Raw genomic sequence first — 72089 nt, forward strand, 5'->3', positions numbered from 1 at the left:
TGGGAAGGGGAATTAGTGATCCCTAGCCAGGCTGTCCTATACAGTGCCAGAAGAAAGGTATGATTCCCAGCTCATGCTCTTTAAGAGAAAGGAGAAAAAACAGTAGTTTCCTGCAGAACATAGCTAGATGAGAAAATAACTCTCTGCCTTTTAGTCAAATAATTATAATATTATTCAAAAAATGAAAATACTTGAACCCTGTATTTCTGTCTAAACTATATCAAACCCACCCTTCTTAAGCAAAAGCACTAACAATTAGAGTATAAGGTATTTGAGGGTATATTGTTCCTGTTTGTCTCCTGTTGAAAACACTCCACTTTCTAAAAATATATAGATGAATAAATACTTCAATAAATAATAATCTTCAGCTACTCACATGTTTAAGAAGAGAGCCAGTCTTCTGTCCAGAATGGTTGCTGTTATGGTTTTCCACAGTCTCAGCTGATGAATATTTATTGACTTACAAAAACTGTAACAGCTTCAACAAAAAAAATCATGGAAACGTCTGATATCTGAATGACAATGTCTGGTCTGAAGTAACTTTTCATAGGCTACTTGAGTGCAAATACTTCCAGTCTGAGCTCAGGATTGTATTTATCTTTCCTTTATGAGTTTTATTGCCATTAAATTAGAGACTCGATCTCCTTTCATTTTGGGCATAGTCCAGTTTATGCTTGACTTTTAACATGGCTAGACATTATGAAAGTAATACCTGAACATATTCTCTGATGGAATGGTCAATCTGTCCAGCTGAGATATTGACAATTTGGATGCAAAATCCCTGCTTTAAATCAGAGGTCAGTGTTGATTCAAGTTTTCATATATTCCAGATGAGTAATTTTAATTACTGGGTAATGGGTGAAGGATAAAGACCCACACGACTGCCTTGATCAAGAAGTGTTCTGGTTGAATTATCTGTTTCACCAGGATGGTAAATTGTAAGGGGAAAAATGCCTCAAAAGTCCTGAAAACATCATCCTTCTGATAGTATCTGTAATTAACCATCTTAGATGGTTTCCAGGGTCAGTATTATGGCTTTTATAGATTATACTCTTAGAAGCCTAGATAGGTGATAACACCAGGCTGTAGGTCCCATTGTCTGACAAACCACTGAAATTAAACACTGCAGTACTGACCTTAAGTCTTCTTTGAAGATAGCTCAGAGGTCCCACCATAGATATGGAATCTGCCTCTTTCATAATTAAATATCCATCTTGAATCTAGCACAATGGTACAAGACAAGTGAAGGTCAGGACAAAGATTGAGAAAAGAATTGAGAAAAATTGAGAAAAGAAGAGAAAAAGAATCTGACTATGAGAATATCTAGATTAAAGCGTGTTTAAAGATGCCTACTAACATTCTCAACTGTTTTTTCTTCTTTTTCCAGGCAACAGAAATGGGAATTACACCAAAATCTGCTCTGGATATGTTGAAAGTTTTCTGCACATATATATGATGGCTCCAAAGTTAGTTATTCTGAGTTACATATGAAGTAAAGCCATGGCTGTAATCACTTGCTATAAGAATGGTCTAAATAGGTATGTAATTATGAGCTGCCTGTGTACATCTGGGTTATATGCAAGGATATTATACTACTATTTCTGTCAGTGTCTTTATACATTTTTCATTGTCTTAACTCTTTCGAGCATTACATCTTATTAATAGATTCATTTTCCTGTGAAAGGCTTTTCCTTCCCATCATCACTGTATCCAATGAATACAAATGGTTAGAAATACCTTTAGACGGACAAGATTTTAGAAAAAGCACCAGGACTATGTATATATGGCTTTTTTTTTTTTTGTGTGAAATATAAGATATTTCAGAAGACATAATTAAAACAAAACTATGAAAATAAAATCAAAACCAAACTAACCAAACCGAAAAAGCTTCCTGAAAATCATGAAACTTTAATTATCTCAAATATGAGACCCTAGATTTGCCACTTATAAAGTCTATAGATTATCATTATTATCTGGAAGTCTAGTACAAAGAATATAGAAATATTTGTGTTTTCAGCTTAATTTGTGTCTGCAAAATGAGAAAGAAACTGGATGGATCTAAAATAAATAAATAAATAAATAAATAAATAAATAAATAAATAAATAAATGTTATGAACTGATCTAAATATCCCAAGGGTCTTCCACTGGAGTCAATTAACTTGAAGTGATTATTTTCATTACCTGGTACACATTTAAAAGCTATCTTCATTTTTCCCATCACTACTAACAGAATTCTTCCAAATTCATCTACATTCCTCACAACTTGTTGCAGCATTTCCTTGAAATGCATAAAGCATGAGGTCATATTCCCCACACTCTGCTTCCCAACAGGATGTCCTTTGAGCACATCGGCTCTGTAAATATGATTAGCAATGCATGGTTAGTCTGTGCAACAGCACTTATTCAGAGAAAAAAGAAAAATACTCATTGTTGCCTGTGAGTATTCAAGCCCAGTGGATTCATTTGTTTTCCATCTGCATCACTAGTTTCATTTTTGAGTAAAGGAAACATTTCAAATTGGGTACAAGATGTGCAGGTTCAGTTGTGGATGTGTTTATTGTTGATTTAGCCTCTTCTTTTTTTTTCTTTTTTTTTTTTTTTTTTCCCCTTTCGCCTGTATTGAAAGAAACAGCTGTTGTGTGATTCTCTTATAAGGAGAAAAGGCTGTAAGGGAAAAGTAAATTGCATAATCCCTTTTAAGTCAAAAGGGAACTATGATTGTTGGTCAATGAGCAAAAAAGATGAGTGTTTTTTTGAGAGGTAAACTCTTCCTTGCTTTCTTCTTCTATATAGTATGTAAATCCAAATACATTTACTGCACTAAAAACGTGCATTTAACTGAGGTAAGAGATGAGGGTACTTTTCTCTCTACCTTTTACTGACAGAACCGATCGAGTACATTATTTAAACACTAGTTCAGACAGTGTGGATTTGGCTGTAGATAAACATGACTCTGTCTGTCCTTGTCCTCAATGTAATGAGTTAAGCCTCAGATGGACTAAAACAAAAACAAACAAAAACGAAACAAAATGAAACAAATCAAAACAAAACACACACACACACACACACAAAAAAATAAATAAAACAAACAAGCAAACAAAAAAACCCAAACCCAACAACAAACAAAATTCAAACAAAATTCAACAAAATCTGTTATCAGGTAATACCCTTCAACTAAGGTAACATGCCAGTTCTAATCAACAAGTGCTTTGTTTAATGAAAGCAAGGTGTCAGCATCTGAACAGTTATTTGGGTCCAGGCTTTTTGCACTTGTATTTTCCTTTCTTTTCATACATCTTTGTTTCTTCTGACAGCATTCTACATTCATTCCCAAATCTATCCACTTTTCTTTCAAAATGATGAACTTTATATTTGATTGTTAATTCTTATTTCAGTTATCCAGGGTGTCAGTGCACATAATTTCTAGAAAATCCCAAACCTGTAGACGACTGGGTGATGAGAAAACTTTCAAGGGTAGATGGAGGCTGCTCTTACGGTTTTTCCCAAAATATTTAATACTGTCAGACATCAATATGAACTAAGTCTAGTCTGGTACTGCTGCTCTCACATTCTGATATTACTTTGGAATATAATTCATGTCAAGGTCAATTAGTTACCATTCTGGACCCAAAACTTTTCCTAAAATGTCACCATCACACATAAAGTTGTCCTCACAGTAAAGCTGTGGAGCATCTAGGATCCCCTCCATTCCTCTGAGCAAAGGGAGTGAGCAAGCAGCTGGATTGGAGTTTGGTCCTTAGCCAAGCTTAATCCACCAGGGAAGAGTTGACCTTGTTTGTCTAGAAGAGTGACAAAGGGATTTGGTGTTGGATTTTACGGGCTCGAGAGCTTCAGTAACTGTTCCATTGAATTAAATGTCAACGAAGTGTATATCTTTCACCTGAAATATAAAGCTCAGGGTACCCAGAGTGCGCTGGTCTCCGGTAGCCTAGAGGAGTCTCAGTTCATTGATAGACACAGGCCATGACACAAGGTCCAATATTACAAAGATCACATTTATAGACCCAGGTTCTGCCATTCAGTGATAGTTAATCGCCTGTTCTGGTTAGAAATAATAGAATCCATGTACATTATTAACTAATTTGCACAATTTGAAACAAGGCTCAATTGGTTAGAATAACTTTTCAGATTCTTGTTCAGTTTTAATGTGTGTATTGTCTCCCTTTTTTTGCTTCTAGTGTATTAATGGATTTCTTCCATGGTATTTTGTTCTTTTTCCACACTTCTATACTTTCTTGGTTTCCATTCAGTGGAAAAGAACACCTGAGAGCTGGCCTAGGTCCAGGTCTAACCAAGGATGTTCTCTGAAAAGGCATGAAATTATCATCATGTAGCAACTTTTCCAAATTATACATTATAGAGAATTTCCCCCATCAAATTTAAACATTAGCAGACATAGTGCTGTGAAACTATAGGCCTTATTTTGTAACTAAGTGTATGTCTGCCTAGATTAACCTTAAACTTTGAAAACATGTCAAGTAAATATGCAGTTTAATAAGTGATCTAAGGGCAGCATCTTTCCAAAGTAGGTATATTCCCACAGGCAACTACTTCACTACAATAAAGAAATAAATGAAATTAAATTTGACATTGAGAAGATCCCAAAACGCTTGAACTGTGTCATGGAGAGGAAAAAAGTCTTCCCACAACTTCTGTCTAAAACCTGATTGATCAAAGACCCCTATTCTGATCTGTCTCAATTGTGCTGCTTAGCAGACTTTGAATGAAAGCAGGAGAAAAAGAAACATGACACCAAAGAAGAAATAAAGCAAAACAGAAGAAAAACTCTCTTGATAGTTACTCTGTGTGTCACTTTGAAGGAATTATTTATCCATTTTAGCAAGTTATTCTACTTACTAAAGTGAAAAGGTTTAATATGAACAAGAATGTTCTGAGGTCAAAATAACTTCAAGACAGACCCTCAGCGGGTATAAATTAGTGTAATTTCATGGAATTCATTGGCTGACCTCTGGCTTCCCCAAATGAGCATCTGGCCTGTTGCATGTTTTAGCAAGCTAAGTATTAAAATTAAGCCAGTCTAATAAGCTTTATTTTTCTGCGGTTTTCTGTTCTCAGATCGTGGCTGGTAGCTTGTCAATAGCCCCAACAACTTCAATTAATGTGTTGCATAGTCTCTTTTTATACTGCACTAAACCAAACTCCTTTAACCTTTTCCTATGACACGTCTCAAAAGATATTATTCTTGCGGCTTTGCTTCTTACCAGCTCAAGCAATTACGTTCTTGCTGAAGTATTGCAACAAAAGCTGCAGAAAGTGCTCTGGGTGCCTTTTACAGCAATAATACCACCTCCTAAGAGTTATACTACCCTCCCATTATACACTAAAATGACATTCGCTTCATTTTCTCTTTGGGAACCATAAATTTCTTGGCACATTTAAAGGACATTTTCAACATTTCCCCCCCCCCCCTTTTTTTTTTTTTTTTTTTTTTTTAATATGTGTGTGTTTGGCTTCTTTTAAGCAACTTTAATTCAGAAGCGTGTTTCCTATCTATCTGCATAATTCAGCCTTTTCCTCATTAGTTTTTTGTTATAACTTTACTGTGATTAATTATTCAAATTCAGCAGCATTCAGAAGACTAGCAGCTAATTTTATTATGTTTTGCATATCAACAGGTAGTTGTCCATGTTCCAAAAAGCTTACTGCAAAAGGAAGGAAGAGAATTAGGGAAGACATTCAAGGCTCTCTGAACTCACTATCAAGATCTGGTTGAACACCAGTCAAGACAAAGTCTCACATAGAGACATTAAACTACTGATGCCATGACCCACATCAAGTCTCTGCCTTACCTGGTAGTTGCTGAGTATACAGACAAGTACTCTTTTTACATCATAAAAATAAAATTCATTAAAAAATGAAAATATCTTTCCATTCAAGAAGTGCCAGATAAAACCCCGAATAGTTAATCATGAACATTTCATTTGTCAATATAGTCAATCAATGATACTTTTAAAAATATTCTTCTACATAATTTTGGAAATGGTCTCCATCAGGAAAAAGAAGTGATCTCTCATTCAGTATTCCCACCTTCAATTTGAAAAGCTTAATTAGGTGAATAATTCCGTTGGCTTTTTACATTAATGGATAGAACATGTGATTCTTCTTTTAGCCCAGTAATTCATACCTTAACTTGTTCTAAACTTCATTTCCATTAAAGAATTTCAGTCATTCCATGATTTGTCATTTTAACATTCTTAAAGGAACTCATCTTTTTGACAACTGTCAAAGCGACTAACCATAATTTCTTTTGTGTATGTTTTTGGAGTTCCTAAGGGGTTCTTCTCTGGACATAATTTCTTCATTTCAACAAAGATTTGTTCTTCACCCCTTTTCATTTATGTTGGCTGATGGTAATTATTTAATATATTTGCTTTTTCTTTTGTCCTCCTTCTCTAATTTCTTATAATCATTCTTAGGAGAATTCAGCTTTCATTTCACTATTGTTTACTTTCCCTAGCATGAAATCACATTATTTGTTCAGCATCCTGTTACTCAAAGATCATTATATTTTCCCTTTCCAAATAATTTCTTTGTTATTTTCACTTCCTCCCAGAGCAAGCCTCATCCACAAATTATCATATTCTGAGTAACTTTTACATGCTTTTGATCAATCTTTTATATTCTTGTTTACAATTTTGTCTAATCACATCAGTTTGTGCCTCATGCTGCCTTTTTGACAATTAGGACACTATTTATGAAACAAATGGATTATTTACATGACAATAACTTCTAACTAATATGTGCTTTCTTTGTAATTTGTTAGGTTTCATGATTTATCAAAACCCTTCCTTGACAGCTGTGTCCTCTACAGGATAGAGAAAATGAGTACTTAATATGCACTATGATTATTTCCTTTCAGCATGCATTACAGACTAATGAAGGCACAACAAATTGACTATTCCTGAAAACATATGAAATAGGGATAGGTCAGACATAAAAGATATTGAAAAGGGTCAAGACGTTTGGTCACAAGAATGATGGTTTAACTGCCAGTGCAGTGAATTTAACCAGTGCATCCCTTTTTCTCTATTAGTACAATGAAGATAAACTTTGATTTCTCTTCAAGGAGCTTTCAAATCCAAGGATCAAAAATACGACCTATAAATTTAAGCAAGATCACTTGGGAAAAGGTATTATAGTAGTGTTTTCAACTTATGTAAATTAAATCAAGGTGTTTGAACATGTGACAAGAACAATATTTATATGTGGGTTCAAATAAGCTTTGCCTGAAGCATCCTGCAAAGATAACCACTGTTGCTCTCATGGGATTATTGTGACCATCAGCTGCTACAAATGTACAAATGGTACAAGCCTGTCCTAGTCTTCTTTCTGGTCTAAAACCCTGGAAGATTGCAATAAGAGGGGCTCTCAGTCCTTCTGTATTGCTGTGCCTCCTGAATCCACAAAATAGTTGAGACTGTAATAATTTCAAGTTGTAACCATAGCAGGAAGAGTTTTCCTGACTATCCTTCATAATCACAAGAACTTACTGGAAAGCTATCTCACCCTTATCATCATGGAATTTATTGATGATTCACTGGAAGTTGAGAGACCTTATGGGGATGCAGGCAATCAAAATGAAATTATCAGTGCACCATTGCCAGTTTTTGTTATTATTACTGGCATGAAAGTAACTGAAAGTAACTGATCCTTTATTATCTCTCATTACCATTAGACTTGGTAGATGTTGGCTTCCAATTATTTTCCTTCATCTAATTTCCTGTTCACTTGCCATACATTTTCTTAAAGTCTAACACTAAGTGCCAGGCTCTTCACTGAGCTTCTCAAAACTCATTATATTGTCCCAGTGCACTGTCAGTATGTGGCAGACAGATAACGTGGTGCTCCTGGCTACTTTCTCGTGCTAATATACCTTTTCCTCTCTCCATCTCACTTAGTAAAGGTAAATCTTCATGAAAACCCTTAATCTCATGTAGTCTAAAACAACATTTACTATCTTCCTCAGCCTCAAAAGTGCAACAATGACTGAGTGTCTGTCCCTCTAGGTAACGATACTGTTATGCACGTCTGTATTTCAAAGTACATTATCTCTTAACCTTGTTCAATATAATAGATATACGGATGGTACCTGTAAGATCTGATTATAATGTTGTTTTCTGTGCTGGCTTTGGTGAAGAGGGAGTTAATTTTCTTCATAGCGGCCCATATAGAGCTGTGTTTTAGATTTATGACCGAAACAGTGTTGATAATACAGGGATGTTTTAGTTATTGCTGAGCAGTGCGTCAAGGCCTTTTTTGCCTCTCACTGCCCTGCCAGACAGTGGGCTGGGGGTGCACGGGAAGTTGAGAGGGGACACATCTGGGACAGCTGACCTCAACTGACCAAAGGGATATTCCATACCATATGAAATTATGCTCAGCAGTAGAAGCTGGGGCAAGAAGGACGAACTGGGGAAATTCAGGGTTATGGTGTCTGTCTTCCTAAGTAACCATTATAAATGCATTATAAAGCCTTGCTTTATTGGAGATGAGAAGTAGTGAATGAATTCCTTATTTTGTTTTGGTTCCACACATAACTTTTGCTTTACCTATTAAAGTGTCTTTATTTCAACCCACAGGTTTTCTCACTTTTACCCTTCCAATTCTCTCCCCATCCCACTGGGTGGGAGTGAGCAAGCAGTTGTGTGGAGCTGAGCTGCTCCCTGGACTTAACCCACAACAATATCCCCTACCATACTACTGACACAGCTCATATTTTGCAGTGTAATGCAAATGTGGCCTTTGAACACAGCACTAAGGTGTTGTGACAGCCCAGGAAGGCACAGAGCATGACAGGATGTATTTGGAGTGCTGGGCAAGCAGGGTGAATCCAGAGGAGGGGTAGGAGAAGCCCTTATTCCATACAGGGATTTAACACCAGTATGTTCTGTCCAGGCACAAATTTGTTAGGTGTGGATCATTTAGGTTCCATGTTAAAAAAGCAACAAAACTTTAACCTTTTCCTAATTAGTTTGCCAGCTATGTTGGAATACGTAAGCCTGTATCAACAAACACAAGAACAATGCAGTAATATCTGAACAGGCTTCCTCAGCTAACACTTGCCACTAGTGGTAGGGCTAAAAACAGTCAAATAGCTTCTCTCACCTACTGTTCCTAAATGTCTGAGAAGACCAAGGCAAAAGCACTTTATGACATTTCTGCAGAATATACCGATAAATCTATATGCTCCTATGCTTGTGCATATATGTGTATTTATGGGTGAATATGATGATGTATATATCAAATTACTGAAGTAAGCCCAGAGAAGGACTATGAAGATAATTAAGAGATTGGAATATCTTTCATATAAGGAGAGAGTCTGACAGAGCTGGGACTGTTCAGCCTGGAGAAAAGATAGCTCAGGAGATTCTTACCAATGTGAATAAATATTTTACAGGATAAAATGAAACAGCAAGAGAAGGACTCTTCTCTATGGTGTCCAGCAACAGGTGAAGAGACAATGGGCACAAGTTAAAATGCAAGACAACTGAACATAATAAAAAGCTCTTTTTAAAATTTATTTATTTATTCATTTATTCATTTATCTATCTATTTATTTATTTATTGTGGGAGTGCTCAAACACTGAAACAGGTTGCCTAGAGAGGTTGAAATGTCCCCATCCTTAGACATTTTGAAAATCTGTCTGGACATAGTCCTAGGCTACCTGCAGTACGTTACGGTGTGTGAGAGTGAGGGGTTGGACCAGAACGATGTCAAAAAGGTCCCATTCAGTGACCCTGGGATTCTACAATTTTGTGGTTCTGTTTTGTTTTTTGTTTTTTTTTTTTTTTTTGTTTGTTTGTTTTTTCCACAGAAATCTAATTTGACATTTTAGCTGTTATCATATAGTGATACACTTTTTTTAATATTTTACAGAGTATTTATGTAAGCTATGCCATGTGCCTTCTCTCCTTATTAGGGACATGTACCCCTTTCAGTCCTTTTCTCACTTGATTCACCACAATTTATTTCTAGCATGGGGAGGTTCTGTCTCAGATAAATTATTAGTCTTTGCAGATCAACTGGAACTCAAGATAGTTCAACTTTCAGACAATTTTTTAGATTTTTTTTTAATTAAAAAATTTTTAATTAAAAAAAAAAAACTTTTTCCTGGAAAAAGTCTGAAATGGCCACTAGAGGGGGACATACTGTGAACACCTTTCAGTAAATACACTATTTCTCTACAGAGTTGACAAATGACATATAAATACACAGCTAGCTAATATTTTAATTTCTTTTTCTCCTTTGGAGCTTTTAGAAATGGATCCAAATAGCTGGCACTTTGTAGAATCAAACAGCCACCTTTAGAACAAAGTCACAATAGTTTGAACATGTTCTGGGAAGAATGTTTAATGCTTTATTGTTATCCTGGTTGACAATTTTTACTCTTTTCTTCATTTTCCATTCGTGCTATTCTCATAAATCATTTGAAATGACTTAATGAGTTTTGTCACTGCATAAAATAAAATAAAAAACATAAATAAATCACAAAAAACGAGACTAAGATAAAATGAAAATAACAAAATTGATGAAAAAAATCATTTTACATTTTTAAATTAAGAGGTTTATTAATAAAACAGTAATTCAAATAGATAAATAACAAAGAAAATAAAATCAAGTTGGTGGTTAAAATTAATCTTATATGTGATCTAGCATTCTTTGATGCAAAGGTATATAAGTAAAACTGCAAGAAAACTAAAAATAAAGTGGAAAGGTCCCTTGTCAAATGATTTTTTTTTTTTTTGCATACACAAGTATACACATATATAGATATACTATAAACAGAAAGTTAAAAATAGCATTCCAGAAATCAACAAAAGTTTCAATGAAGAATTTCTACACTGACTTTAATGATTCTGAGTAAGCATTCTTCTGTGATCAAAGAGCAATAAAGGTACAGATCATGTAGCAAAGCTCCTAATACCAGTGGTGCCCTCTAATGAGCAATACATGCCCGCAGAAGTCTACTTTTCGAATATGGGAAAAACATGAGGGTAGCATGGACTATGACACTAACCTGTCTCTGTAGCTGTCTTATTCCAGAATGAACTATTCCAACAGTATGTTATAAAAATAAATAAGTGGTCTCAAATTCCACAGTCACAGAATTAATATGTAATACAAACTTAAATCTTCATTGTCATGAGCATTAGCAGCTCATGGGTTTGGACCTGGTTTTAAATGCAGCACAACACCAGCTAACCACATACTCTGGCTTGTTGCTGTGTTTGAGTCTCAGCTCTAATTGCTCTGCTACATTTTGAAGGCAGGCATCTTAACAAAAAAAAAAAAGGCATATTGATCCTTTTCTCTTTCCACCCACCCTACCTATAATGGGTAGGCAAATCCGCAGTCATGCAGTAAACTACCTTTTGACACTCAGTACCAGTAATATGCTCTACCACATCATGTCTTTGGCAATGTGTTTTTATTTACACCTTAAGGAGAGTAATTTTTCAAACCATTGTTCAAAAATGTGATGGAGTTAAATGTTATTTCTTATGGTCTGATGATATTCCCTGTGCCATCATGGTACCAAAGAGCCTTTTTGTTACCCGGGGAAGAAAGCAGCAGCTGAGCACGAATGACCTGGTTCTGTGTTGGTCCAAGTGGCTGATGGTTGTATGGCTGTAATCAACTTGTGGCTGGCAGCTGCCGGGTGACGTCACGTGTAGCCTTGATTGACATCCCGCAACCAACTAGAAGCTATTGTGTTGCCAAGCAGCCCGTTGCTACTCAAAGTCTTGTTCAGTCAAGAGAAATGCAATTGCTTCTCCAGAAAGCCTACGCTTAAAAAAACACTAGCTCTACGGGCTGAGCAGTAAGTCTGACTTAAGGCTGAAGATTAAAAATAACCTCCCACCTGGGTTCCCTGCTCACAAAGTTTGCCAAATAGCAGAGGAAAGTAGTTTAGACTGCCTGCAAAGCTACTTCGCTAAATTCTTCCTCCAGTTCTCTTTGGTTACTGTAGTCCTGTAAGGCCATATCCATGACTCAGCTCATGTGTACAGAGCCTGTTTGATTTGCCTGTCAGATCCTGGACTCAGTTGTTTATTCTTGCTCTGCTGCTTGGAATTTGAAAACGAGTGAGACAACTTACACTGACCTGCTCTGGACCACCTCCCTTCCTCCATTGCTATGAAAGCAGTGATCTGCAGGGATGCTCTGATGGCCACTGTTCCATTCAGTTTGTAGTGGTTAAGACTCAGACTTTGCTAACAAAAAGCTTTAATTTATGGAATACGTTTCTACAGGAGTCCAGGGCAGCAAGTAGCTATGCCTCCACTGCGAAGTGCAAGAGCAACCTCATCTTCCCAGGATTTTCACTGACCTTTCACAACTGCTCACAGCAGTGAAAAGCAGCAATCCAGCTGCAGTTGCTGTCAGTTGAAGGCTCATTGAAAGAAAACTGTTATTCAACAAGGTGAGATGCATGCATAGGACAGAGAATCCCTTTTTCAGGACAATTGCAATGGCTCCTCTTATCCAATCTTTAGTCATCTGAAGTGTGGTGAAACACCTTAATTGTCTGAATGGGGTGGTAGTCCTACACGGGGGTAGAAAAACCACTTAAACTATGCCAGAAAAAAGCCTCTCCATAGCAAGTGTAGCAAAAAATAATGTTGGGTGGTGTCATCCAAACAGATTCTATGTGCTGTTAGGATAAGTAGCACAGTCCTTTTTTATTTTATTTTTTTCTTTATCTTTTTTTTTTTTTTTTTTTTTCTAGAAAACTGTAAAAAAAAAGATTCCACATTTTCTACTCTGAGAAAATTCAATAGAGATCTGCCCAAAGGTCTCCGAGAAGGAAAGACTTTACTTAACCTTACTGCTTGAGGATATGCTTGGTACTCGACAGGAGGTTTTGGAGTCTCTAGAGTCTAGAGGGTTTATATATACTAACCACAGGTGGGATTCAGCTCCAGATTAAGCCTTTACATTCTGCTGTGAAGATATTGCTATCTACATATAAGAAAGGTGTTAATGCTTCCATTACAATCAGGGAAGACCAAGGGTTCTCCTCTGTTGCCAGTCACAGGCCATGATACCTATTTGAAGTTTGTTGGGTTATTAGATACGCACATTCGCTTTTCAAATGGGAGCTACAGCCCAGGCAGGAAGCAGTGAAGATAAAATGACACTAAACACCTGTGTGTGGATGGCTGAATTGAGTCCCACATGTCCAGCAAAATGCAAAACTCTCAATCACCAGTAAGGACAGATGATCCCACAGGAAAATAATAGCTTAAAGCATTGTGATCTCCAATTTTGGCTTCAGCAGAAGTTGTCAGCTCCCTTGATATAAGGGAATCCATGGATGCCTAAAAGAAACCCACAACACAGAAAAGCTGTAATCTTTCCGCTGCCCACAATCCATAATCAGGAACATCCCAGTCGCAGTTAAGTATGCTCTGAACATCATATTATGTTAATGTATTAATGACATGTAAATGTTTTCAGAATAAACTGCACTAATGTAAATTTGTTGGCTCTGAACTTATTTTATTCTGACAGAGCAGTGTATTTGATCTGGGCACAAAGCAAATTAACATTTTCAGAACTCATTAGTATGTGTGAACATCAGGCAAAGGTGACAAATCAGTTTGGTAGACTTCCATTATTTTAGTCCAACAAGCCAGTCATTTGGGTGATTTGGGATGTCAGATCCAAAGCACACTGCAGTCTGTGAGAGTTCTGCCAGTGACTAAAAGGAATTTAGGTCAGATCCTTGGACACACTAGCTAATGCAATGACAAAATACAGAATGAAGTTTCGACTTGAACTCCAATAATAGATATGTGGAATTATCAGCTGGAACAGGCTCAGTGGTATTAGGTCGTTAAATTGTCCCTTTGTGTTACACTCACTGTGGGATCATTCCCTTTGGTATAACCAGTCTCTGGTGCTTTATGTTAATTGTGCAATAAATTTCAGAGATGCAGTAATTAACATGGTCTATTAAATATAATCAACTACTTACTTCTAACCAATTGGAAAAAAAAAAAACAACAAGTACATCAAGTACATCAAGTACATCATTAGCTAGTACTTACTACAAATCTACTGTTTGCTAAATTTTATGGACTCTATTCACAAATATCCAGTCTATGCAAAAAAATCTTGATTCCTTAATGGTTCTAGGAGAATATATTGATTCATACAGAATGAAAAAATATATCACGATACTTACAAATGTGTGCCTTCAAAAGATTTGAAGAATGAAATCATACAACATAATTTACATTGGCAAGAAAAAGTATTTCATTTATTTTTTGTTGTCGATGCACAGACACTGATGCCTATTTGGAGTTCCTTATGTGTGTGAAAGAATAGATCAGAAAAGTGAATGAAAAGACTCAAAATCTTTCAGTGAGGTTGAAAAAAAAATAAGCAAACCAAAATCAGACAACAGAACACCTTTGAATTAATCTGGGCCAGCCAAATAGCTCATGTCTGCTTCTCAGCAGAGCATAGGAAACATACGAAACAGTCCCTGAGCTACCGGTGACCTGAAATCGCCCACCCAAAAGAAGCAATATAATATATCTTGTGGAAACACACAGCTCTTCCTGACATCAGGTAAGCCATGCTGAGACATCATTCAGTCCAAGTACTCCTAGACTGTAAAACAAATGGTTTCTTAGGGGTACACTGTTCTGAGCCCAACCTGCCTTCAGATGCAGACTCAAGACAGATATCCCCATACTTTTGTCCACCACAAAATACCAACATGTCTACAGTCACTGTATCTTACTGTCTTTCTACTCTTACCTCTTTTATTTCCTTTGTCTTCCCTGTGTGGTCTCTTGCACAATAACACATGTAATCCATACTTTATTCCAAATGAATGAGTAATGCTATTAATTGTGGTAGGACTTCAGGCATGTTTTTAAAACTCAGAACCAAAACTTATTATCTCTATTTTCTTGCATCCTCTTTTCAAATAAACTGCAATCTGTTTTGGGCTTATGCCTTCTTTTATCAAGATGGTGTGTACCACAGAGAAACATGCTTGTGTAAGCATGTCTTCTAATGAGTAGGTGACCAACAAAAACAGAAGAAGAATAATGACAGGAATCGTATCTCTATCATCTCGCCCTTTCACATCTTCCACCTCTTTACAAATTCTAAATTATGTTTTTAAATGAAAGAATTTTAGACAAAGAAGATGAAACTAATGAAACCTTACTGCAGGTGCTCAATGAAATTTGAGGCCAACAGAACCTGATCCTCATGGGTGACTTCAATTATCCAGGTATTTGTTGGGAAAAAAAAAAAAAAAACAACACAGCAGTGTACAAGTCATCCAACAGGTTCCCTGCTGTAGGAGGTTCCATGAGAAGCACCCATGAATGGCGAAAGAGCTTGTGAGTGCTAGGAGTTATTAAAGAACAGCCTCCTGGAAGCACAGGAGCAGTCCATTCCCTACCAAGGGAAAGGAGGAAGGCAGGACAGGAGACCACTTTGGCTTAAAAAAGAGCTTGTGGATGTGCTTAAAAGCAAAAAATATGTATACCAGCTAAGGAATGGCAGCCAAATATCCTTTGAGGACTACAAGAACCTTGCTAGGGCACGCGGAGGTGAAGACAGGAAGGCTAAAGGTCAGCTAGAACTGAAATTGGACAATGATGTCAAGAACAACAACAAAGGGTTTTTCAGATACATGAACAGTAAGCAGTGTCCAGGGAAAACATAGGTCCATTGCTAAACAGGGCAGGGAAACTGGTGACTAATAAAGCTGACAAGGCAGAGATTCCCAATAACTTCTTTGCCTCTGGCTTTGTTGATTTAGCTGGACCCCAAATCACAGGAACAAGTAGCTACAACAAAACATCACCCATAAAGGAGGAAAGGCAGATCTGTGGCCTCTTGCAAGAGCTCAAACCACATCAGTCTATGAGCCTGGACAGAATTCACCCCATGGTGTTAAGAGAAGTGTCTGACATTGTTGCAAAGTCACTGTTTGGTAAGCTTTGAAAAATCATGGTGATTAGGGGATATGCCTGATGACTCTAAGAGGGCAAATGCATACTCATCTACAGGAAGGGCCAAAAGAGGACTCAGGAAACTACAGGCTCATTAGTATAACTTGAATTCATGCAAAAGTGATGGAACAAGTCCTTCTAGGAATTATCACAAACTAAATGAAGTAGTTGTTTGGGAAAAGCCACCAGGGATTTACCAAAGGCAAATCAAGCCAGACTTACCTGATGACCTTCTACAACAAAACAACATTCACTGTCAATACTGGGGCACCAGTGGATAATGTTTCCCTGTGCAAGGTGTTCAACATTGCTTTCCACAACCTCTTCCTGAATAAACTATCAAGATACAGATTAGATGGGTTGTCTAGGAGATGGGGAAATTGGCTATACTCAGAGGATGGTGATCAAAGGTTTTCACTCAGACTGGCAGCCTGTCATAAGTGGGGTCTCCCAAGGATCCCTACTGGGCCCCACACTGTCCAACATCGTAATAAATTGTCTTGATGACAGGATTAAAAGCACCCTTACCAAGCTTGTTGATGACACTAAACTGGGTGGTGAGGAGGACACATCAGAAGGGAAAGACATCTTACAAAGAGACTTGAACAAGCTGTAAGAGTGAACAAGCAATAACTGTATGAAGTTTAACAGAGACAGGTCCTGTAACTGGTATTACACAACCAAAGATCCTAGTGCAAGCTAGGATTTGTGTGGCTGGGAAGTAGCTTTGCTGAAAGGGACCTGGACAATCACCTGAACATGTGTCAGCAGTGACTCTGCAGCGCAGTGGCAAATGTGATCCCAATCCACAAGGAAGAGGTAGAGAACAGATCATCTCACTCTACTCAGTGTTTGTCAGAACTGTGTTCGGTTTTGGTCCCCACAGTTCAAAAAGGGCATGGACAGATTGGAGAGGGTCCAAAGGAGAGCCATGAAGGTGATCAAAAGGCTGGAGAACTTGCTCTATGAGGAACTGCTGAAGGAGTTAGGTCTTTTAACCTTGGAGAAGGCTCAGGGAGGACCTCATCACAGTACTTCAGTACTTAAAGGGTGGCTACAAAGAGGACAGAGGCACTCTCTTCACAGGGAGCCACATGGTGAAGACAAGGGACAATGGGTACAAGTTGCATGAGGAGAAGTTTCATATTGATATAAAAAAAGAATTTTTTTTACAATGACAACGATCACTGGAATAACCTCCACAGGGATGTGAAAGAGTCCGCATCACTGGAGGTTTTCAATATGCGATTGGACAGGGTGCTTAGATAATCTCATCTGTGCTCCCTTTCCCACAAAATGTTGGAACAGATGATCTTTCAAGGTCCCTTCCAGCTTGGGCTGTTATTTGATTCTATGTCAAAATAATCTCATGCCTCCCCTAACCAACGTCATTTTACTGCATCTCTTTAAAAAGAGGGAAGGGATAGAAGTCAAAAGCATGCATCTGAATTTTTTCCAACTCTGTGAATTTCAGTCTTTGAAAGAAAATCCACAGGGTGATTTGAAAACCTGTCCTTTCTTATAAAGAGGAGAAACGCTGTAGGAAATGGCTGGTTCTTTACAGTGTTATTATTTTATTGCAAGTAAAGGAATATAAAATAATAGCAATAATTATAACATTCCTTCAACTCTAATTCTAGCAGCTTCTCCTTAAGTACATTTATTTATATACATTTATGCCAAATCTGTTGAGAAATCCAGCCAAGTTCAGCTATTAAAGTCAAGTAACCAAGGTATGGCATTCATAGTTTTATATCTGAGTTTACATGACCATTTCCACTAAAAGCTCCTTGAGAAATTGATGCAGAACTATCTTTAGTTTGTCTTAAACATAAACACATTTTAAATGTTTGAATTATTTAAATCATATTACTTTATGAGTTGAATATGGTCTTTTTTACCCATATTATATAAAAGCACATTTCCATATTCTGTGTTCCTAACATGTTCTCTTGCTTTTCTGCCTCAGGTTATGATGTCATCATCTCTAAGAGCTCAAGAGGACATCCTTCTTTCTCAGACACTGACATTCCTATCTCATTGACATTTGATTTCAGATCAAGAATGCTCTTTATAGGAGAACCTCAAGATAACCCTCAGTATGGTTTGGTTTATACCAGTGATATGTTTTACTTCATATAAGAGAGTGCTCTTCATGCATGCACACTACATTCTTTTTAGATGAAATTAAACTGGAAGATCTGCTTCAGGACAGTTCTCAAGGCGCAGATGTATTCAGTCAATGAATTAATATCAGAACAGGTTTAAACAAAAACCTTGAAAAACAGGTTGTGTGGACCTCAAAATATCTTCACAAACGGTTTCACTGTACAGATATCCCTTTGGTGTGCCACACTGCCTGTTAACATGGAATCAACCACACAGTAAACATGGAATCAAGCACACAGTAAATTATACAAAAGATTCTTATCTCACATTCTTTTGCTCTTGGAAATCAATGGGCACCTTGCCATTTCATATTATGCTCTCTGATTTTATCTGTTCTAGGGATACTGTAAGGATATGCTGAACTCTGTAAATAGCAAACACTTAAGACCATATCTTATTAGATTGATGCATATGAATGACCAGATACTGTTCCATTTAATTCAATAAACACTTTACCATTGATTTTCATGCATACAAAAGATGGCTTCAACATGAGAATATTGTTGTTTTCTCATTTAAATTTAAGGAATGATTAAAAATTGAGAAACTGAACTGAAGGAAAAGCAACTGGAAGTATAGTGTCCTGTTTTATGTAAAGAATTGAAATGGGTAAGGACAAACCAGATAATCTGAACATTAAAAATATATTAGTATTAATCTTTGTTAGAAAGTGACCATGAGATAAATTTGTTTGTTGGAAGAATAACAGCAGAACAGCAGAGGTCTGCATAAAGGCTTCCTTTAGGAAAGTACTTAACCAACAGCTTTATTTTCATCACACACTTAATCCTTTTGAGTTCAGTGGCTTAAATCTTTCCCTCAATAAGGAACAAATTCTGAATTAGGGCCTAACCATCTTAATTCTGTGAACAGTTCAGGCTTAGGCCAAAACACTAGACAAACAATACAACTTTTTTCCATCAGACTCAGTGTATTTTGGACAAGGCAAATACAGCTAATCTGCAGAATTATTATCCAGGAGCGTTTCACTCCTCTAAACACAGAAACATAAGATTGAGGCAGACATATTACAAACTAAAAAGCCTAAAGTACACAAACTATCAAAATAGGTAATGTTGACAGCATGCATATCACACATCAGAATAAAAATACTGTGTCTGTAATATGTTGTAATGTTTAATAAAATAGATCATTTGTAAAAAGATAATGGAAGATGAAGGGAAAATGAATAACCTAATGCATCTCTCATATTGCCTCTTGGACCAAATCTGTTACCTGTTTTGTCAGCCATAAACCACAATAATTTTCAGTGGCCAAGCACACTGGCTGAAATTTAAAACATTTGAAGAACTCTCATTGTTAAGAGATGTATGTGGAGGTCAGGAGTTTGCAATATAGTTGCTATCATTAATTTATAATTTTAAAGCATGGCCTACTCTTGCTATTTCTTGCTGTTACCTGGTTTGTGTCTTGGGAAACCTTCAAATACTACATTTTTGAAGAGTAAAACCAAGAGTTTTGAAGGAACAGTCTCATACTGTAACACATAAGAGGGGATTTTTGGAGTATGCTGTATTTGATAGCACCAAATTAGAAAGCTTGGTGGCCTACATGAGTGAACATTGCATACAGCCAGGCCTGAAGCAGCCCAACTGGTTATAAACACTATCCTGTAGAATTCTGGAGAAGTAATTGAACCTACACTTTTATAGAAAGCAGGGAGGAAAACGATCTCCTCATGCTGCTCAGTGGTTCCAATGTTCATGAGCTGTTAGGAATTACTGAAGCAGGTACCGCTCAGTTTGCATGTGATAGGTCTGATGTTTTATGGAAAACATTCACCTGGCCCTCTAGCTGTGCACATAGAGGTAATAATTTATAGAGTTTTATTTTTAAAATACCTGTCTGCCAACATTAAGTGTGATGCTGAAGGAGAATCCATGTATATCTTTCTAAAAAACCATAATCTACCTCTTGCTTCTGGTAAGATAGCCCAGATCTTGATTAACACCTTTATTTGGCTAAGTACTTAGTACTTTTATGTTTTGTTGAGTTATGTTATGTACTGTCAGGACTATGCTTAACAAATAATATTATTATCTCAAGGAAGAATCTGATTGTTACTTATGGATGATAATTTTTATAAAATGAGAATTAATCAGATATTTTTATATAGGGCAGAGATTTCTACTAGACCATTCAAAAAAACCTTTAGACTTTAGATAATTTTCTGTTATTCTCTAAAGATGTGAAGGGTGTTTTTCCTTCATACATTTTGCAAAACCCTATCAAGATAATCTCTGCACAGTTCTGCAGGACTTTCCTTTGGGGACCGGTTTTCATCTCTTCTAAAAGAACCAGAGTTAGACTGCTTACACTTCAAATTAGGGAAGAAAAGAGCTGGGGGAAGTATTGTTATAAGAAGAAAATTCTCATGAATATGTTGGAAATCCAGTTTTCATTGCACTGAAGTTTGTGCTAAACACAGGTAACCTCCAAGAGCAAACCAATGTATTAAGAAGAATCTTTTGTACAGAACACCAGCTGAAGGTGTTGTGAGGACAATTTAGCTGGTCTGCAGTGACAGATGTAAACCATCCAACCAAACAACAAACCAACCAAACAAAAACCTCCTTGTAATTAGAAAAAGAGGGTTGGGGAAAGAAAAAAAAAAAAAAAAAAGAAGAAAAGACAAAACTGAAATATAAATCAATCTAATGTGAGCAGGAAAGGAGACATTAGTAACTGAAGTAATGCCTCAGTGACAGACAGATGTGTGGTAGAGCTGCTTTATGCCTCTGAGACCACCTTGCAAGGTAAAAAATGTTCCCACACTAAAAATTTCATCAACAGGAATAACAGATGGCCTCTTTCTTACTGTGTCCAGAATACTGTAATTTGCTTGGTGAAAGGATGACTGACGACATATTTCTACCTGGTTCCTGTAGGTTGCTTCGGAGACAGCTGTTGCTGTTTTCCTAAGAGAAGAAAATGGACCTGCTGGTGGATTGTCAATCACCTTGGGCTACAAGGTCGCAAAGACAGAGAGTCAGGATTATAGATTTCAAACCTCAATTGCAACATGAGCACTGATGCTACTCTGGGCAGATTTATCAGACATCTTGCCTGCCAGATCATCTTTATCCATACATGACTCCTACTGCCCCACACGTGCATTGATACATGATCTGCTACCCTCGGATGATGATGGATTCAGACAGAAGTGTCAAAATAGTTTTTCTTCCTTCCTCTGAGGACAGGGATCTACCTTCCTATTTAGTATTAATCAGAGGGAGAGTCAGTCAGGCAATGGCCACAGAAACTACCTTGAGCTCCTGAAGTTGATATATTATAGAACAATTTAGGTGGGGAGGAGAAAAAACACACTGAACAAATAACTTTATCTGGAATGGCATGTACACACTAGCATCTAGCTTAATTCTCCCCATTTTTTTTGTGTTTAATTTGTGTATTCGTGGCTGGACTCACCACCAAATCCCAGCATGGAATTAGACCCTTCCCTCCCACTGTTGTGTAAGCAGTGAATCTAGTAATGATTACATACAGCCAGGATCTTGTCTCACAGGGAAAAAGTGATTTGGGATACTATAGGATAAGAGAGTCATTCACAGACAGGTAGAGCTGGTGAGGAATGCTGTTTATTGTGGAGGGGTTGGGCATGATTTGTTTGGTTTGGTTTCTTTTGTTTCTGGGGGGTGTTTTTGTTTTGGTTTGTTGGTTTTGTTTATTATTATTATTAATGTTATAATTATTAAACTATTTCTTTTAGATAATACTTTTGATCCCATTTTCTCCCCTGTAAGCATTTTTTTGAGAACCGTAACCCCCCAAAATAACTAAAAAATGAATAATTCATTTTTTCTCTTCCTTTACCTTAGTTAAAATTAAAATAAAAACAAAACTAAAGAAGTCAAACCCCACACACTTGACTAACTAAAGTATATGCAGAAAAACAAAAAAAACAATAATGAAATTCCTTAGAAAAAGAATGAAAGTTCAAGTAGCTTAGAATGGGAGCTGGTCTCTTGACCATGCTGAGATGCCTAGCTTCAATGCTGATGTTTATGAAATACAGATCCAAAGTTAATTGTGAAGAATTCCATTGTGGGTACTTGGTAGCATAAGATCTTTTAATGAGGGCCCATCTTATGGGGAATTATCTGCTTGATTTCTTAAGTAGAAAGCGTATGAAGGAAATTTGAATGAACAGAGAAAAAGAAAACTAAAGAGTTGTTTTTTCTGGTGTGTTTCTAGTAAAACACAGAGGACTTGAGCTCATTGCAACAACTTTTTGAAGATATTTTTCTGACGTTGTTTGTTGTTTACCAAGTATTGTGTATTGCAGGATGCCATCATGTAGCACCATTGACATATACAAACAAGATTAATCCTATGTATCAGGCATTTTTTAGGGCATAGTAATCTTAACATTTAGTCAGCAATAGAGGAAGGTAGAATAAATTCCCTCTGTGAAAGAGACTATGATCTCAGCCATCTTCTGAGTTATTATTTCTGCCATTTACTGGAAAGGCATGTTGGAGTGACTGATGTTCTAATTCAGATAACTATACTGTATTTTGGGAAGAGAGAGGAAGACATTTTGAGAACACTGCTTCTCTATATCTACATTTAAAGGCGAGAAGAGAGGTTTCATAATATTGCCTTCTTTACCTTATTCCTCCATAAAAGAGGAACTGGAATATAGTCCCCAAAGACTGTAGTCACTTGAAATGTCCCCTTTGTTCAGCCTTTAAGGTTTCCAGGAAAACATCCCCTTGGCATGACATTTTGAATGTTAATGAACGTTCATCCATCTAACCTTACTGTCTGTTCTTGGTTGGTGTCAGGAAGAAAAAGGTAAGATGTTTCATCAAAAATATTTCTGTGGAATCAACTATAAAGTGTAAAACTTTAAAGCTACACACAAATTGCCATATTGTGAGTTACAGATAATTTGCAGAATCACAGAATGAAAGAATTGTTGAGGCTGGAAGTCCCTCTTGCGATCATGGAATCAGAAAATCATAGAATGGTTTGTGTTGGAAGGGACCTCAAAGATACTCTAGTTCTAACACCCCTGCCATGGACAGGGACACCTTCCACTAGACCAGGGTGCTCAAAGCCCCATCCAGCCCAGCCTTGAACGCTTCCAGGGATGGGGCATCCACAGCTTCTCTGGGCAGCCTGTGCCAGGGCCTCACCATCCACATGGTGAATAATCTCTTCCTTATATCTAATCTAATTCTACCCTCTCTCAGTTTAAAGCCATTACTCCTTGTTGTATCACTACACGATCAGTTATCCTAACTCCCTGCCCAAACAGGTTCAGCTAAAGCTTATTGTGCAGGCCACCATTCAGCTGGGTTTTAAATATCTCCAATAATGGTGACTCTGCAGTGTTTCTGGATCACCTGTGGCAGTGCTGTCACCTTCACAGTGTTTTCTTGTGTTCAGATGGAATTTGATGTGTTTGGTTTTTGTGTGTGGTTTTGTTTTGTTTTATTTTGTTTTTTAAATTATTAATTCCTTCTGTTGGATCACTTGATCCCTCCAGGAAAAGTCTGTCACCCTCATTTTCATCTCCTCCAGTCAGGTATTTATACAGAGGGACAAAACCCTCCTGAGCCTTCTCTTCTCCAAGCTGAATAGTCCCAGGTCTCTCAGGCTTTCCTCATATGAAGGATGTTCCAACCCTTTAATCGTCTTAACTCTAGTGGATTTTGTTATTGGTTTGAGGGGTTGTTTGTTTGTTTTCTTTATTTTCTAAGATGCACAATCAATCATGAAGCACCTTCACTGAGAAATTATGGTTCCTTCTAGTTCTAGGTAAGGAGTGCAGCATTTATATCTGTTGGTGGTTTCTTTGTTTTATGGTACCACTCAGAATTTAGGCTAAAAATAGATGGTCTCTGCTCATCTATTTTCTGATCTTTCCAGTTTGCTGGCCATTTGCATAGACAAAAGGTGTAGTTAGATGCACTCAAAGAATCTATTACTTTTCAAGACAATGTTAATTTTCTTTCAGGAAAGACCTGGTAACTGACTGACTGTACAAGTCTCCTTGAAAAGGGTCAGCTGGAACAACTTATCCATCAACTGAGGAGTGGGAATCTCCATCTGAGAGGAGAAAATGTCCAAACATGTCTTCAGTTGCCTGTGATTGTGTAAATATATGCACAGTTCTTCATAGTGAGGTGTCTGTTTGCTTGTTTGCTTTTTCAGCTGGTTTACTGGATGTCCTTTAGCTACTGATTCACTGAGAAAATAGCATTTTTCTGTGGAATGGAATTTCCTTTTCTTACCCCACCTAGAACATTCATACTAAATGCCTTATGAGTTGATTTTGATTCAAAACCAAATATATTTAGAAGAACGGCCTCTCCACCTGTGAAGTACATTGCACTACTTGTCATTATTCTGGACAGGAATCTTAATTCAGGAAATCATCTTGGTGGTGAATTATCATGCACGTATGATCCTCATAGTTCTGATTATGTACAGACTTGATAATATACCTATGCACTTCTGTAAATAAATGTCTTGCAATTAGACACAAACAAAAGTTGTAACCTTTGATGCATGAATGTTCATGGTACTGGATGCATACACTATGGAAAACTCAGATTAAGTTAATTATTTAATTAAATTAGTTAATTTAATGAGTAAATATTAATTATCATTAATTCATTTACTCTGAGACTAACTGTATCTGTGCAAAACCACCTTAAAAGAAAACTAATTCTTTGGAGAAAAAAATGTAAATTATGTTTTTGCTAATAGAATTTGCCATATTGTCTCAAGCTAGGCTAAATTACAGCAAGAGAGTAAGCCCAAGAGCAAATATGATTTGTGGTTTACTTTATTAGTGTTCAAAGATTATCCTGTTAGGTAGAGAAGATTTGCTAGGGAAAACTGATCCTGTTCATTTATCTTTGTTTATAAAACATTAGAGATGATGTTTAGATCATATATTAACATATCATCCAAAATATGGGAGAACCAGATGCTCATGTTATGCTTTTAACTGTGATTACTTGCTCTTAAAGCTTCTTTTTTACGCATTTTTACTTTTATGGAAGGTGACAAACTTCAATTATAAGTTCATTTTGGATTGTCTTTATTTTCTTTGTTTTAAATTAAAGGCTTTTTTCCTCCCTGTATAAAATGTATATTGTTTTCTTAATTTGCTGTGCTGTCTGTGTCACTGCATGTTACCATCCTAATTTGCATTCTTCAGGGGTGGAATCTGAGCCCTGCTGAAGCTAGTGGTCATTTGGCAAATCTCAGAGCATGAGTTGCTCAGCATAGGGGTACAAGGGAACCATCCTGCAGAAATGGGCATAAATACATTTAAAAGGCAAGGTCAGTTGCATCAGCATACCTACTCCAAAATCGTAATAGCAAGGTTGCGGAAAACAGAGGAAAAGTAGTCTAAATTTTCCAGTACAACACAGGACACCATGTGATTTCATTTCTGTTTTCATCATCACTGCAATCAAATGCAAAAACTAACCGGTGAACCACATGCTTATATTGACACACTCTGACTGCCACACATTACATTTATTTGAGAAAAGAGTATGCTTGAACGTTGCCAAGTTTACTCCTTCAGGTTTTCTTCTAGGAGTAGCATTGTTACCTTTGACAGGTGAACACAGCTTGGGATCAGTTGGAAAAATAAAATAACCAAATTAGGAAAAAAAAAAGGGTTAAATGAGTGATAAAGAATACCTTTCACTGGAAAACTCCAATCCAAACTGTTTAGCTTGGGCTCAACTATACAAGTGAGTGATTCAGCTGACACCAGGAGGCTGGGATGCTGAAGCAGGAACGGACACTGAATGTATCTGTTCTGTCAAACACTGATGCAGCTTGAGAGGTTCCTTATTCCCGAGGCTGTGCAAATGCTGCATCATCTGGTTTGTGTGGCAAATGTCAAAATACAGTTCAGACCTCTAATAAGACTGAAAGAAAGAACATCTAGAGAAGAAAAGGGTGGAAACTTCATCAACACATCAGAAAGAGGTAATCTGATGTTTTTCTCATAATCAATTAAAATAGCTCTAGTTAAGAGTAGAAGTACATTGAAGATTGGGCAACTCTGTAAGTGAATGGTAGTTTTAAAGCCATGCTAAAAGTAAAGAGAAAGATTATCTCATAAGGCAAAATCTATTTGTTTAAGCTAATAGCAAAAAAATGTCCAATCTTCTGTTTGCAAAAAGCTGTATCAAATCAATGAAACACTGCTTTGATTTTCTGCCATTGGTTCAACCCCTCTAGATCATACTGCAATTGAAAGTAGATCTGAAAGTCCACCCCAGCTCTGAAACTCCTCTTGGCATCTGGCAGAGCCGGGGGAATTGTCCTTGGACATGTTACACCCTGACTCTCAGTTCTTGCAGCACTGCAGTCACACTGATGAGGCTGGGAAACGAGGAAGAAAATTAAAGCTTATATAGACATGGAAGTAAAATTAAACAAATTAACTTTTTAATATATTTTTTCTGACTATAAGCACAATTTTTATCTCAAGAGAAAAAAGTAAATTCAATTAACCTTAGATAAACTTTTAGCTGTTCTGAGTGTTCAGAGTGATTACTTTAAAAAGCCCTGTGCTGTCCATTTGTGCTCAAATGCACTTGAGTTGATTTTAATTTAAAAACAGTTTTAATAACTGGTTTACGCTGTTGAAAATAAATAATTTGGGGGTTTTTTTTGGTGTGTGGTTTGTGTTGTGTGGTGTATTTTATTTTATTTTTTTTTCTTCCACCCCCCCCCAAAGGATATTAATGTATTTAACTTACTGTTTTATTAAAATAAATATATCAAACGTGGAACTACTTTTGTCCAGTTCTCCAAGATCTTCTGACTACTTAGGTTTCTAAACCCATTCAACTTTAAGAAAATGTTTGTAAGAAGTTCAGAAGATGGAGAGTTCAACCAGTTTCTCATGTATTTGATATACAACAATTTTCTTAGACATGAAATTGTTACTTGCACTGCTACAATAACCAATGTCGTAGTATTTGAGCACTAAGACTCTCCTCTCAGCACTGACTACAAGTACTTCTCCAAAGTCTCTATTTTTATTTGTTTTCTGGAGAAGAAAAAAATAGTGGGATGATGGATTTATTCATAAAAAGGTCAGCCCAGAAACTGAAGCCAGTAATCCAGAAAAAAAAAAAAAAAAAACAACAAACCAAAAAACAGGATGAAAGGAGGGAAAGGCATTCCTGTAAGAAAAACTGAGCTCCTGCTCTTCATGTTCCATCCCTCAGGATCTCATTACTTCTCTCCTCCATCACCTTCACACCAGCGTGATGCTCTGAACCCAGCTCCCCTCCATGGGACAGACACTTTTACCTCAACAGCATTGTGGGTTTGCAGGGCTCAGAGCACAGACAAGATGGAGCATGACCTCTCCAGTGTGGCTGGAAGAAGGAGGATGTCTAAACTTGGTGCTCTTGGTACAGAGGAGAGAGGCAAAGGAGGGGGGAGGTAGAGAATGGAAACAGGAGATCACTTTAAGACAAATTACACCCATCGACTTAACATGCAGGGGACTGTATTATTTCATAGAGACATCAGTGCAAGTAGAAATCTGGGTAATCGTACAATCTGTTTTATTGTTTAGAAGTTTAGGTGACACCTAAACTCCTCCTTCCCCCAATGAATAGAGAGGAAGATGTTCATTTTGGGGCTTCACATCTGATCAAGCTGAAAATTCACCCCATCATGCCTAAGAGAATGTAACATTACTCTAAATTTTTGCATCTTGAGATTCTCAGCTATTAATAAAATGTATGTAATCATCATTAAAGTATGTGGATGAACAGACCTGATAAGGCAGGTCTTTTGGTCATCAAACAATTGCCAAGACCTTGTATGGCCCAAAATAAAATCTCTAAAGTAATAAAGTGTATAAAACATGATAGCAAACTCCTTGGCTCCTGAGACCAGCAAAACTAGTTGCTATCACTATGTGATTTTCAGAGTTGCTGTATAGCTTCCATTCTCATTAGCCAGAAATAGAGGAGAAAGTGTGAAACCATAAACCAGATAGGAGCAAGTCCTTTTATTTATTTCAGTTGGTGCCATTTTCTTCAGTGCTATTACTTAAAACTTCACATTTGAAATCATGTTCCTCTGATTTAACAGCAAATATTTCCCAGGCTTTTTTTTTTTTTTTTTTTTTTGGTGAATGAATCTGTTGGATAGGAAAGGTGCCTGGTCCTTTCATAATCAGTGCAGCACTGATTATGTGTGTTGATGACATGCTTAATCTGATTCCGATTTTCTGGATAATTCTATAAAGCTAAAATAATTATTGTGATGTCAACTTGGTGATTCCAGACTTCCAGCTAATTAAGTTAAGGCAGTGTGTTTGTGACGTTGAAGGAATAGGGATAATTCTCTTAAAATAAATCAGCTTTGTTTTCAATATGCTGAGCTTCAGCCAAAGTTAACGAATTTCAAGGCTTATAGTATCCTAAAAATCTTGATCATTGAGATGGTTTTTCACTTTCCCTTTCTCAAGAAGTGTGATGGTGGCTTTGTTGTTGTTGTTGTTGTTGTTTGTTACTATTAGGCTATATTACCACACAGTAGTTCCAAAAAAAGGATTTCTCTTGGGTTCCTTTGTCCTTCTTTAGTTGTGTATCACAGCAGAGAGCTGTTGTTTTTCTTCTGTTCTTACAAAAAAGAAAATAAATTAAAAAAAAAAAAAAATACTGCCCTTCCTGGCATAACTGAGCTGAGTGTTGGTTTCTGAAGCTTCTGCCAGAAGATGTTTAATAATACTGTCACTCCCACAGAATCCATGCCATGGCAGGTTCTGACAAGGTGTGAAATATGGGACAGGTGTGAATTTACCATTCACACTGTCCCTGCAACACTGAGCCAATGTCACTAGGAATTAAACTAAAGGAAAGACCTTGGGAGGGAAAGTCACCGCATATCTTGTTCTTGAAGTTATTTCCATACTGAGAAGCAAAACAGTAATAGAGTATTGGTAGAAGACTGTATATCTTTATAAATCCCATGTACCCAGATCAGGAATAAAAAGCTTGAGGTTTGTTTATAGATATACAGTGAAGACATTTTATAATATGCACCCACCTAACCATGTGTTGGGCTAGAAGACAGCAGATGAACTTTCTCATTTTAGCACTGACAACTTCTAGCATAGTGTCAGTTAAACCTTATCCAACTATGTTATAGTAAGAGGAACTTTTGTCTAAGGGGATTGGCCTCAGGAATATAATACAGACCACCCAAGCTAGGCACATACAGTCAAGAGGTATATACTCAATAATGCTAAATACTTATCTTTACAACCTATAATAGCTATTATTGAACAGTGAATCTATAAAGAAGAGAAAAATTTCATAGCATTGTGAGTGGTACTTTGTGACAGGGAATGGGAAAGTTTTGGCAGACAAGAAAATGTTTGACCAAACAACTAATTTAGGAGGGCTGCATGTCTTTTCACTGGGAACTGAGAGTTCCATGTCTTCCCTTGACAGATGGAAATTTCCAACAGAGGTAAATATAACACTCTTACACTAGAGTAGTAAATAAGTAGCCCAGGGAAAGGGAAGCAAATCCTGAACATAAGGAAACCTTGAAAAACGAAGCACTCCAGAACATCAGGAGACTTGAAATGTAAAGCTCTTCTAAGTCGCTGTATACTTAGCCATACAATAGTTTAAAATTGGAGAAGGTGGGAAAGGCAGAGCACTTTCAGTTATTAATGCTGAAACTAAACTATTACCAAGTACCTACTTACATCCTAGAACCTAAGGTTTTGAAGGGTTTCATCCCATCATCTTCCTTGGAGACTGGCTCTGAGGAGTTGAACATTCCCAGTTTCAGCTTAGCTTTTGTGAGCAATTCACTGTCCCAGAAATACAATGCAATCCCAGAATAGTTTAGGTTGGAAAGGGCTCTCAGAATGTCATCTGGTTCACCTCTCCGCTCAGAGCAGATCCTTGTCTAATAGTGTTTGAAACATCTCCAGGGACAGATATTCTACAGCAGCTCTGGGAAACCTGTTCCCAAGTTTGACCAGGGGCAGTAATCACATGGACTGAAGTGGAACATGGACTAATAATGCTACTATTCTCTTAAGGTTTTTCACCTTGACAAATTAATGATCACAACACTTTCCAAAAAGGACCAGATTATGCTAATAGACAATAAAACCAGCTAGATTTAGGGGACAAAAAACCCCAGTCAACAAAACAAACAAAAAATCCAACTAATAGGTGACATGAAAATGAATTTTTCCTGAAGGCTCTTGGCACCTTGGCAGTACTTTTTCCTCTGGCTGGCCAGCTGTCCTTTCATATTTCTGTTGGGGCAGTGAGTTATTTTCAGATGTTTTAACTCTTTGAAATATATTAGACTTCTGTAAAACCTTGGCTTCAAGGTACTTTTTCCTTTTGCATTTACTCATAAGTTAGTATAATAAAATGGAAATGTCAAACCACTTGCAGGCCAACAAACCACAGGTAAATGAGGGTTTAAATTTGTGGTGCGTCAGTGACAGAGAAGCATGTGACTTCAACTTTGCATCTGCACATTGACAATAATTCAAGTATTTTCCCTGTTTGTTGTTCACGTGATAAGTTTTCCACGTCAGTGAATCACAGCACTACATGTCAATACTTGAATGAAAATAACATGGATCTTAGAAACAGGAGTCTAAACATAACAGTGCAGGACTTCACGGCTTTCAAAGGAAGACCCTCATGAAGAGAATAATATGTTCCCCAGAAGTTCATTGATGACACGAAAACTGGCTGTAATTGTCATGTGCAAACTGAACTTTTCCATCGTTTCCATTTCTACAAAAATCATGTGACTGTCTCTAAAGCTCATCTGTTATTCTATCTTCTTGTACAGTTTTTGTTGTTCCATATCACAGAATAATTCCATTATATCAAATGCTGGAAGGAATCCAGCATTTCCATATTAAGGTTGCAGAAAGATTTGGAACAATATCTGAACCAAAAATTTTCTGTTTCTCTGTGTAATAATTGAATTCATTAAATGACTCCTATTATTCTAAGAACTGATGGTCAGTTTCAACAGCCCAGCTCTGTACAGGCCAGTTTGGCAACAGCTTAATCCTCAGACTGTTAAAGAAACACGATGCATTGTCATTTGCTGATTTATTTTAAGAAAATGCTGAATAAAACTCCTTTATTTCAGTGAAAACATTGATAAAATAATTCCAATAAAATATCAAGTTTTATTACTATTCTCTTTGACCTACATCTGATGGATAAAATGTATAAGCTTTAGTGCCTTCTTCAGGCCACATGGAATTATTTATTATTTTCCTAAAACATAAATATACCCTACAGTATTTTCTCAGTGATGGCTTCATAGAGAAAAAAGGCTTTAATTTTAGCTGTGACATGGGAAGTGACAGAACATCCATTAGCTGGATAGAGGAACTGAGCCAATGTTTGAATGTGTTTGATCTTTTTAACGTGCTACACGTGTCCCTGTAGATTTCTGGTCAGAAATTAAGGTGTAGATGGGGAATTTACTTACCTGGCTATTGTCCAAGAACTGCTCTTGCAGTTGAACTATTTTGATGATTAGTTGAATAAGTCATCAGGCTAAATCTCCAGGTTTTTAATTCCTGCTACTTTGTAGTTGTGAAAAAAAAGTTGAATTATTATCTCTAGTATCACACTGATGCTACAAATAAATGTCATTCCAGGGCTCTTTGCATTTTTCTTCCATTTATACTTAATGCAAACAGAACAAAAAAACAAAACAAACAATCTGTAATTCACATGTACTTATTGCTTGACTCCTTATGCAGATATTGTGGCAGAATTTTCTTGAGCACCAACAACAAACTGTCTTCACCTTTTGAGTTTCTGTAACAAGTCATGCAGGAAATTAGTGTAGAGCTGGACTTATGTACAGTATGGTGATATCCTTAAAGCTTATGAAGTTACCAGGCTCATCTATAGCATGAAGGACACTGAGGAGAGGCCTCTGGAGAAGCTCTAACATGGTTTACGTGTCTCAGATATTAAAAAACCTGGTACAGCACTGGACTGAAAAAGAAACTGTATCTCACAACACATGGGGTGGAGTCTGCATCACCTAGCTTTAACCAACAAAATATTAAGCATCTAGTTTAAGATAGTCATCCAGGCTCCTTTGATGAAAAACTGCTATTGCCAGAAGCCACTTATCAAAACCTATGATATCCAAGATAATTAGGACAAAGTAGCCTCTAGAGGAGTCTATTTCTCTTCACAAGCATTAGAGGGAATATAAGGACTAGCTTAGATTAGATGTTCAGGTTTTAGAAACCATATCTAATGTCAGATGAATCTCAATGTAAATCTAAAACAAACAAAAACACAAACCAGAGTTTGAGCATATTGGATACATCACTATTCCTAAAACAATTTCTTTGATTTTAGGCTAGTTTAGTAAAAATGGTAGTCTTTCAGAAAAAATAGGATACATGGTCAATTTTAATATACTAAAATAATAATAAAAAAAAAAGTAAAAATATCCACAAAATTCATTCTCTCAACACTAGAAAAACTGTTTGGTTCTAAAGGGGAAAAATCTACAATGATTTAGAAAAGCCAATATAAAACCAGGTACTGTAAATAAGGATTATTAACTATTGAATAAGATGTATTCCTTTGTACCTCCTAAAGATAAAGAGGTGTTCTGGATATTTAAGCTGAATGTCAATTCAATTATTAATTATTTCTAGATATTTTTATTATGCAGTTGTAGTCAAGGAGGAAGAAAGATAAACATCCTCCCCCCCTGCCACCCCACCAAAAACAACCAAACCACAAACAAAAATAATGAAAGAGCTTTAGAAAGTTTGTGTCTGACCTCTCAGGATCATTTTTAAAGCATGTAATGAGTTAAGTAATCGGGTATTCTTTCCCTTTCTACAGCAAAATGCCTCTTGATGCAATTAAATGGCTCAAGATTCAGAAACCCAGACCTATCAGTCTCTTCAGCTTGTGACAGCCAGTCATGTGTGAGAAAGGTCAGTCATGTAAAAGAAATTAAATGAGTTCTGCAAGGACTTAACTGGAATAGATGCAAAGCTCTCCAAACAGCAGAGGTGATGAAAAGTTCAATCAAAGTCAGATGCAAGGAAAGGTGCTCATTAATATCCACATCACTGGGTCACAGACACCCTGCTCATCTGTATGGCAGGACTGTGTACTTAATGATGTGATCAAAAGTGATATTCATGAGAGAACAATGCACTCCATCCCACCTCAGCACTATATGTTGCATAACCTGCTGGTCCTCCTAAAAATAATAAGAAAATCTTCATATTTGCATGAGGATTTTTAGAAAAGGAAGAAACATTTCTGTATGAAGGCAAATAAATAGTTTTCTACACACTGAATTAAATGCAGCTTTTATTGTTTCAGTATTCAAAATAAAGCAAAACGTACCTGAGGAACTATCTGAAACTTTGTTAAAAATCAAAGAAAACTTCTAGGATTAGAAAAGCATTTTAATACTAAGGATATTAATGATCATTCTGATCATTTCAGATCATAATGATCTGAAAATGCATTTCAATAACATTCTATTCTTGTATAATAAATATATGTACTGAGTACAACAAAGGAGCACTTTTTAAGTACTCAGAACTACAGATACCCAAGCTCATTTGTCTAATTACAAAGGAGAACTGTTCTGCAATTTTTAACAAACTTGACAGAAAAAAATCTGGAGGTTCTTCCTATACTGTTTTAATAATTTTGACTAAGACCTATTTCTGTTTTAATGACTTGCTAACCAAATAGGCTTGTTTATGTTTATTATTCTCTACTCTGAATATTTTAACTGTGTAGTCATATCTCATTGAATCAGAACACACAGAGGTGCAGCTTTTCAAAACCAAAGAAGGCAAGTAATACTGACCAGGGTATAATTTGCTAATGTTAGGTATTTAATTTGGACATCACTAGTTAAGATACCTGTGTAACTCTCGTAGCTGAAGGACAGGCATCTAGTAACAGCTCAGATGACACTGCTCAGAGAACTGATAGTATGAGTAGTTAAGTACTCGCTTTCCAGTGCATCTAAAGAGATGTGCAGAGCTCCCCCAAAGCTGCAAGAGAGGAGGAATAGCTTTGCATGTGGAAGTGGCATGAAGATGAGTACAGAAGCCATCTCAGTGGGGCTTCACTTGTTTATATCATGCTGAAGTGTGAAAAAAAAAAATATCATTATTAATTTCAAGAGATTTATTTCTTCTTCTGCATTTGCTTCATTATTGTTACTTTCTTTAAGGTTCTGCTTGATTTCCTCTTAACATCTCTACCTACAGCTTGATTGGTAGACAAGAACATGTAATTATTTGATCACTTTTCATTTCAGCTGATTAAAAGAAAAAGGAAGTGTTTGTTTCGGTCAAAGGTTACTACAATGCATAATTAATTGTCCAATATCATCTTAATCAACAGCTTTCCAGTTTCAGCTTCTTTGCATCTATCAAAGGAAAGGCGGGGTTAAATAGAGGCATTTAATCAACTATGCATGAATTGCCAGAAATAGATTTCTGTAAGGGAGCCTTCAACCAGTTATTAGGAAAGGTGCTGAAGTGAAACAGCCCTCCTCTGAAAATGGTGGATTACATCGGTTTGCAGGGAATGAACTTAAGTGTTATTGAACAAAATATTTCAGTCACATGTTCCATCTCCATCTGCTTAATGAATTGAAGTGTCAAGAAAATTTGAAGAGGCAGCCCAGGAAAACAGAAATGTAATTTAATGCAACATGAATCATTTGCTGGCCAAATGTGCAGTATTTATGGGATTCCAGACAAAGCATTTAGATTATAGCTATTGTTAGAGGAAAAACCATTTAATTTGTCAGCAATTCATATGTTTAAAGGCAGATTATTAAAATTAAAAAACTCACAGGAAACTAAACTTGTCACAGTCCTCTAGAAGATTCAACTGGCAAAACAGTAAAACTAATTACTTTCAGAAACGTAACCTTAAGGCATGTCTGCATCTTTAATGTACTCAGGAAAACATACTCTGCATAACTTTCTCAAAAATCACATAAAATCTGAGGGTATCTGATAAAGACGTGCAAGGCGGTTAAGCTCTTCTCCTGTTACTTGTCTCATTGCTTTGAGTGCCTGTAATTCTAGAGGCAATAAATCTGAATCTGAAATATCCCCAGACACCATTAAGTGGACACTCACTCTATTTTCCTCTTCTCAATTTCCCTGATGAAAATAATATGTTGTATGCAACACATGCTAGCTAGCTAGTGATGTAGCTTCTCTCTTTTTTTCTCTTTTACCCCTATTCATAGCACAACTTAATATCTAAGTATTAAATTATTATCTTTTATCTGTGTGTTAAATTAATTTTGCTCCACTCTCAGTTCACCTGCAGCTATGCGGAAGAAAAAAGCTGTGTCTCTAAAAGAAAATATGACGGAGGTAGGTTACATATAAGATCATTCAGCATGTCCCCTGCGACACCTTTAGCCTCTGCAATAAGTGTTGTGCCACAGCACCCAGACCTGCAAAACAACACAAAATTGCACAAACTGCATGTGTGTTACCAAGATGCATGGACAAGACCATGTGTTTTAGGGAGAAAGTATCTCTCTGAGTAAGAACTATGACCTCCAACCCAAAGACCCTTTTTATTTGAGAACATACATGTAAAGAAATAGTAATTTGTTCAGGCCTTTGAATATAAGCATAAATAAAACTATTAAGTGTGTCTGTGGTTGTGACATTTTAATTAATTATTACATGCTGCAATCTCTCTCTTTCTTCCTTTATCTCCTTTATCAATACAAAGATAAACTGAATCAGATCTTCGCTTGCCATGGGATATCAGAGTTGAATAGGCATAAAACAGTGTAAAATTCAGGCATGAGTGATACTTTGCCACAAAAGACAAGGCCTCTGAGTTGCAGAATTTGTGGAGAGAAAATAAAAAAAAAAACAAAAGAAATGAAAAAAAGATGGCAGTGACAAATGTCAATCTGTTTCTTCCATGATAAGTTAGTCAAAATATGCAGATGCAGTTGGACTACAGAATACTCTTCACAGGGTAAAAAAACAGTCTGGATGGACAACATGAAAGAGTTGTGGTGAACGGAGTTAAATTCATTTGCTGCCAGTGGTGTTCCCCAGGGCTCAGTGCTGGGACCCATTCTGTTTAATACCTTTATCAATGATCTGGACAAAGGGATCAAGTGCACCCTCAGTGAGTTTCCACACGACACGAAATTTGGTGGGAGTGTTGATCTGCGATGCGATGCGATGCAATGCGATGCGATGCTCTGCTATGCTATGCTCTGCTCTGCTATGCTACGCTACGCTATGCTAAATATGGTCATTCGGATGTCAATCATAGTGCATTTTGGAAAGTGAAGCACAAGGAGAGGTTGAGCACAAACGTGATGGGAGTTAAGACTGAAGAACCACTGAGCAAGTAACAGAAGTTACAAGACTTAAATATCTGGGGCAACAGATTAGATAATAAACTCTTTGGAAAGTATTGTTTTCCCCAGTGAGTACAGAGACAGGTCTTAGAGTTTCTGTAAGAAAACAGATACATTTTGACAACTAAGTCATATTCAACAATCACATTTCCAATTCTTGCAATGGTGTTTGTACACATAAATCTGGATTTCATTATTACTGAGTTAGGTTCAAGTCCCAGTAAGACAAGCATTAGCAGCTCATCCTCCTGAAGGAAAATATTAGTTTCCATACCTGTTATTTCTACTAAGCTTCATGGAGACTACTGCGATGGGGAAAAGATGAACAAGAAAGTTTTGTCTTTTGTGTCAAAGGTCCAAGTTCAGGAAAAAATACGTAAGTTTTAGAGAGGTCAAGAGGTCTTAGAGGTCAGAAAGCAGGGCAAATTAAAGGATAAAAATAAAAAGATCAAGACCCTTAGAATAAAGATCCCAGTTCTCTCTGTACAGACTGTGAAGGTTTGAAGGCTTTCTAAGTAGCTTCTAGAATACTGATAAGCTTCCAAATGCTCCTCAGATCACTTAATTAAGTCATTTTTTGTGTGTATTCTTGTTTATATTTTTAGACAAGCAATGACATTGAAATCTTTGGCTACTGCAGTATATAACGTGCCAGTTAGCTGAGGTCTGAATCTATGCTCTTCCTTGATCTCTTCAAATTGAGACAGCAGTTAAGTACCGTTTGCATGAATTTCTAGTGCAGTCAGAACATAAGCAACTGAATTAACAGTAATAACACTTAATTACATCCTTAAAATTATAAACATTCTTCCGTGCTGCTCTAGCTGAAGACAGTGTGGAGCTAGGACCTAAGCTTCTCTTTCTGCCGTTCAGTCTCTCTGCATCGAGTTACTCATTTATAAAACAGAACCTTTGCCTATATGCCAGGCAGGCCTATTCAATTAATCTTTTAAGCTGTCAAGGCATTCTTGAATTAATATCATTATTATGCAAAAATATAAAAATTCTTTTTATGTAATTCTTTGGTTTTCAAATTAACTCTAAAAGAACATGCTCAGATGAAAACTGAATGATTATATTTGTAGACGGCCAAAAAAAAGTGGTATTTCAGAACAATTTCCTTAGCATGATAATAAAAAAGCTTGCAGAATCCTTCAATGAACTCTTTCCCACAGAGAATACCTGAAGCTCTATATAATGAGTAACATCATGATTCTGCAATTAACACAATTTAAATCTCAATAGTTTAGTTCCTGTTCAGATATCTGGAGATTCAGGTGAGCTTTATCAGTTTGTTTTTTTATGGTAAAATCTATTAGAATCATCAAGATTTATATATCCTCCCTCCCCGCCCCCATGCAAATAATATATTTATTTAAAAGTTTCCTGTTTTCCTGACTGAATGCAAACCCAAAACCCTGTATATAAAAATAATACTGGTCAATTTACACAATAGGAATTAAAAAACCTTTATGTATTCTCTTGAGGCTATTATCTTATTGGACTGGCAGTTACAACACCAGTGTCTCTGTTTGCAGGTAAAAAACAGTTCAAATATTACCATTTACTATTCTAGTCAAAGGGTGAAATCTTGTATTTGATCCTATTTTATCCTAGAATAAGATTCTGAGAGGGTCATCTTTCCTTACCTTTCTGGAGAAAGAAATTAATCTCTCGATGCCAAATACCATATTCTCTGTTATATACCTTTTAAAATTTAGAGAAATGAAAGGCTCTTAACTGCTGTTCATTCTGATTTATAAAATCAATACAACTTTCCAGTGGTTTAAAATAACTGAACAGGAGCTTATGGATGTTTGCATAAGCTTCTACAGCATGAAAACCTTTCTATGGCACCATTTCACTTATTTCTTTAACATTCAGTGTTTCTGTAAAATTTCCCACCTCAAATTAGGTTCTTGCATGTGTCCATTTTTTCTGCTGAGAGTGCCAGACAATAAGCAGAAAACAACCCAAACCTTTATTGTCCCTGGAAAGGATGCAGCCTCTTTGTACACACTGCATGGAAAAAAAGATTCAGTTCAGAATCTACAATGACAGCTGTAAGTGTTCATGCCTCAAGCTTTTAAAAGTTCAATTTGAATATGTCACACCTCTAGTCAAGACAATTCAAACCTATGACCTTAGCACAGGAACTAAATACACATAACAGTATTAACAATTACTATATAAACTAACTCTTCTGCACTTCGCCTAGTGAGGATTTTTTGCTCTTTTGAAAAAATAAAGTGTGAATGAGAGGCAACTTTTCCTTATTTTGTTTTCTTACCTGGCAAGTAATTTTGTTTTCTGGCAAGTAACCTGATATAAGCAAAATCTGGCAAATAGTTAAGGCAGTGATTAAGGTAGTAATCATATTCAACACCAGCATCTTAATGGCTATGTGGAATTCACAATCACATGTACTTTATGACATCATTAAGGGATTAGCCAAAATAATCTGTACATACACAAGGTCCCAAATAAGAAAGTTTGGACAGCACTGTACAATTCATTAAATTATTTTCCTTTTTGATAAATTAATGGGAAAGATTTCTGACTTGTTTCTATTTTATAATTTTTTGTTTCCTCAAAGGTTAAAAAAAAAAATAAAAGGCCGCCCAAAAAATTAGAGATAACACTGTTATAGGATGTTATCTTCTGTACCACACAAGGTAAAAAAATAATGAACTTTGCTTCTTTCTGGTACAGAAACATGTAGCACTTGCACACGCCCAACAGTTGCTACTTAACAGGAAAGATGGCACAAGGCTAAATGCCTTTTGTGCCACGTGTCAGATTTCTAAAATAGTTTAGGTGACCCAAACTTTAAAGTAACATTTTTTCCACATAAAGCTAATCTGGCACAGTTAGCGTAGATGTCTAAACTGGATTTTAAACACTTGAAGGTTTGTTGTGGTGACCATCACTCCTTGCAACAGAGCATATTCTCCCTCCATAGACTATTTTATAAATACTGGTACAATTGCAAAGCAACTTTTAATATGCCACTTGTGTACTTGTTTTGTGTGCATGAACATCTACTCTTAATGCTGTGGTATCATGGAGAAATATAAATTTATTTTGGATGAGGCCTGATCACATGATCACTTTATTCAAATCATTCAATATGTATGAATAGTGTTTATGTTAAGATAAAACAATTTTCTGACTCCTTATTTTTATAGGTAGATTTTAATAATTGATTAAACTCTTTTTTATGATATCACAGTTAGATCACTGGAGTAAGTTTATCTCACTTCTCTTTAGGTGTCTATAAGGCAATGCAGAGACAAGAGCTAGGTGATTCAGGCTTTCTTTAAAGCCAAAGAAGAGAAAAAAGCATCTCAAGACCACAATTAATCTGATTTTATTATGGATGTCTACCTGAGCATGAGATTGACTGTACTAATTGTGCCTGTATCCCTTAGTTGTTTATAAAGAAGAGCAGGAAGACTTAGGTCTAGTTATCTATGTGGTTCGTATCTATCTTTATTTGGTTGAATTTCACACCAACCTTCTATGAGAAATACAGCAGGAATTTTTTTCTTCTTCCCTGTTACTAGAGGTAGAATCATAGAATCATTTTGGTTGGAAGACGCCCTCAAGATCATTGAGTCCAAACATAACCTAACTCTGGCATTAAACCATGTCCCTAAGAACCTCATCCATAAGCCTGTTGAAGCCCTTCAGGGATGGTGACTCAACCACTTACCTGGGCAGCCTGTTCCGTGCCTGAAAACCCTTCCAGTGAAGAAGATACTGAGCCCTGCGGAACACCACTTGTGACTGGCCACCAACTGGATTTGAATCCATTCACCACAACTAGCTGTCAGGCCAGTTCTTTACCCAGTGAGGAGTATGCCCATCCAAGCCATGAGCTGCCAGTTTCTCCAGGAGAATGCTGTGGGGTGCAGTGTCAAAGGCTTTACTAAAGTCTAAGTACACAACATCCACTGCCTTTTCCTCATCCACTAGATAATCAAACATGTTTTCCTGAAAGATAACCTAACTGTCCCATCTCTTTCAACAAGGTCTCATGAAGACGATGCTGAAAGGGTACAGGATACAGCAGTACTCTGCCAGCCTGAACCACAGACTCAACACTGAAATGACCCCTCACCATTTAGAAGCACTTGTGGAGGTTTGTAATTGCTTAGACCATAAGCCACTCATACGTAGGTATACAGTGCAGGGGAGAAGCCTTTCTAACCATTGCTGAGATTTTGGATATTCCCTTTACCTATAATAGGATAAACTCAGAAAAAAAAATAGCAAATAGCTCCAAAATAGGCTAATATTCAATACAATCAAATAAGATAGAGATCTGAGTAAAACACAGTTTATGGCACTGTGGATTTTTCGCTTGTGCTTAAATGGGCTGCTGAAATTAAGGAATTGCCAGGTGATGTTTTAGCTCCTTGTAGACTAGAAGAAAAAAAGCTGCTTTGATGGATAAATCAGAGCAGCTTCTTAATTAAAGGGATATAAAAAAGGAAGAGTTAGGTTGGAAAAGCTTTAACCTTTATGGAATTGGGCTTTTGTTACATTTCCTGTGTTTGTGACAAAATATTAAGCTATTTCTAGAAAAGATATTTTTTAGAGATCTAAAACTGTATTTATTAAGAGCTTCTGATAGAAAAGTGAGAGTAGGAAGACAGAGTGTGTAAATGAACTACGCCCATGCATAATTTTCATAGAATGGGAATGGTTACTTAAGTACAGGAGTAACTGCTTAACTAGATGTAGTTTTAGAGCTATTTAATCAATCAGTAGTTATAAATACAGAGAATAAATGGGAAATGTCTTGGACCAAGTCGAAGTGTAATCTGAGGCCAATAATACTGATTTAATCTGAGTTAACTGTAGCAATGATTTTGGAATTCCACACAGTGATTTTTCCATAATGTCAAATAACACAGAAAACTACCCTGCTTTAAAAAGAAAGAAGTAGAGGGGAGAGGAGAACTTAAGCAGTCCCTTGCTAAATTTAAATGGTCATTTACTTGTCTCAGTCACCAGAATGTGAATGCCTATTTATTTTTTGAAGTTTATTGATTTTAACTGTCAGTGGCTTGATTTTGCTATCTGCTTCACAATGTGGAGTTACGGGACACTGTGGAAGAGACACAGGTGCCTAAACACAGATGTGTAGCATTTAGAGTATTCAATGTGACTTCTACCTTCTGCTTCACATCTTCTAGAACCCCCATATCCGCCCTATCTGCCACAAGGATATCTCAGATATTATAAAGCATCTCCAGTTTCACTAAGCTTAGGCAACAGAAACAAACCATTTGTTATGAGGCATCTGGAGAGCATCCTGTTCCTCAGAACCATTCTATACCTTCAAATATCTATAAACTTAATGTTAACAATTAAAGCTTATTTTTTGCCAAGCCTGGCAATAAGCTGCTCTTCAGCAGCAGATGAACTCATACCTCTCAAAGTCCTTGTGCATTCTGTACAAGGAAAGTTCTGCTCTGAACTATAATGACAAACTTATTGCAAATAGAGTAGCAGAAATCTCATTTCCATTCCAGTAAAGGGAGGAACTATACTAGTCCTTGTTTCATATATACATTAGGAAAAGTGGATGTTTAAGTGACTCTAGATCCAAAAGATTAATTTTATCTTTGTGGAAGTGATTATACGAGGAGGTGGCATATGGTGTGGGCTAAAGCTTTAACAATAGATTAAACAGCACAAAGAAATTGCCTTGGATATTGGTGCTTGGTTGTTCATACCACCACACTGTTCACAGTCTGTGGCATGACTTTAGTGTTTGCAAACAGCAACTGTCTCAAGCAGCTCACAAATATGGTTTAGGAGGTAGGAAGGGCCAGTGACCATTCCCAACAGGCTTCCTAGTTTCAGAGATTAAGAGAGTAAAGTAGTAAAGAAATTGGGTTTCTTTCCCCTGGGCTTCAATGCCTGAGACTGTTTATAAGTGTGTTGAATTTACTATCATCACCTTCGAGACTCAGATTTCTCTCTAACTCATATGTGCTTCTAAAATAATGAAATTGCTGGAGGATCGTTCCAGAGCAGAGACTGACCCTGAAATATGCTGTGTCCTTCATTGTTGCAATATCCAATCCATGTCATTGAGATGATGAACTCAAACTAGAGCAGATGTGGAGCATGCTTGTGAGATGAGACAAAATTGAGACCACAGCTGATAGAAGAGGACCAAGCCAGTTCTCATCCTAAGTGTTAAGAAACCAAGGTTGGTGGATGGAAATAATCATCAGGGAGGGAACAGTGATATCTAAGCTGAAAGACAATGTGCGCAAAGCCTAATTGCCAAACAAGTTTTGCAAATACGAGGATGAAAATTAGAAGGTGGGGATTTTTTTGTTTGTTTTTAATATTTTTGCAGTGAGATTCTGGGACAGCCTTTGAGACTGCTTGAGCTGCTGTTATACTGAGGGAGCTGAAACTCAAAACATGGGAAAGTTCTTCTTGTCACCAGTCCGTACGGAACCTCCTTTTGGTCATTATTTGATGGTGAGTTAAGGAGGATTGTGAGTGCTGTTATCTGCAAAGCTACTGCAGAACAAGGCTCCTTCTATGAACATATCACCACCTAGCAGGCAAAATTTATTCATTTGTAAAAACAAATTGAGACTTTCTGTGAGCAAGGAATCAGCATGTTTTAATTTACATTTTCATCCAGAAGGTGTTTCATCCTTTAACTTACGACACATTGCTGTACTATAAATAAAGGGGCTTGTTGTGTATAGATAGCATGAGGCTATGACACTGCTTAAAGAAGAAATGTTATCCTGTTTTTGAATTACAAAGCCATTCAGATTCCCTTTCAACCGATAAACGCAGTGTTATTTAATTTAGCAGTTGCTCACATTAGAATAATAAAGAGATGGTGAATAGCCATAAGATGAATATCCTTCAATTATTTTTTATTGTTTCTGAGAAAGTTTTATTTTGCTTCTACATTTGGAACATGACTGAAAGAATTAACCAGGGGAAACAAAGTATTATTACTGGTTAATATAGTTGCTATTTGTACTACAACAGCACATAAAGGAACAAAATGACCAGGGTTTCATTTTGCTAAGATCACTGTAAAGGACTGGCAGTCTAAGTAGGGAAAATGCACTCATGGTGGTAAAATTTGAATAGAGGTTACTGAGGCACAGAACAGAACTCCTAAATGGGAATTGGGTCATAATCTTTCCAGTTTCAAGAGAGATTTAATCACCTTCCCTCTGTCAAAACAAAGGAAATTTTATACATCTTATTTAACAAGAAACATGTGAGCTCTCAGCACTGGATATAGATCTTACCCAAATGATTATCAGCTCCAGATTCTTTAGATCTTCATTTGTGGTTCTTCACTGATAACTCCCCTCTGCTGATATTTTTTAATATTTCTGAAGTATATGGTCAAGCCTAAGCTATAATAACTCTAAACATATAATACACACAACACTTCCTCTTTTACATTAAATACACAAAAGTAAGAATGATACCATGACCCTATGGTATATACATTATTTTTTATATATGCTTTGACACTCTCATATTCAAGGGCAGAGACTGAACTTGCAGAGATGGGTAACGACACAGGGCATACAAGGAACTAGTGTCAAAGCTAAACCATGTCAAAGCTCAGATCTGGTAGACACTATTGAAGCACTTTAATCTCATGTCCTCCTTACACAGCTGATCTTACATATTTGGCAAAAGATGCAGTGTGTCAGCTGTAATAATCCTAAATACTCATTCAGTCATGCTTAACACTGCCAAAATGTTTCATAGCCTTTGGGCTATGATGTGACTTGGCGTGGGATTTGTCCATTTTTTTTCAACCATGTGGACTGTGACCAAAGCATAAATGCTCTTGCACTCACTCTTATTTCTCCTGGTTTTGGGAACTGCCATGACTTCTGACCACCCTGCTTTAGACGTGCCTTGCACTTTCAATCTACATATGCTAAGAAGTCTTACCATCCTCAATGACTTTATGCTCACTGCTCCTGGGAGGACAAGAATCTGTTATTTTTATCTTATAGATGGGACAATGAAGTACAAAAAAGACAGAGGCAAATATCTAAAATAATTTGTACTCTTCAGTCCCTATTGATTTCAGGGAGTGTCTATGTAAGTGTTATTTTACGTATACGCTGGTCTTTTGGCACCTTTCAGGGAGCATGTTTTTAGTAACTTTATCCTTCAAAAATGAGATCTATAGTTTAATTTCACTATATAGCCAGTAAAGAGAAAGAGAAAAGTACTCTTAAGATGATGCTTTTTTTTCCTATTCTAAGACTGCTATGATGATGAGGAGAGGAGAGGAGAGGAAAATCCCAACTCTCCTTAAATATGAAGCCTAATGCTAATAGCATGGAATATTCTCATTGATCAGTCTGGATATCTGTCAAGATCTGCCCCATCTATGCCCCCCTTCCTCACTGCCTCAACCCTGAAGGCAGAGGGCTCAGAAAGACCTTGGCTAACAGACAACAACAACTAAGACAACAGCAAGCTCTTATGATCTCTTTGTTCTAACTCAAAGAAACTGGAAAGTTACTTGTGGAAAAAACATTGACTCTGTCCCTGGGTGTTATCTTCTTGTTCTCAAACAATGACCATGTTAGCTATGGAAAACAAAAGTTTCTAACCGCATGAAGAAATTTAACTCACTTTCAAATTAGGACACCACTGTAATCCGTGCAGTGCTGAGTGGGAAGAGGAACGAATGAGACGTATCCCTTATCCTTCACTGCATCAGATCCAACAGGGACCGTAATGTTTCCCAAAGGGGAAAGCATTGAGGGAGTTTCTGATTCACTCTGTTGATACACAGAGATTTGTCACATCTTCCCTGTATACAAAAATTGCTCTCCTTTTGGGATAAATATTTGTGTATTTTCTTCCTTTGCATATGCCACTGTGGGGTCTAGATGTTTACCACAATAAAAGTATGCTTGAAAGGCATCCAAAACAGTCCTGTATGTGAGGACAATGTCTTCATAGTTAACAGAAAAACACCTTAGAATTTTTTGCTTTAGAATAGAATTTACCTGCCCTTTCGCTATCTAAAAGTAGATTTCTAATCTATGCTAATCATTCTTCTATAGTCAAAGGAGATAAATATTTATCCGGGATGAGTCATCCTGTCCTCAGACAGATAAATTGTTTTGCACATGTGCTGTTTTCTCCCCTTCATTGATTATAATGAAAACCTAGAAAAATATATTAGATTATATCTTTAACTCTCCCATAATCAAAATTAAGGGAAATTAATCCTGCATGAGATCAGACAAGACATAAAAGATCCTAAACTCTTTGTAGTACAGCAGCTGGGTTAGGACAAGCCCCTCATCTTTCACTACATTGAAAATATAAGTATTTAGTCTCCACACACCAACCCATTTATAGCTGAACTGGGAGAAACTGGAGAACCACAACGGAACTGAGAGTTGGGCAGCTTCTTGGGTACCTTTTCTGTATAGGCTCTCTAGTTCTTTGAGGTGACAGAGATGTACTTTTTACCTGCACCCTCAACTGCAAGATGTTGTGGTGAAATGATTTTTAGAAAATTACTTGATCTTCATGGAGCTGGACAGTTTGTGAACCAGTATGAAAATTTTGTTCTTAGGGTAATAGCTTTAAAGTGTATGCATTTTATACCTCTCTAAATTGATAGGCAATTAGATGAGTAATAGCCTGTTACTTTCACTATATTTCATACTAAATTTCCAGAAATTATTTGAGTTACAATTGGCCCTAAAGACAGAAGTGAGGCCAAGTTTACATAGAGAAAAAAGGCTTGTTATTTCCATATTTCTCAGTTGTGTACTGTTGACTAGTCTATAAGTAGACAGATTTATCTATCTGATAAACCTCTGATTTATCAGAGGTTACTAATGTGAGAGTTTTATTGTGAAGACAGAGACATGCTCTAAAAATCATGCTTTTTGTAATACTTTGCATAGATCAGACTCTGGGATTTGCATTCTTAATGCTTTTAAGTGCAACCCTGTTTCACTTCCACAGTGTTTCTGGTTCCTGGAAGCCACTGATGAACTCTCAGATTTTATTTTTTTTATATTTCTTCTTGTAGCTGCATTTTACCTTATTTGAGAAATTTATTTTAGCTCTCAACTTTTTTGATTAAAACTCCAGAGATGCTCTGCCCTCTGGGTAGGTTGAGGGAAGGTTGGAATGGGGCTTTTTCAGGACAGAGGGTGCATAAATCTGAACAGAAAGACTTGGAACTGCCTGAGGTACCTGTCAGTGTGTTCTTGTGAGGGAGGGTCTAATTACTGATGTCAGTTGGTCTCCAAAACAGTTTGTATGTGGTCTATGAAGCAAGGAGGAGGGAGCTGAATCTAGACCAAACACAGCAGATGATCGTTTTATGCTTTCATATGGAAGGGCTTGGCAGCACTGTTAAAATGGAGGGACTGTCAGTGGTTCTATTCTAAAAGCCCATTTGCTGAGGGATTTATCACGTTAAGTCATTTAATTTGCATCAGACTAGTACCTGGCACTTGATAGTCCTACTCCTCTTTTCCTTTCCCCTCCTGAGGTGATTTTTCTAATTTAATTTAAATCTGCTTGACTGCTTTATAGAGGGAGGCTATTATAATATCATGCTAGCAGTTGACACAGTGAGGTTGTATTACAATACGCCTTCACTCTCAGGTGCCTGTACCTTCTTAAATTCACAGCTCCATGACATGACAGACTTGCTTTTGCACCAAAGTGATGCTTGACGAGTTTCTGTGGAAAAGTTTGGGCTTCACAACCCACCTTCTTTCTTTTCAGCACGTGCTGAAGTAGCTGCTGCAGGAGGACACCACACACCACACCATCAAAATAACCTCCATTAGGGAAAAAGAGAAACTATCTGGGAAGTATTTGAGTTCAGTAAAGTGCTATAACTCACTAGATAAGGCAAACAGTTGCATTACATCACTGAATCAGAAAGAAGAGGCTGGGAATAGGACATGTCTTAGACCAGCTTCACTGCTGAAGAAAATATATGTTGATCTGTCCGCTAAGCATTCTACAAATGGGAAAGTTTTAAGGATAGTTCGTGTGTGTTGTTATGTCTGCTTCTATGTGTGTATGTCTGCTTGAGAACATTTATGCATGTTCTCCAGATCAAATAATGAAATGGGAAGACAGTTATTGAAAGACAAAGGTTCAAATGTTTAATTGAGTAATTGAAAAATAGCATCTCAGACTTAGAAATTAATTTTCTGGGGGAAAGAGAAATAGAAGAAGATTGTTTCCAATTCAAGATAGGACCTGAAAATCTGAAGATGCCAAAGCCTGGTAAATTGAATGAAAAAATTAAAAGGTAAATGACTGCTGTAATTAAATTTTTAAAAAATCCAAGCAATCTTATGCAGCACTGTATTTTTAATTGCTTGACTGACCTTTAAGAAAATACTTGAAACTTCTTAACATAACATTTAAAGGTTTGAGTTGAATCTGTGGAAACCAGAGAAATTCCCTACATGACCAAGAGAATGGCCCAAAGACACTTCCCTCTGCCAGTACACCTATGGGCATCCTAAACATGCATGCCACTTTGCATCAATGTTAACACCACTGGTAGACACTCCAAAGTGAATTAAGGACGAGGTAGCAAGTTTGAATTGAAATGCATTTGCTTTTGTCGGTTCATATCAGATTCTTAATGCTATCTTCACAGAGATATAATGTTTAATATTAATAACCTCTGGACTCTCGTGTTAATGTACTTGGTGAGCTTCTTTGATAATTTAAGACCATTTCAGATACCAAAAAAAAAAAAAAAGATATATTTATCAGTGTAAGTATAAGGTTTACTGAAGGTATTATTAAAACTATAAGTGAACTCACCATCCCTGCATTATTGACATTAACATCTCATTAGGTGAAGGAGCTGCAATAAGAGTAGGAACTGCATTTGTTAAAAAATTAGATTACTTCTGGTTTCCTGATGCTCAGGATGGTCATTTAAGGAATTGCAATACTGGATTCTACCATGAGTAGTCTCACTTTTGCATGGAATTTGTAGCTCTGACTGTTTGTGCAATTGTGGGGATTTTTTTGTTTATATTGGGAAAGACAGAGACAACTTTAACATGTATTAAGCGATTAGCTTACTCTAGCATTACTCTAAATGTTATTGCCTGTCAGCCGTGGCTTAGAGCCCACATATTTATTTGCTATTAGTAAGTCTTTGTGGGAAAGGAACTGATATTGTTTTAAAACACTTTCATGATTTTGACCGTAGTCTGGTCAGAGAAAGAGTATTTGGACAGGTACTTCTAAGGACTTTATCTATTAACAACCTCTAGAAAATGAACCAAGCAGTATATGTTCATACTCTGTGAGCGTGTGAGCAAATATACATATATAACTTTAACCATGAAGACTGCATCCCTTTAAAAAGAATTCAAAAGGAAATTTACAAATGGTAAATTCTACTATTAGCACCCATCAATAAAGCACCCCAATTTTAATAAATTGTCCAGTCTCAGATTAAATTACTAGTTCCTCATTTCTAAACATCGAATTAAAATTAATTTTAATACCTCAAGAGAATTTGATGTTCTTGATGATCACACTGTAGAGCATTTATTGTAAGATGATGATATGGTGGGGTTTTTTTGTGTGTTTGTTTTTTTGTTTCTTAATAACTTGTTCTTTTTATCTTGCAATTTCCAAAAACTTCCTCACATGTGATTTTTAATTATCTAAGTTTCAGACAGTCCCAGAGAGAGCAAATTGGGTTGGAAAAGTGGTTGATACAAGAGAAACATGGGTTATAAGGGAAACGGGGAAATAAAGGAACGACATGAACATAATTTGTCTCAACTGGGTGTTTCACACTTATTGTAAGTTACTCTGTCTTCTTGCTGACCAGAGAAATAAAAGAGCACAAGCCAATATACTTGCTTTTCTCACGGCTATTCAATTCCCCAGTAGGGTGGGCTTTAAACTATTTCTGCATCTGATTTCTGTTGCTGTAATGAAGAATCTTGTCCTTGCTGTGTTTCTTCCAACAGAGATTGTACCTGAGGGACTCCACCATTTTCCCATATAACAAAATGACTTAATCTGATGTGTTTTTAATTAAACGTGTCCAGTGATAAATTTGGAGGAGGCAAGGTCAGAGAAGCTCCCATCTGTTTTGCAGCTCTGTCCACAGTACAATCTCCCAGCCAGGCAAATGCATTTTTCCTCCTACTGTCAGTTCCTTTTTGTGTTACTTTCTTCATCACGTTCCAAATCTGTGGGAGCTGCTGATTTCTGCTCCCTTGGGTCTGGGAAAAGGATTTTGACTAGTTACAGCTCTTCTGCTGTTGCTGGTGGATTGACCGATCGGGTGTATATACAAGGTGTGATGGCAACATAGAAACGTGCCTGGCCCAGTCTCCCAGGCATCTACTTAGATACTGAAAAACGTGAGGAGATAGCAGCCTGGATTTCAACACTGGCTAGCTGCTGAACTACATGCTTAATCTGTGCTCAAACCTTGTTGTTATGATGCTATATTATAATGACATCCAAACTACCTTGGATAAAGACAGGCATGTTGTCTACATGCTCTAGTTACTTCACTAAATTGCATTCTGAACATTATTTAATGGCAGTCTGGTTCATAGAATCATAGAATCATTTAGACTGGAAAAGGCCTTTAAGGTCACCAAGTCCAACTGTTAACCTAACACTTCCAAGTCCACCACTAAACTATGTGCCTAAGCATCATTTCTACGCATCTTTTAAATACCTCCAGGGACTGTGACTCAATCACTTCCCTGGGTCATACTAGGAGTTTCAATGACAGTTAGGTGTCAAAGTCCATGCCTGAAAATAAGGTGAATTTGTAAATCACTTTGTTATATTAGGTGATTGTTAGGGGAGTTCTTAAAATTATCCATAGTTACCACAATCTAAAATTTCAACACTATATAAACTGTGATGCTATGACACCAAGAGTGAATTGGAGGCTATATGGAGTGTGGTCACACCAATTTCCACAACAGGAGAATAGGCATCAGTATAAAAACTGCTGTAGTAGTGTGCAGTTCCATCAATCAATAAAATCTACCAATTTCAACTAAAGCTTTGGAAAAGGGAGTAAAAAATGCAGCCTAATGGTTGGGGTGGATTTTCATGGAGATCCTCTGAGGGACATCACTATGATGAGAAGTAACTCAATGTAATAACATTGTTGATTTCATTTATGCCATTTCAGATTAAGTCTGTGAGTACAGAGGAGGAATCTAGGTGAGGGGAGAGAGAAGATGAATGGTCTAGATAAAAGAGACTAAGTAAGTGTCATCCATACTTAAAGCTGTTAACACTTGAGACAAATTAGTTAAGCATGAGTATATGAAGCTTTGAGAGTGTTCTAATGAATAATAAAATTGTATGACTTAATTGATACTAAGTTTCCTTTGAAGTAATATATATACGCAAATATTAAAGGATGCTTATACCTGCCTAGTAACCAAAGATTAACCTCTTCTTATCTCTTTATACCTCTTCATAATTATTATAAATGTTGAGGAACTTATTTTACTTCATTTCAAATGTGTAAACAGAGCTTGACTTCAAGCCAAACACAAATGTGCTCATGTTACACTCAAAAAAAAAGCTGTTAAAAGGACCAGACAGTAAATAGCCAGAGGGAAAGAAAGGAAGAGAGATAAACCAGAATGCCAAACACCTACAGAGGAAGATCATGGGAAGTGTACAGAAAAATAAGGAAGAAGAGAATTCAAATAGAAGAAAAAAAAATCTAAGCAAGTGTGGGGATTCAGACTGGAAATGGTTTAAATTCAAAGGTGACAGAAGAACCTTTTGTGATAGATAATTTTAAAAATATTCTCTATATTTCTATCTGTGTGTACATGCATATTTTGAGCACTTATTTATGTATGTATGCAAAACTGTGGTGACAATCCTACCGCAGATTGATGTGGGCATCCAGGGACCACTGGATATCTTCTCATTCCAATATGTAACATATACAGTGAACAGACAAATCTTGGCAGGAGAATTAAAGGTGCCAATCATGACCTCAAAAGCATCCTGGAGAGAAAATAAAAATAGAAGGTGACAAAATACAGCATCAGTTGTATTACTTCCTGCTTGCTCCGGTTATGCTCAAGTACCCAACACATCAGAATTTGAGCATTATTGTTGAGAACAGGCAGTACAATATTTTATGAAAGTCAGACTAAACAGAGTGTATCTTAAGAACTCACAGATATGTGTAACTGGCACAGTGATTCTCCCTACTGGAATAATAATTTATCATCTCCAGGAAGACAATTGGCTTAATAGAACAAAAATGAAAACTGCACTGCAAAATGCTTGGTGGATAATGTATCAGCAAGACATGCATCACAAGTATACTGCTATCCGTTATTTTAGATTTTGGGTCGATGAAGATGAGGATTATCACCCCCAACTGAAGATTTAGTCACAGGTAGAAAAAAGTGAGTGAAAAAAGCAGATTGTTCTGATTCTCTAGTTGCAGAGGAGTTCTAATATATTAAAAGCTTGGTTCTACCTCATATTTAATTGTACACACTGTATAGAAGAATTTCAGTAGGAGATATCATGGGGTTTGGTACATCAGTATAGGAAAGTTTTTTTTTTGTTTTTTGGATCTCTGGATTTGTTAAATGAAATGTGTTCTTTTCTCAGCCTTAACACCCTACATCTGTGTTCATAGTCCAATCAAAACAAACTCAGGATTAATCAGTTTTCACGAAAGCTAAGTAGTTTTACACCCCCACTAGCTCTCCCTAGGATTAGGATAGCAGCCCTCAACATAGGATAATACAAATAGTGGGATTAAGATCAGACATTGCAGCTAAACCTACAATAACTGTGATTTATTGTTCAGGGTACTGTGATGAAATACGGTTGTCTTAGATAGGAATTGAAGTCTTAAAAAGTTTTGTATCTGATACAGACTGCAAAATGTAGACTGATCATCCAGAAGGAATGTTTTTATGGAAAAATACTGGGGACAGAAAACTTAATTGGTCTTAGTATTGCATTTGTCTCCTTCATTTAAAGAAAAAGCATCATGAACTTTTCTCTCATTGCTTGGCATCTATTAAGTATGACCATGAAAGAGCAAATGCAGGCAGGTAGAAAGTAAATCACATTAAATAAAGATCCTTATAAGCAGCATTAACTGTAAATGTACTATGTAGCCTCTTATGTTAGGACCATCTAACTCATGAATTTTCATAATTACTTTTTGAAGTCTGTCTTCTTTCAGTGGAATTTATAACACTCAAGACAGGTAGATTACTTGGTATCACAGGGCAGCCTTCTGATAAAACTAATTTCTCTCTCTCTCTCTCTCTCTTTTCATTCCAGAGAAGGATGACAAATTTTATTTGAGGTTCATTTGTTAACCCTTATAGGTTAAATATTTTTTCCCTAATTTGTCAGGCTCAAGCAGCACGGACGTGAAAATCCAAAAATATTGTATTCTGAAAGCAAGTCACACAAAAAGTACTTCAGTTAAATTATGGACCCTCTCATATTCTGGTTTAATTCACTTGAAACTACTCAGTACCAAGCCTCGCGTACAGTGACAATCTTGTAAAACAAAAGAATCAAGAGACAAGTGTCAAGCTGCTAGAGCTCAATTCACTGCAAGTCCTGTGATCTATCACCTAAAAACTCAGGGATTTAGTCATAACCCCTGTCTGAGGGTGGAAAGGATGGTAACTTCTCAGAGCAGCACTGAACATTTGATCATGCTAATCTTTACCTTCCCACCAGATAGAAAGATTTACCAGGGATGAAACTATGAAGTGGAGAAGGAATATGCTGTTTAACTGGTGTGTTTGCCATTGCTCTTACTGTATTACATGACTCATGTTCCTTAAGCTAGTATTTAAATTCTGCACAAATGCATCAGCAAAAAGTGCTATCTGAGATAGTATTTTGGTATGCTATGTCTCCACAGAATGTTATTAATAAAATAATAATACAGAGTAATTGAAGTAATGTATTTGTACTTCATTTGCAACATAGGCATACACAAAGCCTACCAAGTCTATAACAAATTAAAAGTGCAATCACAAGAAATGTTGGTCCAGACTAATCCTTCATCCTAATGCTGATAAATGTTCAGCCAAAGATGAAATCAAAACATAGTGAATATAGATGATTCAGCCTTTATTAAAGAAGCCTGCATCAAGGATTTATTTCTTGGATTGCTGAATAGACTCCCTGCCAACTCGAGGAACCACATCATCTGTTCATACTCATAAATTCTTCAAGATCCACCTAAAATTAAATAGGCCTTCCCTTTTCCATAATTCCCATAGAAACTATAATCCAAATCTCCTCTTGTGGGTCTTTGGAACCTTCTTCTAGTTTCCAGTCTAAAGTATTTTATGGGCAACTTATGATAACCCTTATCTAATACTACAGTTATTCTGGCATTATTTGCACTGACACAGTTCTCCACCAATCAGTTAAAAAACAGATCAACCTTATTTAGTATTTAATTACAACAATACTCCCTTCCACTGCAAGTACCATGTTATGTCAAGTTGGTGCTATGCTATCTTGTCTTAGTCGTCAGGTGCCTTTTTGATCTCCAGTTGGCATTTTTAGCAATGATATTCACAACCATCAGATGGAGATTTAAAACAGGAGCTTCACTGTAGATCTCAGATTTGTCCTTTGTTTGGTTCCAACTCTCCTTTGATGAAAGACAGAATCTAGGCAATGTAAATAAAAGGTCTGTATTTGGGTATTTGGGAAAGACAAATGTTTGTAATGGATTTTTATTTTTTTTTTTTTACTTGTCACTGGAGGAAGGTACATGGTCCTTTGGTCTTTAGCTCTTATAGATTTTATTTTACATTTTCTTATCAGCTTGAAACATGCAACCCAATTTTTAGAGAAGCTATCTGTCCTCTAATATGGGCAGACAAGACAGATTATTTGAGAAGGACTCAAACGTAGTAAAGATATATTTAGGAAAAAAGGGTATATCATTCCCATACTGGTGGGTGAACCTTTTGACTCAATCAATTATTTGTTATCACTGAAATATATCTACAAAATACAGAATCACAGACAGAATCGACTGGGTTGGAAAAGACCTCAGAGATCATCGAGTCCAACCCTTGGTCCAACTCTAGTCCGTTTACTAGATCATGGCACTAAGTGCCATGTCCAATCTCAGTTTAAAAACCTCTAGGGACGGCGAGTCCACTACCTCCCTGGGCAGGCCATTCCAATGCCTGATCACTCTCTCTGTAAAGAATTTCTTTCTAATATCCAGCCTAAATTTCCCCTGGTAGAGTTTAAGCCCATGCCCCCTTGTCCTATTGCTAACTGCCTGGGAGAAGAGACCAATCCCCACCTGGCTATAACTTCCCTTCAGGTAGTTATAGAGAGTGATGAGGTCACCTCTAAGCCTCCTCTTCTCTAGACTAAACAATCCCAGCTCCCTCAGCCTCTCCTCATAGGTCTTATGTTCAAGTCCCTTCACCAGTCGTGTTCACTAGTCGTGTTGCTACATTACATTCTCGGTGTTTGTGCTGACACTAAAGAGGCATCTAGAATTTTTCTCCATCTTGGCTTTTACTTGATAGAGAACACCTTAACCATCTTGATTGTAATGCAATTTCTGCATCTGCAGAGGGAAAAGCGAGAAGTTGTAAATGTGCACTCATCCTTTCAGCTGGTGCTCATGCTGCCAGCAATGCAAAGGCAGCAGTAGGGGTGAATGAGCCTAGGGGAAAAAAAGACAGCCAGAGTATATTTAGTGTCAATCTGTTGTATATTGACTATTCTTTTGGAATACCTCTTAGAAGACTAGCAGAAGTGAGAGATGAATTATTGTTGTTTAATTTAGTTTCTTTTCAACGTCAAAACCCACATAAGTTTTGACATTGAATAGGGAATAAATTCAGCTAGGATGTTTTTAGTTGTCTTTGTGTTTATCTGGAAAAGCAAGATCTTAAAAACCTGTTCTGAATTTTAACCCTTGCTAAGCGTTTGCAAGTTTTTGCATCATCTGAAGAGTCAGGGTTTCAAACTAAGGATCCAGTTTTACTTGTGAAATTAACTGTCCTTCTAGATTTGTACCTGCCATTCATTAGTTACTCTCCTTTGTGATTCTCTGTCTGTGAAAAACTATGAGCAAAATTGGTCCCAGAGATTTTTCATGCCTCATGCTCCAATCTCATGCACTTTTCAGGTCCAGCAACTAAAGCGTATTCCAGTTGATTGCCTCTCCTCAGCAGAAGGTACCATTGATGCCAAGAGCCAATGAAAGCTATTGTAGATGATTTCATGGGACCTGGAGATAATTCACTCTGCCTAAAAAGACATAAGCTAATTTTGAAAGAAATCCTCTTGCTGTCATCTGCTGTAACACATTTAATTTAGCTTCCCTTGAACTGGGATTCCTTATGCATAATATCTGCTGTTAAACAAATAGAAGCACAACCATGACATTAAGAGTGTCCAAATGATTGCTTAGGTTTAGCACCCTGGCTGTCCAATTTCTTATCTAAACTATTACAAACAAAGGCAGAATAGAAGATTAAAAATTTCAAGTGACTGGTGAAGTTCAAAGAGTGCTTGTACTTTAATAACAAGTACCGTACATATTTCATGGAAGTGTTAGCCAGCTGATCTATATGTTAATTAGACTGCCATTTGAAAAGGAAAATGATTCAAGTGCTTTCATCTCACTTCCAACACAAGCAGCCATGCTGAGTACATTAGGAAGCATCACTTCTGCGTATTCTGGAGTCAGCTAAGCTTGGTTTTAGGCAGTTGAGTAGGAAGAAAGAAACAGGGATGATGATAGCCAATTTTATGGCAGAATGATTTTTGAACAAAGAACAATCCGTTCAGAGAGAAAAAAAAATCTAAATTCTTCATAGAAAAAAAGAAAAAAAATCCTTAGGATCTTCTGTTGAAAAATCGTGATTATAGTTTTCATTTCTATTATCTACCCGAAACAAACAAACAAACAAACAAACAAAAAAGTCAAAGACCCCTCCTGTGAGGAATTAGGGAACTGGAAGTAGACTTGGTGCAGGTGGGGATGCTGAGAACTGATGAGGCAGGGAAAGCAGGTGACCAGGTCTGGCTCCCTGCCTGGCAGATTCTCATCGGAGGCACTCGCTGTCTTCTGGCAGAAAATGAAACTGACAAGAGGTCAGGGGGTGAAATTGACAGGAGGGTGCAGTTGGCAGGAAGCTGACAAGAGACAAAAACTTCCATTTTCTTTCTCGGAAAAGAATTTCTTAAAGTCTTTTAGATTTAGGGAAAGAAAAAAAAAAAATAAAACACTTAAATAATTGCAATAATTTTCATTTATTATTCCAAATACTGACATTTTCTGAGGACATAAATCCATTTTCCTGGTCAGATTTGGAATGAAGTCCTCAGGCTTCAGTGCTGTTGCAGTGTTAGCCTGGGAAACAGTTATAATCATAAATGGAGGGTAGAGCAGGAACTCAGAAAGGGATGTAAATGCAGCTCAGTATTGCCTTGTCCCACTCCTACTTTGTCTCTGTATCCAAATAAATAAACCAGCAATGGAGGAATCTTGTTCAAAAATGCTCTTTAGCTTAAAGTGTCCCAAAAAGATCTTGGTAAGAGCACGTTACATTTCCAAGGTACCATATGGCTCCTTGTGAACTCTCTTTGAGAGGGAGCCGTGCACCATGCAATTGGTACTTGAAATCTTGATCTGTATGTTTGCAATACTTTGTGTCAAGAGTTCTGTGTCATAATCCAGATGAAGTGCACTTAATTTTGTCCGATAACATGAGTTTGTTTGGGTTTTTTTATAACATTATTTTTTCCAGCAAATGGGGTTACTAAAGTTTCTGTCTTTCTTGATTAATCACATACAAGAACACCTTGGAGAATAAACATAGCAGCCTATGAGCTTACCACTCAAACAGAAACACTTTGAAATACTACTTAAAAAAGAGGAGCTGATATTGTTATGAAGCAACAATAAAAGAAGATACTAGCAGCACTCTCTATGGAAGTCATAAAACATATTCACTTCTTTCTACACTGGATAGTTAAGAACAAAGTTGGAAATGAAGCTGTGTGCAACTGAATATTTCAAAATATTAGATACACATTGTCATTTTCCTCACTCTTTTAAGTTCTGCTTGGCAAAGTATTTGACATTATTTCTCACATTCACTTCTAGTTTTTTGCTAGGTGCTGACTGAACTTTTCAAAACATTTCTCTACTGATGTCTTGAAATGTGTATTACCCAGCAATTTAGTTCAGAAGAGTTACTGTAGGAGTGTATGATGGAGTGATGACAGACTTTCTGTGAAAATAAACCACCAGCTAATGCCCACCTTTATATTACATGTATATAGTCTTACAGAAATCAATGAACCGGAGATAATTTACATCAGGTAATGATGTAGCACCCTGAGATTACATTAACTCACATTGCTTTACACATACACAGAAAAAAAAAAAAAAAAAAGAAAAAAGAAATTTTAATTTGCAACTTCTCTGTGACTTATTTGGGTGTATTCCCCTAAACTGTTTGTTTTCCCAGTGGAAAATTTAATCTCTTTGAGCTCTTTCTCCTCCTTGAAGTCATTGCCAGTGAGTTTAAACATTGTCTCCAAAAGATCAGTTACATCATCATATTAATTTAACCTTAAATATCAATGACCTTCCAAAAATGAAGATGATCTTTTTCACAGTCTGGTTAGGAAAGCAAATGAAGATGAGAATGTTACATGATCTATCAGTTTGTGACTACAATTACACATTGGTCTGGTCTGCTTTCTGTACAAGTGAAGTATTTGACCTTGCTTAGATTTCAGATTGTTTTACCACACAAACAGCTGCAGACCTACACTGAGGAACGCTGCAGTAAAACCTTGAAGCCATCTTTCCTCATTCCCCAAGAGTGCAAAGTAATTTCCTGCTGTATCAGAGTCAGGACATACCTTTTCTGGGGGCTGAATCTCAGAAGGTTGTACCTGTATTCCCTTTTTACATTGTTACGTTCAAGGAACAGCAGGAGAAGGACAATTCCCTGAAATTTACAGGAAGGCAAATCACGAATACATGGCTGTCATTACAAGCAGATGTATGTGAGATACTGGAGTGGTAGAGAGGTACTGGCCCCATAAACAGCAATCAGGCAACAGTAAAACTGCTCTTCCCTAGTCACATCAAAATCGTGCTCTGTTTACAGTACAAGGCTCTGATAGGGAAAATAGAAGAAAACTATCTTTTCATATATTTGGGATTTGGACTAGATGACATTTAAAGGTCCCTTCCAACACAAACGATTCTATGATTTATCTTTTGATTCTGTATCTGGCCTTCTTTTCGACTTCAGAAACTGTCCTAAAAAAATGTTAAGATATTAACCCTGGGTATCAGAATACATTATCTTCCATTTGATGCCAAACTGTGAAGACAAGATCCAGTACCACATTTACACTTGCAAGAGCAGCTTTTTATAGCACTCATCTGCACAACAGGACTGCCTCACCGGTTTCCCTTGTGAAACCACTCCAGACATAAAATCTGCCACCATGGTGTGCTTCACTGCAGCCAACATGACAAAAAATATTTAATCCAAACTAATCACTAGAATATTCCTGACCTTAAACAAACAAAGTGTGAGGAAGAACATTTATATTTGGAGTCACCCCAATGCCACTGGGCAGTTGTTCAACTTAATTTTTGATGAATGTTCTCGTTTTGAATTTCTTTTGCATTTTCCCCTTATATCACTTCAAAACTAATGACATAAGGCCAGTGGTTGCTAATGTTAGACACTCCAAGATCAAACAAAATACAAAAGGTTGCTTCACATAGATGACTTACATTATTTCTTAGGAAGAACCTCTGTTAGATTCTTGAAAAAATCTTAGAAAATGTCTGGCAAAATCTTTGTTCATACACTTAGATTTTGTAATTTACATTTTTGGCTCCAGTCTTAAGTTTTAGTCCTTGAGCCAAGTTACAAAATTTCTTTCTGGATTTAGTGTCATGCTGAAGACTCCTGAGTAACCTGTTAAGGTCTCCATAAGTTCAGCAATAATCAGGCAGATAAGCAATAGCTTTAGAGTCTCCAAAAGGTCTGCCAGCAGATTTTACCCCTTCACTGGGAGACAATTATTCTGTCATCATTTGAAGAGAATGACCTATCTGTTTCTGGCAGGCGTTTCAGTTCCAGGCATGAAGTCTGGTTCTGAAGTTGCTGCACATCCCCTGTGTGATGGACACCCTGGTAACCAGTGCTGTTAGTGCACTGAGCTATCGCATGCCTGCCAAGAGTCAACCTTTAAACAAGGGATCCAGGATGAAAAATGGCTTTGTCTGTTCTAATTAGGATCAACACGTTTGCTTTCTTCATCAGAATCTGCTTGTTTCATTGTTTGGGGCTGACACCAGCGCATGTGCTGAAAAGGAAATAAATCTGTTAAAGTTCCTTCATTACCTGATGCTTTTCACTTCACATGTATCACCTTAAAAATAATACAACGCATAATTCTCTCAATGTCATCTTGATCAAATGAGCTAATGTTTTTTTTTCTTTGGAAGTAATGTTTTCTATGCCTTTCAAACAGGTTGAATAGCCTGTTTTATCCTTTTTACCATCTGGACACTCTTCTCTGAACTCTGCTTCCTGGTCAAGGGGGACATCAACAGGTTGTTAATAAACTCCTATGTGCTGTTTTCAGGTATTTTCCAGCAGTGACTAGCTATCCATTTGGCTTGTTAGGAGAAAGTGCCATTCCTCTGCAAGATGTTATCAGTTTTAAAATGAGACACAGGAACAAACTATGCAAATTTGCCTAATTCATTGCAATAGAAAGCAAGCTGCTTTGCCTTCTTACCTATGCCTTGATAGTTGAGATTTTCACAAGATGTGTTCCAAATTCTTGTGACAGTATGCAGATCTGCATTAGAAGGGTTGAGGGGAGGATGGCGGCAGGGAAGATAAATAACCTTCAGCTTTTTAAATTGAGCTATTAATCTGATATGATTCATGATGAACAAGAGAACTATGCTCTGGGTACTGTCAATGTGGTTCATGTGCATTGGGACACTGAGGTAAATCCAACACAGACCACAATTCTGGACCACTTCCCTGGTTTCTAGGAATGTCTCCAGGAGTTGGAGGGGTCCTCAGTTCTGTCTTCAGAGCATAGGAGACCTATTTGAAAACAGTTGACTTTGCCCTTGTCAACAGCCTAGATTTCACTCAGTAGAACAAGCATGTCAGTGGAAAAGCAAAGGTGACTGCAGCTGGAGGGGAAATCCAGCAAGGAGGAATTAGTTCTTCTGTGTTCTCTGTGCCTGGTGCAAAAATCATCTCACCCAGACATTCAGTGAAATCAAAGTTTTAGCCTTCCTTGCTTGTCAATAACGATGACAAACAACGTGTATCGTTTGAGTAATTCCTTCATTGTCTTTAGTTTGTTGCTCACAAATGATGGCAAGAGTGAGAAAATACATACTCTGAAAAACAGAAGAACAACGAGGAGACCTGAAGCACAGATGGTCCTCAGAATGCAAGTGTTATTTATATTTAATTACTTTATCTGTTAAATTTTAAGATATTTTTCAGTTCTTTGATGGTTTCAAGAAGGTCTAGTAAGGAGAAATAGATGGGATGATTCTGCCTACCTGGATTAATGTACTAATGACTCCTTCATGATCAGGAAAAAAAGATCTGTGAAGGGAGGCATTTGTTTCACAAACAGAGACAATTCCTTTCTTAACAAGGTAGTTGATAGGAAGGGTATAACCTGCTCCTCTATTACAGAAGAATGCTGAAGCATGTAGAGCCATTTACTTCTGTGCAATGACACTCATTCTTTTCTTAATGGGCACTTTGGTGTTTCTGATTTCAAAAAGGAGTTTTCCACAGCAGTGGAAAGGCTATTTTCCTGGGTTTATGACTCAGGTCAAATTCTGTGTTTTATCATTTTAGTATACCTAAGATGAAAATATTCATAAAATTTTAATTGTATTTTTATTGCAGAGTCTGTATGGGCACACAGTCTTTTTTGCATGTGCAAACTCATCTAGAAAAAAAAACTTCTTGATGCTAAATTCCAAGATATATTTGATATATGTATACTTATGTGTGTCTGCACATACATATTTATGTTTATACACACAGACATTTGCACAGTGTTTGTCACACTAAGCTTCTGCATGCATAAAAATATACAAAAAGTAGGCTTGACTGTGCTTAAATGAGCCATGCATCAGTGTAACCAAGAAGGATCCGGGTTAATTCTTCCTAATTATTTTAGTATAAATGAGAGGAAAATAAAGGAACTCTTGAGCCATTAGGAGGTTTAAATGGATCCCAAAGACAGGTCCCATGTTACCTATTTACTCAGTTGCCTTCAGTTCTGCAGTACTACAGTTCTGTGTCTGTCGGATAAGTATACACCATCAATGCTATGCTCTTTGATGAACATTTGAAATAATGTTGTTCTTTGGCAGTTTAGCTGGCAGCACTTGGAACAGCACAGTACATAGAATGGAACTGTGCCTCACATTAATGATGACGTAATTTAGTACTGAATTTGATTTAAAAAAAAAAATGTTTGTAGTTTAAAAAAGTCAAACAAAACAAAATGAAGAAACAAACAAACAAAAAAACCTCAAAACCCACAGCAAAACAGCTTCCTCTTTATAAAAATCTGAGTATCACAAGCTTATTTGCCATACAGAAGTCCATCTCAAGAATCAGTAACACCATCATGGTTGTGAAACATTCAACAATGGACAGCAGGATAACAAAAGTTTTGCTTCAGTCTCCTTTTCTTGCACTTCTGTGGGGGTTGCTTGCACCAACAAAACCTGTGCTTCTTTCCTTCTCTTTGTGAGATTTATTCAGCACTTCTCAAGGAAAATTTATCAAGATGGATGTTTTAATACAACCGATTGTGTAAGGTGATGGTTCTGCCTGGCTTTTTCAAAACATGGTAGATACTAATTGACTGTATAATTGGTAATTACGCTGTTTATAGTGATTGTATATAAGAATACATTGTATATAAGAACACATTTAGGCTTACAATTAGAAAAAGGAAACATGAAGAAGTGATTTGCTGAATAGAACACGGGTGTCTGGCAAAACTTGAAGGTATGTCTACCGCTGTTTAAATGAAGGATTGCCCAGCTTCTGTCACTAAATCTAACATATTCACACTAAATCACACTAAAGGAAAAAAAAAAAAAAAAAAAAAAAAGGTAGTTTTATTTCTCTAATTCCAGGTAATGCAGTTCCTTACACTTATAAGGACTTCTTTGAATCAGGACCTAATTTATTAAGCTGCAAAATCCTGGAATATCTGTATATTGGGATCAACAAAGGTAAGACAGCAAACCAATTTTCAGCTGGAAATTCATTAATTTCAGAGATTCTGTCATGTACTTCCTGGACCAATTGATCTGAGGGGTAAGTCATGAGAGTTAGACATTTTTAGTAAAACTTGAGAATTTCTGCTAATCCTTTGATTTTACATAGTGTGTTCCCCCATCCTGTTTTCTCTATGTTGTCTTTGCACTTCAACACCATATATTTAGAGTATTAGCTTGGGCTTTTTTCCACTTATCTGTTCATACAGTAAATATTATTTATGTAAGATTTGCAACAATAGTCTCCATCTATGAACATAACCAAATAACTGCAGGGAATCAGATCCTCTGTTTCAGGGGTCAATGGGAAAGTTGTAGCACCTTTCGTCTGACCCAAGATCATACACTGGCATAACATACATTTTTTTTATTTTGAAGTTACATATTGGACTGGGTATTTGAATAAAAATACTAATAGAAAAGGTCCAATATGGAATTGGAATATTTATTTTAATGAAGATAAAATTCACGTTTGTAATATTCATATTCAACAGGCTATACTGAATTAAAGCAGTGACACAAAATTGATGGACTAAGCATGTCAACTGGACTAGCCCAGGTGTATCAGTCAGAATTATAACATGTGACTATTAGGTATTACCTTTTGCATCAATATTTTCACTGGTACTGATGATGCTTCATGTCTCTGCCATGTTCCTTTTATTTTCACTAACAGAGCCCCCTCCTGTGCCAGTGGGTTGACCTGACATTGTTAAAGCCAGGCTTGAGCTAGTCATTGCCTTCTCAACAAGATCCAGCTTCCAGCATACGCTGACCAAGTGTCGAGGGTTAAGATTGCGGGGTGACAATAAAACCCTGGCAGATGTATTGTTAACCCCCTCTCCCCCCCACACTTCTCCCTCCCTCTTCCCCCTTTCCACTAAGGAGAGGCGATTGGGAGGAAAAGAAGGACAGAGTGAAGAGAGTTGGAAAAACTTAAGATGTTTTACTAATGCTACTAATAAGAATAGAGAAAATAATACAAAATATACAAAACCAATCTTGAAAGTCTCAGCAACTGCAGAGCCGGCAGCCAAAGTCCTGGATTAGACTCTGCAGCCAATGGGAGCTGGATTCAGTCTCTCACTAGGCCTCAGTTCGCAGGGATGACTAGCAAGCTCCTCTTCTAATGTCGGCCATAAGCAGAAGGGAAAAGGGCAAAAGGGACGAGATCCTTGTGATCTCCCACTTTTATATGAAGTATTCACGTGAATGGAATGTTATACACAGTTGGTCAGTTTCTTGCTCACTTGCTTCTCGTCGCCCCTCTCGCGAGATGTCCATCCGTGCTTATCAATAAGTTTGCATTCCATTGCTAGGTTTACCAAAACATGTGTCTGGTCCTCCAGGAAAATGCAGTTAATATGAAGGCTTTAGCTGACAGGCAAAATCCACTGAAAGAGAAACTTGTTTTTAGCAAAACCAGGACACCAAGATCTTGGGGTAATTTGTCAAAAATTAACATGGTGACAGTAATTCCAGACAGCTTTTCTTAAATGCTATTAACAAAGGCGGTGTCATGTTCTCAAAACAACTTCTATGGGGTGATTAATTAATGCTGGCAAGGCTCCTTCTCTTCTGATTAGGTTGAAGTACTGCTTGGTAGCTCCAGAAGGACCATAAAAAACGGTTTATACTTAAAGTGATATTTTAACACATGACAGAGATACAGAAAATGCCCACTAGATACAGGAGAAAGAGGAATACACAGATATGCAGCTGATATTTATCATTGCTGCACAGATGTAAATCTGTGGTGCTTTTTGGGATTTACGTTATTTGAACTTAATTTTTCCTCTCCATACCCTGGCTTTTCAACCTTATTTACTGCCCCCATATTTATTCACATCTTAAAGAAAATGAAGCTGAATGAAGAGGAAGAAAGCTCCAAAGAGTTTGCTCAAAACAAAGAGCAAGAAATGTAGTAGAAGATACAGACAAGTGTGCAGGTGAGGTACAAGCAGTGCCTTATCAAGTTCAAACCCTGTTTCACCAGCAAACAGGGCAATTAGAAAAGCAATAGCTCTTCCCCTTGCTCCCACCTCACTAATTTCAGCACAGAGTGTTGCTGGCATTGAGTCTCATTACTATAAGTGGGTGTACAGCTCTCCTTGTCCATGTTGGCTAGGACTGGATGCCTATACTAGATCTGCCAGGGCTGTTCTCTGGTTCTAAGGCCAGTTGGCATACAATGTCTTCCCCTAATGCTGTAAACTATCTTAGTCTCCGAAACCGCATGGCAAATGCATTTTATTCAGGGAATAATTCCTGGCCTATCTTAACTCCCAAACCACACCCAACAGTTCTAGGGAGACTGATGCTGGCACAGTTTGACACCATCGAATGGTGCATTTTAATAGCATGGACAATCGTGTTTCCTTACCTAGAAACACTCCTTGGCAGTGTTTAATGCACTAATTTTTACCAGCACTGATACTGGTGCCCAGAGCCATGATATAAAAACCACTATTTCCATAGTGAATTGATTATTAAAGTCCTACTGGAAGTGTAGCCATCAAACTTTCTGTTGAGACAAATTTCTTTCTTTCTGTTTTTCTTCAGAGCTCAGATGTCTTTTGATGTAAAAAATGTGGACCACAAATTTACTTGCCTTTATGAAGGAAAAATACTCAGGCAACATGAGAAAGAGCTGCAGAATTTGCAAACCCTATTGTCAGTGAGAAAACGGCAATAACTTTCTTGTAGTTCTTTTTAAAAGCTTAGCATTAGTGAAATGATTGGAATAGGAACTGCATTTTTCTCTGCACTACACAGAATGAAAAACATTGTCATGATACAGTAATGCACATCACCTCAAACAGTATGACAAGGGTAAAAACATACCATTGCTATCATTAACACATCTGCTATAGCAAATGTGACAATTCTTGTTAAGTAAATCCTATTTTCTAATGGCTTCACATAGCTGGCTTTCACAGAGGTTCCTTTAATTTTCAGTGACATAGTGAAGTTATTGTTTGTCCATTAAGTTATACCTGTCTGTTTTACCAGCTTTAAAATACAACAAGAAATCTACTGCCTGGAGTTGTTAATTGTGCTCTCATGCACAAACTCTTCCTATACCTATATCTATACCCATAGGGCTTGTCGGTGAAGGAGTATTCTTTCATGTAGCAACTGTGATGCCTGGCACAGTTTCAAATTGCCAAATTGTGTTCTCAGGATACGGTTCTGGGAGGTAGTACAGGCCAGGTACTATTCCTAGTGGACAGCTTGTGTGTGGGCACTATGTTTTGAAGTCTAAAAGCTTAACAACATGAAAATATGATGTTCTGTGCTGACAGATTTCAGTGCCAATGTATGGCTTGAATCTATTTGATGTATTCATATAGATATAACCCATATGTTCAAGTGGCAAAAGCGCAGGTAATATTCCATAGATATATTATCTAGAAAGATTAGTTCATCTTAGACAAGGGAACACTTGTTCTTGATTTACTGGAAATAAACATTTTTGCACTGCTATCATGATCTAAGGTTTGTCCTGAGTGCAGGTACCTTATCAGTCTGCTGTAGTTAAGACCAGCATTTTTAGCTAATAACACACTAGAAGACAGCATAGCTAGCACAACATAATGCTTCCAATTCCACCAGACTATCAGCTAACTAAGCAGAATAGGAAGAGTTTTAGAGCAACTGTAGAACAGAGCTGAGTGCATGTGCAGCACATATCCGTTTTGCAACTGACATGGATGTAGAGGACACATTCTTCAGACCGTGATAAAAGGTGGTAATTTCTTCTTCAAAATATTTGCAAACTAAAAGGAAGTAAAAATAACAAAAATAAAGTAATCTTTGGGGTAGGTATAACCACAAGGCCAGGAGGTAGATTTTATTGCAATACTAAAGGGCATTCAGCACGTGATAAATGGACAATTTTTTAAGGTGGTGCTATAACCACCTGCAATGGCACATGTAAAGCCAGTGACAGAGGGACCCAGATGGAACACAAGGTGTTTCAGTTCTCCAGCTGGGAGATGAAGGGGATGTACAATTGTCAACGTGACTTTTCATTCTGTTGCCCCTGACCTGTCAGGAAAAGCAAGAACTATGGAAAATAAGAGCACTTTGATTCCACCAGTGCTCTGCTGGACTCTTCTCTATAGTTGTCTATGCAAATCCATCCACATGTTATGAAATCAGCTCATCTCTCTCAAAAGCACGACTTAAGCTTACTTAGTAATACCCTTGCAGCTGCATAGATCAAGCAAAGTTCCCTAAAACAATTGAATTAGGCATTGTTTTGTAAACAAGGTGTGCATAGAGCTTTGCTGGAATGATTTAGAAAATGGTCCCGAAAGGGGTATTTAGGGAGATGTGACAGACATAAGCACGCTGCAGTTGTTCATATTTATATTGGGTTTGGATGCAGCAACTATTTAGCTGTAAGAAGGGGATGATGAAGAGATTTGCATGGATAAAGCACTGCTCAGTACCATGAAGATAAGAGATTTACACACTGGAACACTAGATAAGCTTAAGCCATAGAAATTGAATCACTAGTGCCATTTTTCCACACACTTAGAAAGCTTTGGACATGGGCAATTTTTTTTTTTCACTTAAATATTACAAAAATAGGCATATAAAATAACTAAGACAGACTGGAAACAAACAAACAGAGGATCATGGCTTCCAGGTTTGCAGAGACTGAAACACATCTGAGGTATTTGTAGTTCTCAGGCAGGAAAACAGTTGTAGATCTATGAGTGAATATATGAGAGACTAACAATAAGCAAAATCAGAATCTAGTTATAAACAGCCTAAGAACTGGTCTTTGAAGATATTTGAGCATTGAGTATACATTATTCTTAGTTCTTCTTACAATAAGCTATTCCTGTTAATCCATAGATAGATATTATGTGGAGTGTGAAAAACATTGACCTTTCCTTCTGTTACAAACCTGAAGTTTATCCAATATTCAAAATCCCAGTGGTATACTTGGACCAAGTTCTAAATAAACACAAGCTTTGTTTGCTTAAGAGCTGTGTGGATCTCAAATGATTCATAGGATTCACCTCTGAAAACAGGGAAAAATTATCTTTTTTTTTTTTTTCAGAGAATGGTTCTACCTTATTTTTACTGGTATTATTATCTTTCAGCCTTGGAATACAGAGAACAAGCTGTCAGAGAGAACTTTGATGTTCTATATCCACCAGTGATGAGGTTTTTAATGAACCTTGAGTAATGTGGGGTTATGTCAGCCATTGGTTGTCTGGGAACTGTCATCCATATTTTCTGTGGTAGAAATTGTAGTCAAAGAGCAATTACAATGGCTCAGTTTTTTTGAACCAGTGCCATAATCATACAGTTCTTCTTCCTTTCAAAAAAGGATGAAACGTATAGTTTCTTTTCATTATCAACAACATCAGTGAGAAAGAAGCAACAAAAGCTTAATAGTTATTCAGGTATATGGTTCTCCGTTTAAATGACTAAACATAAAACAAGCTACATGTAGCTCATCTTTCATTACAGAATTTCAGTAAAAATGCCATTTGAAATCATGATGATAAAATATTTCCACATGATATTTGGCCATTAAACAATTATAATAGAGTAGAAGCAAGACAACCAATTACACTAAGGTAGAATGTTGCGGTTTTGAGCAGTAATGGTTTCCTTAGCATATGATTATCTTATAACTTGCAAATTTCCCTTTGGAAATTTGAACATGACGTGAAGATTCTGGAATGGAAAGAAGACTTTGCAGACCAATGCAGAAAATGTGTAATTTTTTTGTATTTCTTATCATCCAGTGTTCTGAAAGATGGTTCCAGAGTGCTGAATTTGTGTACATACACATACACTATCATGGTATTTGGCACTCTTTATCCAGTGTCACCAGTTACTCTCGACTATGCCGTTCCCTGTTTTTCAGAAGACAGATACAAGCCAGGAAAACACTGCTTATGTTTGCCAGAGAACTGAAAGTCTCAACAACCAGCTGTCATCAAGGAGAACTGAGCATATGATTTGCTCACGTAATTTCATCCTCACTAATAACTAGTGACTAGTATCCAGTAACTGCCTGCTTGTTTTGTCTTCGTGCTATAGAATGAAATGAACTATATATGTAGGAGGTTTAAAGACATCTATTGTGATTTGTTGAGCAGATTTCCCCATCAATTTAACAGTATGGACTAGCTTTTTCATAATGCTTTTAACAAATGTATCTCAAAGTAGTCACCATTGATTATCCTGTTTCATTAACTGGGATGTAGAGGCACAGAATAATTAAAGCATTCATCCAGGAAGCCAAGAACAGTTCCAAGAAGGCAATCCAGGTCTTTTTTTACCCAAGGAAAATTATCAGTAATAATTTAATGTAAAGATACATATATATATATATATAGGTCAAACCTATGATCACCAAAAAAATTTACCTTCAGTGACATTACAACGAATTTGTTCTTTATAATTAGCCAGAACATGTCAAAATTATTTTCATACCCTCACATACCATCTTGCTTTGTTTTTAGGAATCTGATCCAAGGCTGGCTGAATTTACCACAAACTCTGCTGATTTCAAAGTGATTTTGATTCACCACCAGTTCTTACTGATAGCTTTCAAATTTTATTTTGTATGCAGGTCCGTATTTGAAAATCTCTCAGGTGCCACAATGTACATGAGGGTGATCTGCAGCTTTGGATAAGCTGCTGCTTGTCGTTACACATCAGATAAACTCTCTGGAGTGTTCTTAAGTTGTGATTAAGAAGAACTTTGATTTACAAAAGAGAACCATAAGGAGTCTTTAATATAACAGGCAAGTTAATAAACATCAAAAGAAAAAGTCCATGAGGGGGGACAGTGTCTGGACATATCTCACACAATGCCTTCACATCAACAGGTTTTTAGCATGTAGGTTTTGGTGCAAGTTCCTTAAAGAGCAAGACATCTTCACATCATAACTCTCCTCTCATTGCAAATCGCCTTCTGCTATCTATACTGTAACACAAGAGTGATAAACTCACCTGAAAAATTATCTCCTTATCCATCTCAATCATTAAGCAACGTTGCTTTTGGGAAAATGCAAAATTTCTGCTTCAGAATAGGGCCGATATATAACTATGCACACAGTGCTGAGCTAGGACTGGGGGTGAACGTTATAATCTCCTTCTGAAACTCTGGTGATGGTCACTGCACACTGAACAAGCAGGAGAATACTCATCTTGCCAACCAAGGAGGTGGTGATGGTGGTGACTTCACCTTTAGCTTTCTTAAACTGGGATGGAATCTGCTGCTTAGTGAGCCATGTGGAGCATGATTTTCTCTGCTGATATAAAGATAACAGGTGCAGGTCTTTGCATCATTAGTAAGCTATTTTCTCTAACCCATCACGGCTGTCTTGACAATCCTTCCTTTCATAACTCTATAAATATGCAAATACATTATTAGATACGGACCAAAATTTTAATGGACAGCTTCACTACTGATAAAATGAAAAACTATCATGTGACAAAATGGTTTTGATGAAGCTTTAAAGCCTCACTTGTAATAAAGGCTAGATGCCAGGTGCAGATGAAGGATGCAGAGAAGCTTAAAGTCATTTTTATGAAGGGGTTCAAGATGAAAATCTGGGAGCATCTTGATTGTCTGGAGTGTTGATAAATATTTTTAAAACCTAAAACCAATAATAATTAAAAAAAAAAAAAAAAAGCAAGTTGTGTTTGACAAACCTGATCACGTTCTATGACAAAGTAATATGCTCTGTTGATGTCGGGTGAGCAGTGGACGCTGTTTACTGGATTTCTCAAAGGCTTTTGGTATGGTTTCCCATGGCTTCCTCCTAAGGACACTGATGCTTTCTGGTCTAGACAAGTGGTCTCTGCAGTGGGTGAGAAACTGGCTGACAGGCTGTAGAAAAGTGTGGTGGTACATTTCTCCTTTTCAAACTGTTAATCTGTCATGAATGGGGTCCCCCAGGGTTTAATATTGGGCCCAACACTGTTTAACATCTTCATACGTGATGTGGTTGATGGGATCAAGGGTACCCTGATGTAGTTTTCTGATGACACCAGACCGAGTTAGGAAGTGGAAACTTTGGAAGGGAGGATCACCCTGCAGGATGACCTGGATAGGCTGAAAGAGTGGGATAACAAGAACCTTATGAAGTTGAACAAAGACAAATGTAAAGTCTTACACCAAGGAAAAAATAATCCAAGATTGTGGCAGAGGGTGGGATCTACCTGGCTGGGGAGCAGCTCTGTGGAAAGGGACCTGGGGGTCCATGTGGACATGAAGCTCAATAATGTGCTGCTGCAGCAAAGAGGGCCAAGGGGATGCTGGGATGAATCAGCGAGGGCATCTCCAGCAGAGACAAACAAGTCATTATTCTGCTCTACTCAGTGCTTGTCAGGCCACATCTGGAATATGGTGCACGGTTTTGGTCTCTGCTACACAAAAGAGATGTGGACAGGTTGGAGAGGGTCCAGAGAAGCACCACAGTGCCAGGTAATTTAGCTTATTGATATCACTGGAGCTACATTGGCTGAAGGTCTGGCCATTAATACTAAGGTTAGCTGTGCCACGTGGCAATAACTTGTTTCGTGTTTAATGTAGAATTCTTCAAAGACCTTTTGGGAGGAAAGAAGACACAATGCACAATTTCTAATTTCTGGATCCAGAATGTTAACAAGGTAGAGAAGGCTGACTGCTAGGACACATTGGAGGAGAAAGTAACAGGACAACTGGAGGAGTCCAGTCTCTGGAGCACAAGATCCATCAATGAACCAACAAGTAGGCAGAAATGGGGCTACTCTGCATGGACAAAAGTTCAAGGGGGCCTAAAAGGGTAGGAATTGAAATATTGTGAGGATTGAAGGGAACTGTAAAATTCCACAGTGTCAAAAAAGGATGCAAACTGGTCAAAACAAACAAACAAAAAAGCAAACTGAAGAATTAGTTAGGGTCATAGACTGTGGAGTGTCTGAGTCAATCCTCACACTTCTTACCTT

This window comes from Columba livia, chromosome 2 (genome assembly GCF_036013475.1).
Source record: "Columba livia isolate bColLiv1 breed racing homer chromosome 2, bColLiv1.pat.W.v2, whole genome shotgun sequence".
NCBI lineage: Eukaryota > Metazoa > Chordata > Aves > Columbiformes > Columbidae > Columba > Columba livia.